The 62815-nt window shown below is 36.8% G+C and overlaps 4 protein-coding genes and 2 long non-coding RNA genes across 12 annotated transcripts in view; 5 read left to right on the top strand and 1 right to left on the bottom strand.

Annotated features, from left to right (window-relative positions):
- The first annotated feature begins 8075 nt into the window (after positions 1–8075).
- Positions 8076–9862, top strand: LOC133707280 (2-oxoglutarate-dependent dioxygenase 19-like). Its single transcript, XM_062132843.1, has 4 exons — positions 8076–8397; positions 8482–8720; positions 8917–9244; positions 9401–9862. The coding sequence occupies exons 1-4, from the start codon at positions 8143–8145 to the stop codon at positions 9644–9646; spliced, it is 1068 nt and encodes a 355-aa protein (XP_061988827.1). The 5' UTR covers positions 8076–8142; the 3' UTR covers positions 9647–9862.
- A 183-nt stretch (positions 9863–10045) lies between these two features.
- LOC133741763 (uncharacterized) lies at positions 10046–14902 on the bottom strand. 4 transcript variants are annotated; one of them, XR_009862109.1, is made up of 7 exons: positions 14888–14902; positions 14420–14795; positions 14181–14329; positions 12767–12854; positions 12523–12615; positions 10569–10673; positions 10046–10321 (listed from the first exon to the last, which is right to left on the bottom strand). It is a non-coding gene; the product is annotated as an uncharacterized LOC133741763 (long non-coding RNA). The 4 variants fall into 4 exon arrangements; XR_009862110.1 differs by having other exon boundaries at positions 14181–14321; positions 14400–14795; XR_009862108.1 differs by having other exon boundaries at positions 14400–14795.
- A 1525-nt stretch (positions 14903–16427) lies between these two features.
- LOC133707407 (THO complex subunit 6-like) lies at positions 16428–21344 on the top strand. 4 transcript variants are annotated; one of them, XR_009845109.1, is made up of 14 exons: positions 16428–16818; positions 17147–17232; positions 17323–17449; positions 17612–17719; positions 17865–18171; positions 18683–18802; positions 18955–19026; positions 19268–19378; positions 19536–19655; positions 19812–19955; positions 20205–20291; positions 20598–20645; positions 20743–20937; positions 21130–21344. XR_009845109.1 is itself a non-coding variant. In XM_062132976.1 (9 exons), the coding sequence occupies exons 5-9, from the start codon at positions 18166–18168 to the stop codon at positions 19887–19889; spliced, it is 435 nt and encodes a 144-aa protein (XP_061988960.1). In that variant the 5' UTR covers positions 16439–16818; positions 17147–17232; positions 17323–17449; positions 17612–17719; positions 17865–18165; the 3' UTR covers positions 19890–20075. The 4 variants fall into 4 exon arrangements, 1 of the variants encoding a protein (XP_061988960.1); XR_009845108.1 differs by lacking the exon at positions 18955–19026 and having other exon boundaries at positions 16892–17232; XR_009845107.1 differs by lacking the exon at positions 18955–19026 and having other exon boundaries at positions 16430–16818.
- Positions 21345–23443: 2099 nt separating this feature from the next.
- On the top strand, positions 23444–27389 carry LOC133744788 (uncharacterized). Its single transcript, XM_062172830.1, has 7 exons — positions 23444–23746; positions 23831–24017; positions 24127–25385; positions 25506–25934; positions 26277–26439; positions 26533–26636; positions 27222–27389. The coding sequence occupies exons 1-7, from the start codon at positions 23444–23446 to the stop codon at positions 27387–27389; spliced, it is 2613 nt and encodes an 870-aa protein (XP_062028814.1).
- A 27928-nt stretch (positions 27390–55317) lies between these two features.
- On the top strand, positions 55318–58985 carry LOC133745979 (2-oxoglutarate-dependent dioxygenase 19-like). Its single transcript, XM_062174136.1, has 4 exons — positions 55318–55648; positions 55741–55979; positions 56122–56449; positions 58502–58985. Exons 1-4 carry the CDS (start codon positions 55394–55396, stop codon positions 58745–58747), a joined length of 1068 nt encoding a protein of 355 aa, XP_062030120.1. The 5' UTR covers positions 55318–55393; the 3' UTR covers positions 58748–58985.
- A 3401-nt stretch (positions 58986–62386) lies between these two features.
- LOC133742552 (uncharacterized) overlaps positions 62387–62815 on the top strand; it is a 1343-nt gene continuing 914 nt past the window's right edge. Inside the window, exons 1-2 of the long non-coding RNA XR_009862619.1 lie at positions 62387–62645; positions 62731–62815. The exon at positions 62731–62815 is cut by the window's right edge and continues 53 nt beyond it. This is a non-coding gene — a long non-coding RNA (uncharacterized LOC133742552). The remainder of the gene's footprint in view (positions 62646–62730) is intronic.

Below are 62815 nucleotides of genomic sequence, written 5' to 3' on the forward strand. Positions count from 1 at the left end.
AACTAGTAAACAGAAAAAATTGCAGTATTCAGAGACCTAAACATATATTTTCAGACAGCATATTGGGCTTCATATAGAACTTATTTATTTAATATGAATACAGAAATTCAGAGCCTCATTCTCAGGTAAACAGCTAAGAAGCTGTTTAGCTATCCATAAGAATGATTACAGTTACTTACTTGTAATGAAAGCACACTTTAAACAATGAGAGGAAGGACGAGCAAACTACTACTATGGCCTTCTTGTTTGAGAGAATATAATTCTGTCTCAATTTTCGAATGCCTTACAAATGCAACACAAGCTCTTTATATAGAGAGCGGACTTCAAACTCTAATTCAAAAACATAAAATGTACAGAACAACTCCGTGATTTCCTGCTTTCCTGAGTGCTCCTGTTGGTGGAGGTCGGACAAGGAAAAGGCAGGTTCCCTTGGGGTGAAATGTTTTTCACCTTTCCTTTTTGAAAAGCAAAAGTAGCTTTTGGGAAAAGTCCAAAAGTACTTTCGGTGTTTTCTACACCTGCTGCTTCACATGTTCTCATCTGTTTCAGAATTGTGGCCTAAGACAAAGGAGTTGTTGTCAGCTTGGGCCATTCTATCTGTTGTGGCATTATCTTCAACATCTGTATCAACATACATCTTATAGTGGTTGTCATTTTCAAGACGTTCTATCCACTGCATGCATGCCATTGTTGAGTCTATCTCTTTTCTGGTGAGAGATAGGAATAGGTCACTGCTGACTACGTCAGGATGATCATAGGCAGTGATAATGGTTTTTTCTCCTGCTGCCAGGAAGGTATTACTGATGTCTTCAGAGATGATCTTCTTCATATATTCTAGGGCCATTGCCTTCATCCATGGGATGCTTGAATTTGGTTGGCCATTGTACCCAACACAGGCAGGTTGTAGATATTTTCTTTGAATGATTCTCACATAATGATATGGAGAAATGTATTCAGCCTCACTGTTTGCCTTTCTGATCCATTCTGGGGGAGTAGATCTAAACTTTAGTCGGAGTATGCCATCAGTTTTTCTGACATTCTTGACTGTATTGACGATGATGGGTGGCAAACCTTTTAGATCATCATTAGTTTTAGTCCACAGGTTATGGACAAAACCATTTTCAACAAGCCAAAGCTTGTGTTCTTGAGGATGTTCACTTTGAACATTTACCAAGTATCTTCCAACATATGATCCTGAGACAATGAAGAGGGTTGGTGGTACTAGGTCTTCTGAATTGTGCCTTCCTATCAGATTGTGGAAGTCGTGCCAATCTGATTCATTGAGTGCCATGATAGGGACCCTGGCACTTTCTGGACTTTCAAGGAAGTTAATTTTTTCTTTCTTAACAGCACTCTGCTGTACTTCTTCAAACTGTGGTCTGCCGTTTTCATAGAGTTCCTCAGCTAAGGCAAAGAGAGCTGGAAACATTAGACCACTGCTTCTTTCCTGAAAGGCAAATAAAAGATTATCCAGAATTGCCTTCTGGTGGTAAGCAAGTCTCCTGCCAGTTCTGAACACAGGAGTATCGAAAGTTCGAAGTTCATAGTTAAAGACATTGATTACTCCAGTTGGAGTAGGTTTGCTTTTTGGCAAAGCAACAGCCGTCAACGGTCTTGATGGGCCTTTACCGTCTGCCCTTTGAGACGGGCTAGCCAATCCTTTACCCTGGGATTGATCAGTTGTGGCTAGTCCTTTCGGACTTAGCAAGAATCTTTTGAGGATATTTTCTTTGTGATCCTCAGTGTCTTCATGTTCTTTCCCAGCTCTTCTGCTTCTGGGATTGCGACCTTCGTCGTTCTCATCTCTTCTGTTGAACATGGCTAATTCTCTTGTTAAGGCGTCTGGAAGATAGTTCTTGTTTCCTGCAATTAATTCAACAGCATAATCGTATTGGTTAAGAAATAATTGCCAGTTGGCTAATCTTCCCCTATCAGCAGCTTTATCAAGTTTGAAATTTTTGAAATTCTTTACTCTGGCACAATCGGTGCGAACAGTAAAGGGTTTTCCAAGAAAAGCTGGAGAATTTAAAATCGTTTTCTTTACAGCCAAAATTTCTTTTTCCCCTGTGGGATAATTCAGTTCTGCAGGGCTGAACTTGCCACTACAAAATTTATAGATTTTTTCAATGTTAGTTCCAGGCGTTTTTGCCAGAACAACACCGGACCAGTAATTATCACTCGCATCTGTTTGGAGGATAATTTCATCATTCTCTTCTGGTTGTTGAAGAGGAGGGAGGTTTTTGCAGAGATTTTTTATCTGCTTCACAGTTTTTTCATCATCTTCTGTGAAGTTCCATTTTCTTTTGGAACTTGTCTTTGGGGATAACATTGCTGTTAACCCTGAGATCTTGGGGATGAAATCTCTCCCATAATTTATGACACCAAGGAATCTCTCTAGACTCTTAGCATCAGGAATTATATCTGGGAATTTCCAGATTTTCTCAAGGATATGAGGTTGGAGTTTTATCACTCCATTTTTGATATTTATACCTAGGAAATCAACTTCATCAAGGATAAAGAAGATTTTCTTTTCACCTAGGATAATTCCATGCTGAACTATCAGCTTTACAACCTCATGGAGGTGTTTCATATGTTCTTCTCTGTTTTTGGAGAAGACCAGAATGTCATCTATGTAGACGACGCAAAACTCCGCAACGTGCTTGAAGATGTTATCCATTTTTCTCTGGAATATTGAGGGAGCTTGCTTTAAACCAAAAGGCATTACTAACCATTCGTAATGTCCTTGTGGTGTTCCAAATGCAGTGAGAGGTACACTCTCAGGATGCATTTTGACTTGCCAAAAACCTGACTTTGCATCAAATTTTGAAAAGACTTTAGCTCCTCTGAGCTGGTTGATCAATACTCTTACTTGAGCAATTTGATAGCCGTCTTTGACAGTCTTCTTATTGACATCTCGATAGTCAATAACCATTCTAGCTTTTCCTCGAAGGGTCTCTGCATGATTTCTCACGTAGAATGCTGGAGCATGATGAGGGCTAGTGGAAGGTTGAATTAATCTCTTGTTCAGGAGATCTTCAATATCTTTTCTGAATTCTTTTTGGTCTTCCTCTTTGTACTGAGGAATGGTTTTGACATGACAGATAGCATTCATGTCATGTAATCTTAATTCACAGACCACTGGGTCTTTTTCCCAAAACTTCTGAGGGTCTACATCTATGTTCTGCTCGAGTAGTTTCTTGATTTTTTCAAGAGTGGGAATTTTCTGAGACTCAAGCTTATTCTGGAAGTGCTTGAGGTTATGCTCATGGATGAAACTAGCTTCTTCTTCTTCACTAGTTTCTGCTTCTTCTTCTTCTTCAGAAGATTCTTCAACAACTAATTCTTCTTGTTGTTTGATTTGGAGTATGGGTTCAAATTTGGGTTTGTAGGGGGTAAGATCACCACTATTCTGTTGCGATCTCTGATATTGGGTAGTAAAGTTTGGACCTACAATACTTTTGGCCTGAGTAAGCCTATCAGCCCAGAACACCCGTTCTCCTTTTCTGAAGCCGATTGCTTCTTCATCCTGAATAAATCTCTGTTGGAGAATGAAATCATTACCCAACAAGAAATCTGCGCCTTGGCCTTCAGATTGCCAGACGTTATGGATGATAAATGTTCCTCCACCAATGGTGATGTGAACATTTTTTGCTACTTTATTCATGGTGAGATGACTTCCATCGAAAGTAACACCAGTAGCTGTTTTCTTTTCTTCTTTCCAGAGTTTTTCTGGAATTGCAAATCTCTTTGCAACTGTAAATCCTGATCCATTATCTACAAAGGCATGTAGATGATATTTTTTATGATCAGGGAATTTTAGTCCAATCTCTATGTAGTTGCTGTATCTACTCGTAGAGACGACTTTCGATTGCTGAAGCTCATTTTCTTGAGCTTGTTCCTTTGGAATGAATGGTTTACATTCTACTGGAACAATTTCTGGTGGTTCAACCAGTTCATAATTTAAATTTTCATCGATTTTTTCTTCGTCGATGATTTCTTCCTTTATTTTTGAGGAAGATGGTTCCGTAATTTTTTGGAACATAGTTTCTACTTCTTTCTCTTTTTGTTCAGAGAAATATTCTTCATATTCTTGTTCAACCAGTTGGCTGACAAGACCATTCTTGGTTTTTCTTCTTGCTTCAGCTATGAAGCATTCTTTGTGATAAGTCTTTTTTGACTCTTCACAAAACATAGGGAGACCATTCTTTTCATGACATAAACAGTAGTCACAAACGAATGTACCAGGGTTCACCTGATAAGAAGACATTAAGGATTCTGTCTTGCTTTCTTCCCAGTTTTTGATTCTCAAAACATTCATTTGTCTGGATTCGAAGTACTCTACTTCAGAATCTGTCTCAGACTCAGATGAATCTTCTTCTTCAGACCAGGCAGAATAAACTGACCTGTCATCTTCTTCATCATCAGAATAGGCTATTTCGTAGCCTTTCATGTTGGCAGTTTCTACTATATTCTCATATTCTTCAAAGAGAGCTTTAGTAGATTTTTTACCCTTTTCTGGGCATTCATTGGCATAGTGCCCTTCAGCTTTACATAACCAACATCTGCAAGCTTTCTTGCTTGGTTGTTTCTGTTGATGAGTATTCTTCTTTTTCTTGAAGAACTTCTTTTTTGGATCTGCATCCTGTTGTTTCTTGTAATTGAAACTTTTCTTGAATTTCCAATCTTTTCTTTGATTACTCTTTTTGAATTTTTTAGAGTAATATTTTCCTTTCTTCTTTCTGTAGAACTTGGATTCATGACATCCCCAGTTGGTTGGCATATCCAGTATTCCGTAACAGAAATTTTCAACTCCTTTGAGTTGTTTCTTGGCCATCTTAGCTCTAAGATTGGCTTTGCATTGTTCTTTCAGTAATTGCCGGATTCTGTCGGCAATTCCTCCAACTGAAAATCTTTCAATTGGTTTTTCTGCTATACTTTCTCGCACAGCTGTTCTCCATGGTTCAGGGAGTTTCCTGTGCAACAGGTTGACTAGATCAGTGCTTTCTAGTTCACCAATTGTACAGTAATATTCTTCAAAATTCATTCAAGTATTCTTCAAAATATCTCATGTCACAAATTTTGAGAGCATAGATATTTGATTTGGCCGTTTCTCTGGCCTTTTCACTCATATTTGCAGAATCTCCACAGAACTGATCGTACAGGGGTACTGCAAAATCATACGGAGATTTTGAAGCTTTGATATCTTCAAGCCATTCTTTTCCTCTGGCCGTTTCTTTGAAAGAGAAATAATATTTCTTGGCTACTCCTGTGAGAGTAGTTTCAAAGTACATCTGAAGATCAGGAGCTTCGAATTTTCCAAAGGTGAGAGCAGATGCCATCATTAGGCTGTCTACCCATTGGTCAAGAGTTTTTCTCTTGTCTAGAGTTTTGTCCAGATCTAACCAGATACCAAAATTGGTAATTGGCACTCTGGGTATCTTGTCCTCTGGGACAAATCTTTGAGAATTTCTTTCTCCATCTCTGCCCGTAGGGGCCTTCTGTATAGGGAGTTTTACCTTTCCTTTTTCTCTGGTGATGGAAGTTTTGGAGCTTTCTCCTTCTTCCATTTCAACATCTTGGTAGGGAAGGAGTTTTCTTTCCTTTCCTGGATTGAAATTTTTCATTTCTTCGATTAGTTTTTCTAATCTTTCTGGATTTTCACAGAATTCTGCTTCTTCATAGAGATCATAGAGCTTTTGTGCTCTAAGCATATTGACTGGTCTGTTTAGATCAGCTTCAAGGTCTTCTTCAGTAATTGGATCTTCAATAGTGGATTTTGTGCCACTAGTACTAGCTTCTCTAGTGCTGTAGCTTCTTCTGAGAAGATTTTTGTTTATCCTGATATTCTCAGGACAGACATCACTTTTTCTGTGATTGTCAAAATTTAGACTGATTTCTCCAGTCTTTCTGCTTTCATAAATTTTAGCTTTTGCACTTTCTGCTGGTAGCTTCGGACCAGATAATCTCCATTCAATAGGAAACGTTACTTCATTCCAAGTAACTTTGTGGATCTGTTGTGAATGGTTCTTCTGACTGGTGAGGAATCCAGTAGTAAGACCAGGGATGTTTGATATCCTTGTCTTTGGCTCTACTGTGGTACTCATCAGTTTATAGTATATTCTGTATACTATTGCCAATTCTTGCATATCATTTTTCATAGATATGCCATCTGTCTTGACTCTCAGTCGGAGACAGTGAGCTGCATCTTTCAAGCTGGTAGAGAAGTTGGGGAAGCAGTTGAAATATGCTACTTGGTTGCACAGAGATGATTCAAGGGTTCCCAAAAGACTAGCTTGAAAATCTTCCAGTCTATTGTCTTGTAAGACACATAGAACTGAACAGTTTATGCATTTTCGAGCTAAAAGTTTTATGCCTACTTGGACTGCTCCAATATGCATAAATTGATAATTTTTTGCTTTTGCTCTGGCGACTTCTGCAGGAGTGATCAGTAGTAGATCTGTTTCTCCTGTTGTAGAGGGGGTTGTAAATTCCAGCAATTTGAAATGATGGCTGTCCATCAGGTCAAATGTTCCCTTTTTGTATATTTGCTTGAAATCTAGCTTTGGAATTGAGGCGTTTTTTTACCTCATGCTCGATTTCATTGTATTCAAATTCTTCAGCATTTAGGAGTTGTACTCCTTTCTTTTTCCCGAAGATGCTCATCATATTGACATCTCGAGTTTCTTTCGGGTTTTCATACCGAATACTAGTAGAACTAGTTGAGGGATCCAGAAAAATCAAGTTTGGAACAGGATTCTCTGGTCTTTCTAATGGTTTGAATCCATTAGCTTTCTTTTTTACTGTAGGCACTTTCTTGTCCTTCAGTATATTTTTCATAGAATCCAGCGTTTTTTGCTGTTCATTGATTTTTCTACTAACACTTGTTAGCTTCTCTTCTTCCGTTTTTGGAAGATCTTTGATATAATCCAGTTTGTTTTCCAGTTTTTCTAACTGGTGGATTATAACAGGAATTTTTTCTAGATGTTCTTGATATCTAGATATTTCTTGCTGCAGGATCTGATATTTTTCATCAGAAGATTTTAATAGAGAATTCAGTCTCTCTATTATTAAATCAGACATTGTCCCCATTGGGGATTCCCCTGCTGAGCTATTTTACAAGCTCTGATACCAGTGATTTGCGGATCTAACCAATGCTCAGGTAGTCAAGAGGTCTTTGTTCCTCTTCAAGTACATGTAAAAGATTATCAATATCTTCTTCTAATTTATAGATCCTGGTTTGGAGTCTATAAATAATATCCCAGTAGTTGGGAGTTTCTCTGTTAAGACTTTCTCTATAGTCTTTCAATTTTTTCAACTTTTCTCTTTCTGTTTTCAATTCTTTGCTAGTGCTTTTGCAAATAGCATTTAATTCAAGTCTGTCAACGATCGAAATTATGAATAGTAAAACTTAACTGCTTACCTTTGAGCATTGAGGATGAATAGACTGCAATCATATTATAACAAACAAATTCAAAATATGGGCCCACTATGTTTCCCTAGTAATAAGTGTAAAAGGAGTAAACCTGCGGTAGATTTGGGAGGTGAAGTAAAGGAAGAGATAAAGAGAGGCAAAAAGGTGTCTTATGTGTAGGGTTTTAATTGGCTATGGGCAGCCCTTGCTGACCAGGGCTGGTTAGCGAAGTTTTTTCCTTATTTAGCTGGGTTCCAAGTTACAAACAACATTGATTAACTACTGTTGGATTTTATATCATTACATGAGAACGTGCTTTGGAAAAAGTACGTCGTGTAAACTAGAAGCTCTAAAACCAGGGGCTCTTTTTGCCAAAAAAAAAAAAAAAAACCAGGGCCTAGCTCTAGCTTTTTCCAATCTGACTCTCTTGGATCACGTGTATTTTTATATCCAATTTATGAAACTCGCTAGTTTGATAGCATTGCAAATAAAATATGGCCATGTGGTAGGCGGCTCTTCAACTGATTCCTAGTGCACTATTTGGAATTTCTATTATTAATATTCATAGGATAATGACAACGTGGAAAAAATTCCATTGCCGAGCCATGCATATGCCTATAAATTGAAACTATTTCTTTGATCATAGCAACTCAAAACAGAGCTCTCCTAGTTCCTCCATATCTCTATTTCTCCCAGTCTCTTCTGTCCTCACTCTCGCTCTCTCAGTTAAGATGGCTGCAGTTGCTCAAGCCTTGGACACCTCAAATGTCACAAGCATAAAATCAGTAGCCGAGTCACCAGCTCTCAGCTCTGTCCCCTCTGCATATGCCTTCAACATAAACCCTAATGATGAAGCTGATCCAAATGACCCTGAGTTTGCTGTTCCCATTGTTGATATGTCTCTTCTCACCTCTGGTTCTCCTGATCAGCGCGCTCAAATCATCTGCGATCTTGTCAAAATTTGTCAAGAATGGGGCTTCTTCATTGTATGTTAACTAATATATGTTAAGTATATATGTTTTGTTCTATCAATTATGAATACGAAGCTAATCAGTTTCACTTAATTACAGGCAATTAACCACGGAGTACCAGAGAGCCTGATGAAAGGGATGATTGACGCATGTCATGGATTTTTCAGTCTACCAGATGAAGAAAAGAAGGAGTTTAAGTCAGGAAATGATGTTCTTGAGATGTTCAAGTATGGGACCAGCTATAATCTTGCATTGGACAAAGTACTTCTGTGGAGGGACTTCTTCAAGGTCCGAACACATCCTGAGTTTCACTCCCTCTACAAACCAGCTAGCTTCAGGTATAACTCTTTGAGGATGATAATCTCTTACCTGACAAGCTCTCAACATTGGTCATAGAATCTGGACCATATGGTCCGAATTTACAGTCCGACTACACTTGTGTACTAAAGAACATGTTTATATGTTACTCTCAATTCTCAATTTTCGATGGTTTTTTTTCTTTCTGTTTTCTTTTTTTCTCATTCTTTGTTTTAGTGAGGTTTCGCTGGAGTTTAGCAAAAGAAGTCGAGAAGTAGCCTTGGAAATAACAAGAGCAATATCGGAAAGCTTGGGTTTGGAGCCGGACTACATATACAACACAATGAACATGGATCGCGGCTTACAAATGCTAGCGGGGAACTACTACCCACCTTGTCCTCAGCCTGAACATGCCATTGGTATACCTCATCATACCGATCATGGTCTAATCACACTCCTCATCCAGAATGAGATGAATGGTCTCCAAGTTGAGCACAAAGGAAAATGGCTGACAGTCAATGGCTCTCCCAATGGCTTTTTCGTGAACCTTGCTGACCAAATGCAGGTACTAGCTTGTTAATCTTTATCTTACTCTTATTACTTCTATTTATTTACAGTAACTTTTGACAAGCACATGCAGATGTACACAACAGTTGTGAATATTTGTAGCGTATATTTGAATATTTGATCAATTTTGTGGGTTTTTTTTTTTTTGGTGTAGATTCTTACGAACGGTAAGTACAAGAGTGTGATGCATCGCGCCACCGTGAACAACAAAGCTACAAGGATATCGATAGCTATACCACATGGACCATCCGTAGACACGATCATAGCTCCAGCACCAGAGTTGTGTGAAAGAGAAGGCCAAGCTCCAAAATACCTTGCAATGAACTACAAGGAGTACATACAACTTCAGCAAAGCGGCAAGAACTACATGAAATCAACATTTGATCATATCCGAGCCTAGCGTATCTAGCTTATAAGTTATTATATATTGTATTGAGAATGTAGCGCTTCATTATTCTTGTTTTTGTTTCAATAATCATGCCATGCCATTTTCAGTTTCAGACCAATTATGTTGGTATAAGTGGTTCCAAGGAGCTTGTAGTAGGACAATGGATGAGCGTGGCATTATTAATACTCATTAAACATGTAACGACTTTTTACATTTGGAATTTAATTGGATTTCATCGGTAATAATTAATGGTCATTTGATTATTAATTGATTTACTGTACCAAAGAATGGTCTAAATGGATACACAACTTGAGAGCAAGCGTTAGGAGATGGTTAAAGAAGGTTGATAACAAGGTCGCTCGACAAATTAAATCGCTCATGTTGATCGATATAGAAAGAATAGATGATGGATGTTGCAAGTGTGGAGCACTAACACCATATATATTTGATTTGTTCATCGAATTGTGAGATAATCTGTTTAGTATATACTAGTTACAGAGCCCGCGCTTCGCAGCAGATAGTATAAATGTATCAATTGTTTTCTTTCTGACTGAACTCACATATAAGGTATGAGTGTTCTATTATATACTTGAGACTTGAGAGTAATCCAAAGAAACATATGCATCTTTGCTTGATCTTTGCCGATGTTTTTTGTGCCTTCCTTGCTAGTGCTACCCGTTCCTTGACCTAAAATAAAGATTTAGACCAGAATTTCCCAATAGTTGGAATAATATAATGAGTTCCATTTCTTCTACCATCTAAACTCTACAGTATATATCAAATCAGGCACAAAATGAGAACTAAATCAATTTCATCACCTTAACATCATCAAATGAACCCATTCATTTAGAAGTTAGCAAAGACTATAATAGCTTACTACACGTTCAGTACACCAATCCCCAACCCCAAGTCCAAATGTAAACAACAAACTAACCTCGTCAGGTGTCAATGCAGGGTAATATCCAAAGTATTTCATGGTTGCAAGTTCATAGCACTGAAACCTGGTCTCTGATTGTAGTCTCCTTCCCCTTGGAGCTCCCTGTACGGTAAAAACCAATTATACAAATCAAACATCATAACCTTCTTTATTTGCCCTCTTTTTTGTCATTACTTCACTCATTTGAAGTTTAATTTTTCATTCAGAGAACAAATGCCACACACTATTTGTAGCAACTTTTATTGCACTGTTGTTTGAAATTTATATTAATTGCTGTTTGCTCTTTGTTTATTTGTAAGCTGATTCACATTTACAGAGACATGAAGAAAAAATGAAGTCAAATGGATTCAAAAAGTTTATGAAGCGGAAAAAACTAATTAGCAAGTATTCAAAACAAAAACTTAATAATAACAATATGTACATGAAAAACATATCTCAGATCAAGGTTGGATCTAAAGATCCATTTTTTGTTTTTTAAAGCAAAATAAAGCAAGTATAAGTGATTGTGAGATGAAGTGTCATTCAGCTGCTAATGTAATCTTATATGTACATATATGGTAGACTACTGATATTGATAACCACATAGAAGTGGAAATTCAGCAATCAATAATTAATAGTGATATAAAAACTGAAGTGAAGAATATATTATTCTGGAATCAACTTAGTAATGCATTCAAAAACAGTGGAACTAATCTCTACTATTTTACTGTAAATGCAAAGTATTGATATTGAACAAAGTGTTTACAGAGAGACAGAGGAAAAAAAACTGATTCAACAAAAATGTAAACAGAGAGACAGAGGGAAAAAAAACTGATTCAACAAAAATGTAAATAGCAGAACCAAGGTTTAATAATTCGATGATTCATTGAACTATAGAAACTTTTTAATTGATGCTACATGTAGTTTGCTAATTGTGTTGATTTTAAGACCAATATGTAGTTTTAATATGTTTTGTTTTTAAAGAAAACAAAATCCAAAGTTCACAGATTCAAAAAAATTGATGAACATGGTTAAAGGTCACTTGCACAACTGCAGTTGAAAGCTATAAAGAATAATATGAGCATTTGAACCAAAGTGAGACAGAATCTTGAACATTAGATCAAATTCAACTTGAACAAACTATTGGCGGATTAACAATCAAAATATAGGAGGTGTAGCTTTCCAAAAGAGAAAAAGAAAACAAAACAGTTTAAAAGCTATAAAGAATAAAGTGAAGTGGATAGAGTGGTCCAAAATACAAACAAATATTTAAGAGTTTGAAGTATAGTTTTTGATTAACAGAAGAAATATATTTTAAGCTATATCAAGTTAGCAAAATATTATGCAGTATAGCTGTAGATAAAGAAAGGCTTTGTCAGAAAGACAATCATATAGATCATATAGCACTTGTAGCAAATTTTAATGCCAGTTTTTTCCAAATTGACATCAATTGTTATTCAATTTTTTTTCATTTGTAAGCTGATTGATATTGACAGAAACAAAAACATGATGTAAAGTGAAATAGATTGAAATATAAACCTCCATAGAGCAAAATAACTGATCAAGAGCCACCTAACCAGAAAAATTTGAAAACAACAAAAGATACAGCAAAAACAGGTCTCAGGTTAAGGTTGCATCTGAAGGTTTAAATGATTTTTTTTTTTTGTTTTTTGGGATTAATCGAGGATAATAGGGTTCCCATTTAGCTGCTAATAGGATTCTGATATTGCAAACTAACTTGGTGCAATAGGATTCTGATTTAGCTGTTAATCTAATTTCATATTTATTTATACTTTGACCTTCTCATATTCACAGCCACACTAAATTTGAAACAGAGCAATCCACTAATGAACAATAATGTTAACACTGAAGCCAATGGTAAATGATACGGGAACAAATACAGTAATTGATCTAAAGAGAGTGCAGCTAACTTCTACGAATGTAATGTAATCGTTTTCAGAGTTTTACTTACCTTCAAAAGGTAGATGGATCAGTTTTAGGAAGCCTTTTGAAAACTGCGTTTTGATGAGCTAAGTTTATTTTGATAATATGCACACAGTCTCTGCTGCAAGAAAACAAAAAAATCAAGATAGATGTTATACTAAAGGGAAATCAGACAGAAAGAAAAAAGCCAAACAACCCATATCTAATCACCACAACCTACAGTTTAAGAAGAACAATCCCAAAACATAAGATTATAAAGAGAGAGTTGTTACCAGATGCAGAAGAGACCAAAAGCTCCTTCAACCCTACCCCTTTCTAATGCTCTTCCCTTGATGCTCAGTGCATATCCTTCCAGTAAGTCTGCATGCCCATGCTAGTGTTGTGTGTGAAAAAAAGAACATATTCATTGCATTAAGTAATATATATATATATATATATATATATATATATATATATTCCAGTGCGCATACAGAATCCTTTTCACAACTTAGCACAGAACCCTTGATTGACAATATAGGGTTCAGATAGTGACTTTAAGCGGGCATTATAATTTACGTCCTGTTTTCCTCTATCATTGTCTCAACTAATAAACAATCAATTGATTCAAACAATATCTAATAAGAGAGATGCCAGCTCAGATAGGTTTCACCACATCACTAAGCTGCACAAATAGATGAAAAAAAAGAAGAGAAAAAAAACACGCTGTGGAATATATATATATACATTTGCTGCAGCACGATCTCAAACATAAACCTGTATTCTTATATTACTTCAATGATTTTTTTCCGAAACCAAATATAAGTTTTCGCTTTATTTTGGAGGTATCTAATAACACAAATCTTACGTACATAGAAAAGGAGGACAAATTATTTCTAGGGACACTATACAAAGGATTCTGCTGCAGTCTTTGGACAGCAGTAGCAGGTCATGCATTAACAGAAACCACAGTTGTTGTACATGCTTTTCTCCATTCACTCTATCCTACCCCAACTCCAAAGCAAAGAATAAGCAGAATGTCTCCTCATTCACAGTTAAGGGAAGTAGGGTTTTGAAGGTGTAGAGTTTACTGAGACCCCTTGTCGTAGAGGCAAGTTAGGTCGGTCCATATTTGAAGTTTGATTCCTACATCCACAGCTCTACCTAAAACACGAAAAGAGATATAGAATAACTATTCCAACTTTTATTCATCACTTGTAATACTATCATGAATGTAGAGTACTAAACCCTCAATTAAAGACAGACAGAAACTCCATTAAATTGGAACAAATGCCAGCATAGATAGACCCTGATCAAGTCCCCTATTCTTCAACCCCAACGTAACTATGATCTTAAAGAATTTCTCGGTCCAGGCCAACGCCAACCAAAAGGAGGAATCTTTACACTCTTCCTTCTTTCATAACATTAAGCCATATGTATTTGGTTTGAAACTCTATTCTTAAGACCAAGACTGTGCAATTTTTCAGAACATCACACCATAAAGCACACAATTTCGATGCCTAATGGAAGATTCGGAAAGAAAACAACTTGATCAGTAATAATGAGATGACAACCACTATTTCCTGAGATGAATAAAGCTAAGAAGTACCATTCTTCCAATACCAGCCACCAAATCATTTGCAGATGATTTTCTAAATTTCAAACAGCAACGGGTGATACAGAAAAAGTTTGATGGAATCTGAAGGTTACCTGGATATTAAGAAGAGGCGCCTCTATTTCTCCCAGCGCAATTCTAACTCGATGCACAGTTTATACTCTATACTCAATGCAGAAATTGAAAAACCACCTCTCCGGAAACAAACCCAAACCCTCCCCCAAGTCCACCACAATCTTGAAACCTACGATGTCATGACACCAAATCAAATCAAAAATTGAAAATCTCTAATCTGGGAAATAAGCATAGAAAACCTGATTGATGTGGTCGATACTCGCATCTGATGCTACGCTTCTATCGGACAGCTTGATGGCCACGCCTGCATCTCAGAGCTGGATAGCTACAGTCTCCCGAACACACCTCGGGCTGTTTTTATATCTACAAAACCACTCGAGGCCACAACCGTCCTTTCACCTCACATGAACAGAAGAATGAACAGTGCAGGCGCTTTAGTACATTTAGAATTTCAGATCTCTACATGCACCCTTACATTAGTTAGGAATTGATTTGCATATCAACCAAAAAAATGTCTTATTTCAACAAGAAAATCATAAATCTTGGAGTCTCCAAAGTCACAAATTTTAAGACGTGGTGTTGCACTTCCGTCCAAAGAGCGTCTTTTCCAGTTTCCGATCCCTGTGACAAATATCCTGCAGTATAATCATTGGCTAATGTAAGAAAAGAAGTGGTACGTACGTATTATTTTGAACAAGGCAAAGATTTCACATCAAATATAATTTACCATGGAATGACAGTACGTAGCTGACTCCAGATATCAGCTGCTGGAAGAAAAATCTTTCGTGGAGGAATTGCAGTCAACAAATTAATACAGAAAAACCTTATGATTTTATCTAAGATGTAAACTGAAGAACTAACCTACATATACTCTCAAAGAGTTCACCACTCAGCATATTCCATGCCAGTAGCTAAATGACTTGGAGTCAACAACACCTGCAGCAGAACGTACAAGTACGCTTCTCAAGACTGCCTTATCTTAGATTTTTGATGCTCACTTCGAGTTATGATATATAATTATCATCTTGGAGCTATCTTTACATAAGATTAGTCTAATATCATTGCCAAAATACCACATTGACAAGCTGGAGCACTCAAAACACACCATACACGCTCCAAAGTGCCTGTACACACAATTAACTCAACACTACTAGCTAATTAATTACGACATTATGTCTTTGAACCTTACAATATCTGGATGCCTCTAGGATATGTGATTTATGATTTATCTATGAACATTCTCATAATTCTGCAGACCAGAAAACCAAAACAAGATTCATATCCATAATAACATTACATATACATCCATGGGAAGATAATGAGATCACAATAATAGGAATCATATCAGATTTGATGTGCAGTAGGCAATTTGGGTCTTAACCTATGCAAATATGGCCTAAATGCATAAGTGGCTTTGATCAATGATAAAGGGATATAACCATATTCTTAGAAGTCATAATGATACAAAAAAAAAGAAGTGATGATGCAACAACACAATCATGTCTAACGTGCAACAAAAGCTGAGGGGCAACGCTGCATGATAATAAATATTAAACACATACGAAATTTAGGTAGCAGCTAAATGTAATTCAAAATCTACTCTTATACAACTTGATTTAGCTATGGTTGCTCAAAATTAATTCAGAAACATAATGACTTTTAGCAACAATTAACTGAAAAGACAAATAAACTTCGACATGTAGGATCCATATTGCAGAAAAGCATTGGTTAGCACAAGCATAAAGCTTTGGACTTGACCTTCAACAATAACATTGGTTGGTGCATATTTCAGAATCAAGATCCACTACACCAATTTTTCAATCAGACGACAGCAAACATTTTAACTGTCGTCTGAAATAATCAGACGACAGCAAGAAATATTTTGTCGTCTAAGTTTTCGAATCCAACAACAGTTTTTTCTTGGCTCTTGTGCAAAAACATTTCAGACAACGGTTGATTTTTTTTATGTTGTCCAAGGTTCATTTATACAATGGTTGATAAAAGATGTTGTCTGATTGTTTTTAATCAGACAACAGTTATTATTTCTCTGTTGTAAAACAATCAGACAACAGTTATTATTTCTCTGTTGTGCAATTACCATTAATACAATGGTTGAAAAAGATGTTGTCTCTGATTGTTTTGATTCACACAACAGTTTTTCAATTGTCTATTGTGCAACTCTCTTTCAGACAATATACTGAAATTGTTGTTGTCTGAGTTTTAGGGTTCAATAGATCGATGCTTTGCGCCCTTTTTAATTGACTCGGCCAAATTTTCAATTTTTCACTTCCCACCATTCGGCCAAAACCCGAGCTCGCGCTTCTCTCTCTCAAAATCACTCTTCATCTCCCCGATCTCACCAATCATCCATCTCTCCCACTCTCCCTCTCTTCCACTCAACAAAACTACCTCTCTCTTCTCACAGCTCCCATCTTCCTCCTTCGCCTTTACAAAATCAGAGAAAGTGGGAAGAAGAAAACATGTAGCGCGAAATAGACGATGATTGAGAAATCGAAACCCAAATTTCTCTTACTCCTTCTCTCCACCCCTTTCTGCAAAACCCTAGCTTTCTCTCGCCGCCGCCCCATCAATTTATGTTTCAGATGAAAGGGTCAATACAGAAGCCCACTGAACTGGTTGAAGATATCTACTCCCGATGTAAGTAAATCTCCGAACCATAGATTTCTAATGTGGGTTTTGTAATTTGGGGGTTTTTAATTGGGATACCCAGAATTTCATATCGAAGACCAGCTAGAACACGAGCTGGGCTTTGCACTCTAGCCAAGTCAAATTGGAGATGGACTCAAAGACGGGAAAACGGTTTGGAGATGGAGTCATGCACTCCTAGCATTGGATATGACAAGTTCATGTTCTTTACCTATAAATAAGAACCATGAGCAGATTTGAATCGTTCGTTGTTTTGTGAATCAATTCGTTTCTCTGATGGTTTTGCCCATGGCGATTGCACTTGGAATTCTCTTTGCAGTGGTCGTGGTCCTTTATCCGCTAATCCTTCATCTCATTCCGGTGGTGCTGCTCTGCGTCTCAGGCCTCTTTTCCAATTTGGTTCAGGTACTACTTCTTCTTCTTGTTTTCCTTAGAATTTCGAAATTCTTGATTTAGGATTTTAGTAGATTTAGTCTAATTGTCCAATTGTTTCAGGCGTTTTGCTTTGTTTTTATCTGGCCGATCTCAAAGAATGCATACACAAGGGAGTGAGATTGAGATTCTGCTTCGTACATTTAAGCTGTCTCACAGAGAGTGCTACTTTTTGCTGCTCGATTTTAAGGTATGTAGTGGCTTTTTTTATTTATTTAAATTTGCATTTCGTGGATGATTGGTTTTGGTAATAGTGGTGGTGATAGGATTGGGGATAAGAATTAACTGTTCAGGATCAGAAACTATATTCAATTAAATTTATGAATTGATTTTTTTTTCTTTTGTTCATTAGTGCAATCTGCAAGAAGGGATGGAGGGAAATCCTTCTGCTAAAACCATGAAGAATGTTTCAAGAGGCATGGCTGTTCTTACAGTTTTGTTTACCATGGGCTTTCCAAAGGTACTTTGGCTGACTTTTAGTTTCTTTCACGATGTATTCTGTACGAGCATCTTTCTTGTCCTTTTTAGAATATATGTGAATAAAGCCTTGCAATGTCAAGCTGATGGCTTTGAACTTAATGGCACCTCTTGTTCCTTGAAACCAGAGTGGAGCATGAGTTCCAAGGTTCAATTCCCAAGAGCTGCGTGCATTGTCAATTTATGTTCTCAAAGCATCTTGCACTGCCCGTTGAATTCAACGAATTGGCTATGTGGCTGTTCAAATCTAGATAAGTATATGAAATGTTTCAGTTGTTATAAATATTGTTCGGTTAATCTCTGTTGGAAGTTATGCTAATCAAATGTGTTGAATGCCAAAATATTCCCTAAGGCAGTTTCATCTTTCAATCGCATGGCGGTTAGTTCCACAAGGAGGGCGATCACCTCGTGAAAATTTTCCTTGAAAATATGCAGGTTTATACTCCAGGAATTATCCTAAAAATTGTTAAATGTTGCTGTTCCTTTCTTCGATCAGTTTGCTTTATTTTTCTGTATCTAGCCATCTTCTTGTGAAAATTTGCAGGTTTATACGCCAGGAATTATCCTAAAAATCGTCAAATGTTGCTGTTCCTTTCTTCGATTAGTTTTCTTTGTTTTTCTGTATATTTAGCCGTCTTCTCGTGAAATTTTGCCCTGAAAATTTACAGATTTATGCTCCAGGAATTATCCTAATTCTAAAAATTGTTAAATGTTGTTGTTCCTTTCGATTAGTTTGCTTTATTTTTCTGTATCTTTAATTACTAAATTTAAGGGTCTTGATTTTCAAATGAAAAAAGAAAAAAGAAAAAAAAAATTGTTCTCTGTTTCTGGTTTATTATATATATGACTCAAATCAAGCCCTTCCTTGCAATGCTACAACTAGAATGATCCTATGTTCGTGTCTGGCATTCCATATGTGTAAAATGCTCTTTGGCCATTGCTGCAGGACATTCCACAGGATGAGAACTCCAAAGATCAGTTTCTAATTCAATCCAAGTCAGGGGGTACCCAGGTTTTATGGAATAATGTGCAGAAATTGAAATCTGAGCCCGTGTACAAGAATTCTGTGAGTTAACATCCTACCTTAGTGGCCATTAATGTCTTTTCCCATAAATCTGACTGATTAATGTGAGTTAACATCCTACCTCAGTCAGATTTGTCTTATGTATGTGCATTTGTATGCCAAGGGTTAATGGTCGTATCTGCTTCCTATTACAGTTCGTGACCGAAAGCGATAGTCACATAATGGTTTGATACAACTCTTGAATTCTGTTGCATGCATTTTTAAAGGTTGTAGTGGTGTCCATTCTGGTATCTATTCTATAATATTTCTCTGTTAAGTCACTTTGATAGTATTTTATTGGTGTCATAAGCTGCAACAATATCATTTTTTTTTGTTTTTGTTTCCAATTAGTAACAATATCATGCAATGTACTAATTGATAAAGTCACCAGAATTTGATTAATTACTACATCATTGGAAACATTAGGCATTCATTCCGTGACCTGATTAATCTCATTTTCTTTTATAGGCTTGTGGTAGTGGTCGGAGTTTATCAGTTTGGAACCTTCCTGCTTCTGAATGCATTTCAAGGACTTCAACTCGTGCATATGTACAGGATGTAGTATTTGATGAAAATCAAGTAAGGTTCCCCCCTCTATTATAATTTGCTGCTATTGCTACTATCTAGTGTTATACAAAAATAGAGTAACTTTCTTCCATATTTCTCTGAAAGAAAATTCCATATTTGTATAGGCTTCATTTTACTCACTAGGCATTGTTGCTTTTCTCCTTCCCAGATATTAGTAGTTGGAGCAGAGCCTCTACTTAGCCGTTTTGAGATAAATGAGGCGATTCTTTCACAAATGCAATGTGCTCCTCCCCAGTCAGCCTTTTCTGTCTCATTACATACATCTGGGGTAAGAACTTGGCTTGATCTTGCACTTTTACTTAAACAATCTTTGTGCCTGCTCATGTTTCAAAATGTTGGTCACTGTGGTAAGATTACAAGAATACTTGTTAGTCATGAAAATTTGTTCTCTGGTCTCATGCCACTGCACCATTCTTCTGTTCAGGTTACAGCAATAGGAGGTTATGGAGGAGTTGTGGATGTTATTTCCCAGTTCGGAAGCCATTTGTGCACGGTTGGCTGAAATGTGTTTAGATAGAGCTCACTCTTGTCTTCAGATATGGTGTGCTCGAAAGCTGAAAGCAGCGGAGTAAGCCTAAAGAATATTGAAAACTTTCTTGCTCCGGTGTTGATTTGTTCTTAAGCCTAAAACAATGCTCTTGCTGTTAATGAACCTTGAGCTCTTCCTTAGAGTGGGCATCAAACCACCCAAGGCATGTTTTATATAGTATTGCTGACTTCATACTATTAGTGACATGTTCAATAATTTTATCATGCTTACCCTAGTAATGTTATCATGCTAAGAAGTCTTCTTTCTTATTTTATTGAATTGTTCCAGGGTGTTCTTCTCTATGGACCCTCGGGAACAGAAAAGACATTGCTAGCCAGAGCAATTGCAAGCAACATAGATGCTAACTTTCTAAAGGTTAATTATTCATGTCTGTGGCTTTTATACTGAGGTTTTACTTTTTATGCAACAGAGTGCTTATTATTTTTGTTTGCTCGTGTACACTATTTCATATGAGAGCTAAATATACATGTAGAATATATATTTAGCTGTGTGTTTGACGTAGAGTTATGCAGTGATTTGCAGGAAATGAATTGCTATGCAGTAAATGTTTGGATATTGATTAATTTTGATTATGAACATTCTTTTGTTTTGTTTGTTGTTCCAATTGAACTCTGTTTTTTTATGAAGTTGAGATTTTGATGATGATATTTGATTTCACAGAGTTCTGGAACAGTGTGCACTCAAATTTTTGTAATCTTTCAAATTCAGGTATGGTTATATAAAAGACTGTATCTGATTTATTGTGTCCGCTCTGTTTGTTTTCTGAAATTGAACATAACTTTATGTCTACTGGTTTTCGATGTAGTTATGGCACTTGATATGTGGTCCAGAAGAGCAAAGAGATTATTAGAAGAGCATGATGGTGAGAATTGTAAAGGTGAAGAAGAAGTGCAAGCAATGGACAATTGTCACAGACTTTGTCCGCTAATAGCTGAAACTGGAAATATTGGTTTTGCTATGCAAGCAATGCATCAGAGTAAATCAATGAAATCAAGAAATGGTAAGTAGATATTAAAAGTGAATGTATTTTAGTAGTAATGAATTGAAGCTGAATAATGTTGTTTGGTATATGCATTCTCCTTGATTGCTGACAAAATGTTGGAAATACTTGCCTAAAATATACTTGCAGCTGGTATATGGATTCTCCTTTATCATTAGTCTTTAATTGCAACATCTTTGCTATCGTTTGCAGATGAACCACTTATGGGAAATTTTGTACCAAACTGCTCAAGGCTTTGAACTGAGATGGTGGAAATGAAGGGCAATGTGCAGTCATTGGGAGATCAAGCTTGGAACACCCAGCAAGTTGTATTATTATTTATCATTATGTAAACCTTATGAAATTAGAAAGCTTGTTAAGCTAATGGAATGGATTAATGCTTTATGAAATTGCCTTTGTTGGATCTATTGGAATTTATTATGAAAGTTGCTTTTAGTAAAATATTAGAGTCACTTTCATACCACTTTCAATTGAGTAAAAACAATTGTCCAAGGGAGCTAACACAACTAAATGGATAGCATAAAATGTTGTTGGAGCCATTACAACACAATAAGACTCTACATCGAAACCATTGTCCAATAAAAACTCAAACAACAGTTTTTTTCAGAAACATGCAGTATCAAATACAAATAGACAATGCTTTCTTCAGTATTCTGTTGTCTTGTTTAAATCCAGTCCATAGAAAACAACTAGTCAGATGATGTACAACCTTTATTCAGACAACAGTTTATTTACAAGCTAATGTTTTCTCATTGTTCTTCACAAGTTTCTCTCTTCTAGCTGCTGTTGTCTGAAATTGATTTGCACAAGAGTTAAGATACTCATCGCTGTTGTTCTTTCTGGTGTTCAGACAATAGTTATGTAAGTCGTTGCTGTTGTGCAAAATTTCTTCAGACGACAGTTATGTCCTATTGTCTGATTCACCCATCAGACGGCATTGAGATAGACAACAGCAACGTGCCTTATCAGACGATAGTGAAAAACTGTCGTCTGATTCATTTTTTGGTGTAGTGATATGCTCTTCCAGCTAAAACTAAACTCTCACAAAACTACTGCTTGCCTATTAATCTATCATGCATCAACTGAAATTAATCCACCAGTTAGAGTCTACATAACAGCGTCAACTATAACTAGCAACTTTACTACTTCCTACTTCCTAAACTCTCATAGCAGCAAACGTGAGGCTTCACATCTTCTCATGGAAAAGCTCCAAAAGGCCGTCTCAATGTTGCCTGATCTCATTATCCATGTCAACTTCTGAAAAACCCCACACACGGTGCTCATACGCCGCTCGTAAGAATCTGATGAGATCAGGTATATCACCACTATAGGTCCTTCTGCCCGGATATGTTAAAACAGCATGCAAATAACTGCTTAGACGCACTGTGTTCAATGTGTTAAGGTACAAGTTGAAAGATGTAGACCTCATAACTTGGGTGAACACATGCTGCCTTGGAAGTGACCCAGTTAGGGGTGTGCAAAACACGGTACAAACCGGTCAAAACCGATCGGTAAATATGGTTTGGTTAAGGTTTTTTAACTTAAAAAATTGAAAGCTGGTTCAATACCGAACCAAACCATTTATGAATTGGGTTGGTTTGGTTTCTCTTTTCCTTAAACCGCGGAACCCGAACCGACCAGTATGTTTGAAATGTAATAAGAAATAGTTTTAAATTTGTATATATATATATATATTATCCAGAGCGATGCCTCGCTTTGAAATTTCAGAGCGAGGTTAGGGTTTAGGATCACTTTTCAGTCTCATATCCACATCCCGACCGTTCAGTTTTTAGGTACTAATGTATAGATCATCTATGCAAAATTTCAGCCAAATTGATGATCTTTAAGGTATCTAACTCGCTTAAACCAGTTGACGAACTGAATCTGTCCAACCTAAACCGTACTAGCTTTAAGGCAGTTATCAATGCCTTAACGACCATCAATTTGGCTGAAATTTTGCAGAGATGATCTATACATTAGCAACTAAAAACTGAACGGTCGAGATGTGGATATGCGACCGAAAAGTGACCCTAAACCCTAACCTCGCTCTGAAATTTCAGAGCGAGGCATCACTCTGGATAGGATCTGATATATATATATATATATATATATATATATAATCATTTGTCCAGTTATTCTAAGTAAGTTCTAAAGTTTTAGTTTCTTCTTTGAACATGAACTTACAAATATGTCTCATGCCTTCTAACATACTGCTTGTGGTTGTGAGTTATGTCAGTATATATGCCTTGCAATATTGCTTAATTATCCTAGGTGTGTAGCAATGGTTTACATTTGGACATGTTAGACAATATGTTATATTCTGCTAATGTAAGGTTTTTATATTTTTGTGGAATATGGAAACATACTTACAATAAGTTACACCTGAATTGAATTGCCTTATTCTGTTTTCTGGTTTTCTTCTTCTTTTAAAGTAGTTGTATTATGTTGGTACATATGAGAATGCTTTCCTAAATTGTCTGAAGTTAAGTTTGTTTTATTTTTAAAGATGGATAAGTCTTGGATGCATGTTGATAGAAGATCACACACATATGAACTAGGTGTTGAGGAATTTCTAAAGTTTGCTTTTGAGAATGCTAGCGATGTAGATAATATCTGCTGTCTCTGCGCTAAATGTGGGGGCACAGATGAGACATTTTCAATTAGGATGATAAAAGATCATTTATATTGGAATGGAATAGATGAGAGTTACAAAGATTGGGTATGGCATGGGGAACCTTCTAGGGCAAAGATGAATGCCAATGAAGAGTCATCTGAAGTTACTGTAGATATGGTAGAAGAAGAAGATGGGGTAGACAATATAAGGTTGGGAGATTAGGGAGAAAAAAGGGCTGGTAAGGATGATGTTTATTTCGATAATGATGAGGATGAGCAGTTTTCAGCATACTCAAATGACTTTATGAAGTTAGTTGACGATGAAGATAAACCTTTATACCCTGGTTGTAAGAAGCACACCAAATTGAATGCGCTTATACAGACTTATAACCTGAAAGCAAAGCATGGAATGTCTTATGTGTGCTATTCTGACATGTTGATCATGATTGGAATGTTTCTTCCTGAAGGTAATGAGATACCAGGGTCAGAGTATGAGGCTAAAAAGACTTTAGTTTCATTAGGAATGGAATATAAAAAAAATACATGCATGTCCTAATGACTGCATTTTGTATAAAGGAGAGCATGCTGATGCGACTAGTTGTCCTACTTGTGGGGAGTCAAGGTGGAAATTAGGCAACGGTAATATTGAGAAGCAAGGGGTACCCAGGAAAGTATTGTGGTACTTTCCCCCAATCCCACGGTTCAAGCGCATGTTTCAATCGACAAAAACTTTCAAAAACCTAACTTGGCATGCGTCTGAAAGACGAAAAGATGAGTTTATGCGTCATCCATCAGATGCCCCCACTTGGAAGTTAGTGGACCAAAAATGGCCAGAATTTGGTAATGATCCTAGGAACCTTAGACTTGCACTCTCATTTGATGGCTTCAATCCCCACAACTCTTTGAGTAGCAGATATTCTTGTTGGCCAGTTATACTTGTTACTTATAACCTCCCCCCATGGCTATGCATGAAAAGGAAGTTCATGATGCTAACCTTATTGATTTCCGGACCTAAACAACCCGGAAATGATATTGATGTATATTTGCAGCCCTTAATTGACGATTTAAAAGAGCTGTGGGATGGGATAGATGGAGTGTATGATGCATTTAAGGGAGAATACTTTAAACTGAAAGTTGTTCTGTTTTGGATAATAAATGATTTTCCGGCTTATGGGAACTTATCAGGTAGTGTTACGAAGGGTTATAATGGTTGTCCTATATGTTGTGAGAATACAAAACATTATCGATTGTCTCATGGACAGAAAATGAGCCATATTGGTCACCAGAGATGGTTACCACGCCATCATCCTTATCGAAGGCAGACCAAACAGTTCAATAACCTACCAGAGTTTGAACTTGCACCCGAACGTTTAAGTGGAGAAGAAGTCTTCAAAAGGGTTGAGGGCATGAACTGGCCATTTGGTAAAAAATATCCTCCTCCAAGTTATAAGGGTGTAGAAGATGAAACCAGACCATGTTGGAAGAAGAAGTCCATATTCTTTGAACTTGAATATTGGAAATTTCTTTCGGTTGGACATATTCTCGATGTTATGCATATTGAGAAAAATGTTTGTGATAGTATTATCGGTACATTATTCAACATTCCCGGAAAAACAAAAGATGGAGTTGTTGCTAGGATGGATATGGTGGACATGGGTATACGGACTGGTTTAGGACCAAAACCTGGGCCAAAAAAGGACAAGTTGTCACTTGCTAGTTGGAATCTATTTCTAGAAGAGAAGAGAGCAATGTGCATGTCTTTCTTCAACATGAAAGGTCCTTATGGCATTTTCTCAAATATACGAAATCTTGTTTCCTTAGATGACTTAAGGCTGGTTGGTCTCAAGTCACATGATTGTCATATGGTGATGCAACAACTACTACCTATTGCTATACGTTTAAGTTTAGATAAACCAATCCGGTTTGCAATAATTTGATTCTGTCTCTTCTTCAAGGCTATATGCAGTAAAGTGATAGATGTAAGAGAGCTGAAGAAAATGCAAGAAGATCTAGTTTTGACAGTTTGTGAGCTGGAGAAGTGCTTCCCACCTTCCTTCTTTGATATCATGATCAATCTCACAGTTCATCTTGTTAGAGAAGTTGAGCTTTGTGGACCCGTATTCTTTAGGTGGATGTACCATTTTGAAAGGTACATGAAAACCCTGAAAAGTTATGTTAGAAGTCGACACCATCCAGAAGGTTGCATTGCCGAGTCATATATTGCTGAAGAAGCAATGAAATTTATCTCAGAACGTGTACTTTGTGGTGAAGATACAGTTGGCATCCCATCAGTAGGTATATTTGACGAAAGCTGCACCAAACCCTTATCCGGTGCAAGTATTGTATCTGTTTATGGAAGGGAGTTGAAGCTAGCACATCTCAATGTATTACAGAATCTCGATGATGCCCGACCATACTTTGAGTAAGTATTTATTTCAATTTTGAGCTACTGTTTAATTTCTATATGTATGTTAACTTTAAAATTTTAGTACTAATCAGTAGACTGGTTTGTAGAGAACACATGGAGATTTTGAAGCAACAATATCCTAAGTACAAAAAAGATGAAAGGTGGCTGACCGATAAGCAAAATTCAACTTTTCCAAATTGGATAAAGGAAAGGATAAGTGTTATATATAGAGAGAAGTACCAAATTTTGTTTGAAATGTATTTGGTGGTTATATTTGGAATAAATGGCTGTAACATAAGTCGTTTATAACTTTTCGCAGGTTGTTGAAGCATTGGGGGATTCTAATAATGACATCTCTGATTCATTGAGGTGGATTGCAGATAGAGTAAACTCAGATGTACCAACATTTTCTAGTTACATGGTTAATGGGGTTCGTTTCAATACTAAGGAACGTGACGATGTTACGAAAGTGCAGAACAACGGTGTTTTCCTACATGCTCGTGCCTTATAAGTAGCTGGTGCAAAGGACAGAAACCCCAAAATTGATGACATGGATTTTTATGGAGTTATTGCAGCTATATGGGAGATGGATTATAATAAGTTCAGAATTCCTGTCTTCAAGTGCGATTGGGTTGAAAATGCCAAGGGCATTAAAGTCGATGAGTTTGGGTTTACATTGGTAAACTTGAATAGGATATGTCATGTATTTGATCCTTTTGTGTTATGGAAGGATATGAAATAAGTATGGTATGTAGAGGACCTAAGCAAAGAGAATTGGTCAGTAGTTATAACATGTCCTGAGAGGGATTATGCTCATGATCATGATGGAGAAGAAGAGCTTGGGAATCTGGAAATGGAGCAAAGCCCTTCATAGCAACAATGCCACCCATCGAAACCTATGACAATACAGTCGGTGATTAGCAGAACCCCTACATGCAACAAGGAAACGAAGGGATATGGGTTGATAAATGATAACTATCAAAGTTATCAAACTAACCAAGTTAGGGGATTCAAGGACGTGTATTATAGATGTTTTTGTTGATTTTGACAGTTAATCTGAATGCATTTGTAGTATAGGCAGTTAACTTGTTTATCATGTGTATTGATATGTTTTTGTTGATTAATTATGAAGCAAACTGGTTGAATTCTTATTTACTTGTTGTAGCACTTAAAATGTTATGAGGTTTGGCTGTATTTGGTTTTGCATCGCAACACTTAAATATTAGAACTGAAAAGCTGATTGTTTGTGGTTTTGTGTTTGCAGATAATGACACCTTCGACACGAAGACCTTCTTCTCAAGCACTAGCAATGGCCGAAAGAATGAGGGAAATCCAGCTAAGGACAAGGTCTACTACCAAGCGATCCAATGGAGCAACATCAATTGGAACCAAGGGTTCAGTACATGCTGCATCAAAGTTGTCATCGAAATGAAAAACTAGATCGAAGGGCTCAACAGCTACAAAAAAGGAAGGTCTGAAATTGCTGAAACGAGGTTTTGTAACAATGAGTCGCATTGTTAGACGAAAAATTATTGGAAAGAAGATGACAGTTAAGTTTAACGAGAAAGGACAACCCATAGGGAAAGCTAGTAAAGAAATGCAGTCATATATTGGGGTGTTAGCTCGCAAGAAAATTGCAATCACGATTCCTACTTGGAAGGATGTTCTTATGGAACAGAAAAATAAAATCTGGGAAGGCGTAAAGGTATGAGAACTATCATGTTTTTTGTTCTTTTGGTATCTATAAAGTGTTGAATATAATATGTGCTTACTTGTTTAACTACTTAGGTGTTGCTTACTGCTATTTTCATGTATGCAATTGGCATTTGTATTGCATCCGGAGCACAAAAGAATGGTTTTAATCTCAGCAGGATAGAAATGGAGAGAATTTAAGAGCCATTTGACGACCCGCTACATTCTCCCTTATAGAGATAACCCTGAACTTATCGAGTCTCGTCCAGAAGACTATCTTTTCATTAATCAACTGGACTGGGAGATTTTTGTAAAGAAAAGGTTATCTGACGCATTTCTGGTAAGGGTTCAACTATTAATAGTTAATGTTTTGGTTTTGCAGTTATTACTAACATGGTAAGCATGCATTGACTGGACATTGTTTTGTAGGAAGTGCATGAAAAATAGAAAGAAAAAAAACGGGCTTTAAATAAGTATCCTCACCGGCTGTCACGTAAAGGATACGCTGGATTGGAGGAAGAACTGGTAAGTTATCAATGAATGGTTTCATGGTTTGTGGCATTTTGATTTATTTGATGTATACGATGGTATAGATATTGACATAATCAATTGATGTAGTCTGCAACTATGGCTGATGGAGAACTTGATAGTGCAACAATGTGGATCAAAGCACGTCAAGATAAGAATGGTGGGTTTAAAGATCCTTCAATAGAGGAGAAGGTCAACAAAATTGTAAGCCGTTCCTATTTTGGTTTGTCAAAAGGCATTTTCAATGTAATGTTGCAACATAACCTGACCACTTATATTTTTCAGGCTGTTTTGAAGAAAAATGAGGCTGAGGGAGAGTTAAGCACTTCTGGAGCAGATGATGTGTTGACCTTAGCATTGGGAAATCCTGAAAATACTGGAATAGTAAGAGGAGTAGGAGGAAATGTGAGGAAAGCTACATACTTTAACCTCCCAAAGCGCTGAAAGCAAAGTGTTGAACAGACTGTTAGGTTGAGTATTCAGAAAATAATGGAACAAGAAAGGGAGAAGATACTGGCAGAAGAACGAGCAATTTGGGAAGAGAGGCTTAAGAGGTTAGAAGATAAATTCAATGGGAAGGCTGTGCAAACTGAGTCCCCCAAAGTTTCCACCATTGACAGGCAAATGGGTTCTGGACAAGGAAGTTGTTCAAATCTGCATGAGACAGCTGTCCAGGCAACTGAAATGCGGATTCCAACCACAGTCAGAAAGTCCTTGGAGTTAGAACTTCATGAGGACCCTGTGGAAAATGTCAGTCCCATTAATCAAAAGAAATTGGATGCTACGGCAAAGGCTGAGCAAAATGGTCCCATTCTTGTTGATCTGGAAAAACATAAGGCTGAAGTTCAGGTAACTATAAATGTATTCTGCATTGAATGATTATATTGTTAAGTTAGATGATGTGCTGCCATGTTATACATTCAGCTATCTTGTTTAGTGTCTCACCATATAACACTTTGTAATTTTTAGCCACAGACAATTGGAAAAGAGTGCCAATTGGCTTCTGGTTCAATAGATAATGTTGTGGCTATTGCAACAATTATAGAAGTCAATGACGAAAGAAACAGCCAGCTTATCCATGGTGTTCCATTAGGCGAAGGAAATAAGTGTGTCTCGATTGTACGCTCTCTAGTGGATGAAGCTAAGCCTCCATTCCCAATCAAGGATGAAATAATGACTGTTCATGATGCGATAGGGACTTATGTGGCCTGGCCTGAAAACATGATAATTTTTTCAGCAGAGTGTGAGCTAATAAATACTACTTCTCACTTGATTTAAATGTACCAGAAGTTAATTCTTGTAAAGGAATTGTCCCAACTGATTTGTACAACTTTTATTTACAGAAAGAGTTGCCAGCAAAGAGTAAAGGACTGAAGAAGAGAAAAAGGATAGAAGAAAATGATGATGACGATGAGGAATGATAGACACATAATTTCATACATTTTTATACCCTTAAATATCAGATTCTAGGCTTAGTTCTTGTCATTTTTGAGTCTTTTACTTTGTGTTTGTGTTTTGTAGGTTAAATAGGAGAAAAGAAAGATTTGGAGCTTAGAGTCACACAGGATTGAAAGGATGCTGGCCATCCTGATTTTCCAGAATTGTCTCTGTTTTGCGTCAACTTCAAGTATTAAACTGTACCTTCTCACAAGGAACTAGCAGGCGAGTCTTATACCACTGGAAAGATACGGATGTTAGCTTTCTGAAGAATTTTACAGAAGTGGATTCGCATCCTTCTGGAGGAAGTTATGATGATTTAAGCGAACCTAGTTCGGGAAGGCAGATTCTGACGGATTTTGCATATCTTTTCGGAATCTGATTTGTGAAGCCCAAGTCCATTGCTCTTAGCACTTTGACGGGATAAGACTGAACGTGTCTGGCATGTTTGGAGTAATTCCTTGTGTTGACTATAGTAGCCTTGCGTTTTCTTTGGAGAGAAGGAATCTATTCCAAGTTGGACTAGAAGACCTAAGAAGCCCAAAGTCAAGTAGGATTTGGAAAGAGAGATACAAGGCAGAAAACCTAGCACGCCTAGAGAACAAAGAGACAGCATATTCTGCAGAGAACAAGGGAAAGAGAAGCTCTCACCATCGCTGGACCTGAGTTCCTCAATTCTTCCATTGTTTGTTTCATGTTTTCTTTGATTCTAGTCATGTTTTTCATAGTTATGGATTGCTAAACTTCTAAGCTAGGGCTGAGATGAAGCCCCTAGTATGACTATTCTATTTATTTAGTTGGTTTGCTATTGAATTTCTAGATTTCTATGTTAAACTCTTAATCACCGTTTCAATATAACTTTTATTCAAAATCTTTGCTCGGGATCAATAAGACCTAGGTTTTGTTTATGAGTTATTTGGTTGGGGAACATGATGCTTGATCAATGAGTAGATGTTTTCTAGGGTGCCAAAAGATAATTCAATCTTGTGATTAAAGAATTGTGAATTAAGAATACAAGTGCTTGATCATAGTCGATATTCTTGTTTGCATGATTTTCTAGTTCTTTTGTGCTTAATGGAGTTGAACATGTTTGCTTGAACTTGATCATTATGTGGAGTAAATTATAGTTTGGCTACTTGAGTTCTATACAGGATCAATAAGTTGGAATTCATAGGTTAGAAGAACTTTGGCATATGTCTGGGATCAATAAAGCTTATGTACAGAAATCTTTAGCATGATATCTAGGGAATTCAATTGTTATCAACTAGAGAATAGGATAGAAGTATTAGGTGGTGGATTCAATGCTTTAGCATCTTCATAATCTGTTCTTAAATTTAAAGAAATCTCATTGCTCATTCTTGTCTTTAATTTTAGTTTTTCTTTCTTTAATTTTCTGTTCAAAACTCAACCACATCATAAAAATCAGTTTGTTTCATTTAAGTATAGCACATTTGTCATAACAAAGTTGTTTCAATCAGTCCTTGAGGGAATGACCTCGTGCTTGCACATTTATTCTACAATTGATTCGTGCACTTGCGAGTACTAAATTAAAATTGACAACAAGGAAGATCTGGACATGACATCATTGCCACCAACTATTCCTACATCCCTTAAAGCTGTATTAAACCTATTCTCTCTGCGAACGAAAAAAACCATTTCCCTCTTCTCGTCCGGCGGCGAGCCCTTACGGCGCCATCGTCGGATGGGCCATATTAGCCCAGATTGGGTCTTCTATGAGGTTTAGAATCCTCGATCGTTGCCATCTCGATCTATTTGGGGAGGTTGCGGTGGCTGGTACTGTGTTGAGGAAACGGAAGGTTGCGGCGACTGGCGTGTCTTGGATGGTTCCCCGCTGGTCTGGTTGGAGGATTGGGTTGGTGTCGCAAGGTCTGAGGCCGGCCGGTGGTGACGAGCTTTTGTCGGTATGGCTGGGATCGTTTGGAATCCAATCGGATCGGAATTGTCCGATCTGGTTTGGGTCTAAGAGATCCGAGATGGGGAGGGGATGGACTGGGAGTGGTGGCGTTCATCAGTGGCGCGACAGGGATGGTGGTGCGATGGTGGCGGTGGTCCGGCGGAGTAGGTTTTTGTTGGAGGGGCTGGGATCCTTTGGAGTCTGATCAGATGGGAGTGTCCTGATCTGGTTTGGGTCCATGGGATCCGAGATGGGGAGGGGATGGATGTGGGTTGGTGGCGCTCTTCGATGGCGTGACAGGGATGGTGATACGATGGTGGTGGTGGTCCGGCGCAGTGGGCAGTTGCTCGGAGGTGGCCATGCTGGGCTTGGGCCATGTTTGGCTGGTGGTTGCTGCACTTCCTGTTTCTTTGGCAGCGGCTTAGGTTTGGGCCCTGCCTGGGCTGGTTTATTTTATTTCTATTTCAGCTTTATTTGTTTTAATTGGCTAGTATTGTCGCGCCTTTGGCGTGTAATAAGTCCCTACATGTATTTTGTAGGGTTAGTCGGGCTAACTGTCTGTGTATGCACTCCGAGTGCCTTGTCTGCTCTAGGTAGGCGGCGAGATCCTTGCTTTGTCAAATGGTCGCTACCTCCTAGTGGCAGGGTGAGACTAAGTGTCGTCGGATTTATTTTTCGGCGGCAACATAGTAGGAAAGCTGTGCTAAAGCGGGTACTTATGCTATGTTGTAATTACATATCGAGTTATCTTTCCACAATGCCACTGCTATGCTAAAGCAAATGGAGTAGCAAATTTTGCACTCTTTGCTAGTTGGTGCTTGTTAGAATACAAGTCTCCTGTAGAGATTTCTGATATTATTTCAGAAAATACTCTAGATGTTTATTGTAATCAGGGGTTTAGGCTCAATGTCCCCCCTTTGTATTCGACAGTTTCATTAATCAAGGCTTGAGGGCAGCCGCACCAGCCCTTTATTCAAAAAAAAAAAAAAAAAAAGTTGTATGCAGTTGGGCCAAAGAAACATTGAGAAATGGGAACACCATTGTCTGCAACTTCGATGAAAAGATTTTCGGACATGCGTCCAAAACTTTTGTGAGTAAACACGATATTAATAACTTTGTTAACATGAAGGAAGTATCGGGCAGCGGTATATGCATCTATATGAGGTACTCTACTGGCTTTAGTTGGAATTTTGACAGAAAAATGTCCTCAAAATTATGATTTAATGAAACATTCTTTGATTTGTAGCTATCTTTATGGTGTGTTGAAAAAATCAAAGATGGTGGACATGGTCGGATTTATGGACACTACTGATATTGGTTCCATTGGGTGTGGTAATCCAATTTAGCATTCTCGTGCAATAGCTTATAGGTTGAAATGAGCAAAGCGTGGCCAGATTCTTTTTTTGCCATATAACTCTGGGTATGTAATCTTCATATATTGTCAGGATTGCTTTCTGAAATTGTTATGATGCTGAATATTGTAATCTCAATGTCTATTGTCTTCAAAAAATGTGATTTTTTTTTTTTTTTGCTTTGAAGATGTCACTGGATGCTGACTGTAATAAATGCTGAAGAACACGCTGTCTACTTCATGGATCCATTAAAGAGGAGACTTGTTATAGGAGAATGGAATGACATTGTCGATAAGTAAGTGGATGGTTTTTTTAGTTATTCTTATATTTCAAACTGATGTTTCTAGCTACATATATTTTGTTCTTTAACATAAATTTTCTGTTAATATTAAAGCGGCATCAAAATGCATAATGCTCAAGTCAAAAGGCAAGGCAGAAAAGCAACTACCTGGAAAAACTATGCGGTATGATTTATGAAACAGTTTTCAAAATCTTAGTTATAAGAAGTTTCTTATTTCAAATTTAAGTGGCCATAGTTGGTATTTAATATACTGTTTTTCAGGGTATCCCGGAGCAAAAGACCGACAAAGATTGTGGATACTTTATAATGAGATACATGAAGGAAATAGTGGAAGATAAGAATTTGGACTTTTTCAGCAAGGTAATTAAAACTAGTTTATATTGCTTGGATTGAGGTTAATGAAATTTTGGTCACTATTATTTTGCATCTTGTTCTAGAGGATATGAATTATGTCTTGGTTGTCCAAAATGCATGGTAAACCTTTGATCCAGCAATAATTTTGGTATTCTACTAGTCCATTGTGTTTGGCAAAAGGATGTACATATGATGGTTTGGAGTAATAAAGCACCTCTGTTTTTAGGGTTGCATATAGAGTTCTATACTACTCACTCTAGATTCATTCTTGTACTATATCATTGTGAACAATTGAGTTGCATGTATGGTCTGTTTTCTGGTTGTCAATTTACCAATTGTAAACCATTTTGTTTCAGTGGGAGAGAAGAGGCAAAGCAGCATATACCTAGCAAGATATTGATGTGGTCAGAAATGAATGGGCAAAGTTTGTGGTTAAAACTTATATGTAAGAATTGGCTTGGTACTTGGGGATATTTCAGCTCAAACTTTGTGTTTAAGATTTGGATGGACATGAACTGCTATTTAGTACTTGAGGACCAGTATTTGTAGTTTCAGTGTGCTTTGGCGATGTATGCGAATGATATATGCTAGTAAATGACATTAATTAGAACTGATTTGTATTTCATATTTTTCTTCTTTCCATATATCAATTATGAGCCAACACAAGCGCACAATAACTGTAGTAGTACAAAGTATTAGACAACACAAACGCATAATACTAATTGTTTGAGGTACATTCACACAACTTTGGCATCCACCAACTTGTCATCCAAAAGCAATTCAAACAACATTGGCATCCAACAACTTGTCATCACAAAGAAATTCAGACAACAGGAAGGAAAACATATGTCGTGTGATGCTTATAGAAGACAACAAATGCATCAAAAAAGATGTAATCTAAAACAATTTCAGACAACAAAGGCATCTTAAAACTTGTTTGGCATCTTAAAACTTGTTTTCTTAAATGAAATTCAAACAACATATTCATGCTGAAATTTGTGATCCTAAATAAATTCAGACAACATAAAGGAAAAGTATGTGTAGTCTTCAGTTCAATCAATAGACAAATTAGTCCAACAAATGTTATCTTAAGTCACTTCAGACAACAGATTCACACTTAAACTTGTTATCCTAAATATAATTCAGACAACATAAACGGAAAGAATGTGTACTCTGAGATTTATTCCAGACGACATGTTATCAAACACTTGTTATCTTAAATTAATTTCAGACAACAAAGTCATTCTCAAACTTGTTATTTAAAATAATATTCAAACAACATAAAGGGAAAACATGTGTAGTTTGAGGTTCATTCAAGAGGACAACTGGTCCTACACATGTCATCTTAAGCTTATTTCAGACAACAAGGCCATCAAACAAATTGTTATCTAAGGGTGAATTCAAACAATAGAAGAAAATAGTAATTATAGTATGAGGTTTACTTCAGACAACATATTTATCATTGCCAAATAAACTCTTGTTTGAGGTTCACTCCAGACAACATATTTATCATATCTATGTTGTTGGATGAATCACACAACCACACAGGCATGGAAAAATTGTTGTGCTAAGATCATTTCACACAAAACTTAGGTAATAAACTGTTGTGTGATTCTATACTCTACGACAGTTTAGCCAAATTAATAGAAATTGCATAAATTCAGACAACACATATTTACATGTACATGTTGTATGAATGTACACATATTTACATGAATGTTGTATGATTGAACTCAATCAGACGACAGGCTACTTGACAACAGCCTCATTTTCAATCAGACAACAGGCTTTAGCCCGTCGTCTGATTCACTTTGTCCTATAGTGACATATGAGATGCATCCTCTTGTCCAAGCAGGATGCGACAAACCACGGCTTCAACAAGCCTGCGTGGTTGACCTTGCTACTCTCATAGAAGATCTTGTCCACCATTTGTTTCTGATCCTCGTAGGAAAGTCCTTCTGCCTTAAAGGGAACAAATGAAACTCTTTTTTCCTTTCCATCCTCGAACCATATCTTACCATCATAAAACAACTCATCTGCTCTATAATTGAATTGGTAGTGCACTGGTTCGACTCCATTGCTTACCTCTGCCATTGCAACCAAATCTAAACCAGATAGTATATAATCTGCTTTAGTAAACATAAATCACACAATGAACTACAGTTGCTCACAAATGATCATGGAAGCTACTTTCCGTGACCAACATCCAAACCCACATCAAGGCAGATGCAATAAGTACCAAAATCAAGAAAACAATCACAAAACCCCAATTGACACTACCAATTGAAAACATCAATATAGCTCAACCAATTGTCAGTCATCATAAAAAACAAGTCAACAAATTGTCAAAAAAAAAAAAAAAAAACAAGTCAACCAAATCAAACAGCTAAAGCATAACACAACCAGGGTCTGTTTTTTTATTCATCTAACACATTTCTCATCAACAGACAGATGTGTAGCACAACCCAAAATAAAGTAAAATAAAACAACAATGTGGCTCTTCATACCTTAACCGCTTTCTTTTGATACCGGGTTCCTCCTAGCTCCTTGAAAATCCAAAAACTGAGATCCACGGCGTAAGGGATTGGGAATGTAGCGGCGTCAGGGAGAGAGTTTAGGGCCTAGTCTGAAAAGCAAATTCGGGAAAGGTGTTGAGAAAGTAAGGTCATCTCCAATGGGGGGCTAAGGGCTTGATATAGCCCAAAAAATAGGGTTTTCCATTTCCAATTGGGGGCTATGCCATTACAAAAAAGATCTTGAAGGGGCAAAAAGGGCCATGGGCTGGGGTATATATAGCCCTTGGGCTTGCTTTGTGTGGGGACCACGTGAAAGCCAAAAACCCAATCTGATGTATTTTCATGGCTGATGTCAGCATCAGCATGCTGATGTCAGCTAAGTCTAGCCGTTGGAATTTTTTTTTTTTTTTTTTTGTCAGTTATAGACTAGCCGTTGGGTTTTTTTTTTTTTTTTTTCTGTTTGAATGAATGCAACGGTTAATTTTGACAAAAAATAATTAAAAAATCTATCAAATATTCCTATAAATACCTCCTCACTCCCATTTTCATTTCTCACCTTCACTCATATTTTTTTTCTACCTCCTCACTCCAATACTACTTGTTTCTCACTTTCTCATTGTGCAATTTCTCTCATATCTTCTTTGTTCAAAAATGACCTCCACCACAAAAAAATTTTGACAAGATGACATCGGGATAAACACACAAACAAATTAAATCAAGAATCTGAATAATTACTTACAACGTGACACGTGGCACGATAAAATCATATCTAAAAAATTAATAACATTTGATCAAAAAAATAATTATATGAGTGGAAATAGTAGCATAGTTATAAAATATATACTATATAAATACATAATGAAAAACAATAAAATAACATGGCATTTAAAATTATAGCTATAAGTTTAAATGCCATGTTATTTTATTGTTTTTCATTATGTATAGTATTTTATAACTATGCTACTATTTCCACTCTTATATAATTATTTTTTTGATCAAATGTTATTAATTTTTTAGATATGATTTTATCGTGCCACGTGTCACGTTGTAAGTAATTATTCAGATTCTTGATTAGATTTGTTTGTGTGTTTATCCTGATGTCATCTTGTCAAATAAAATAATAGCCATCAGAACCCTTAACAAGTGGGTCTATCTTTGTTTTTTGGTAAGCAACAAGTTGGTCTATCTTAATCACACGCAAAACCCAGATGTCCAACACTCACAAATGGAACTCCAAAACCAAACAAAACCAACCACTCAACCAATTGTCAATCATCATAAAAAACAACTCAACCAATTGTCAAAAAAAAAAAAAAAACAAGTCAACAAAATCAAACAGCTAAAGCATAACGCAGCCAGGGTCTGTTTTTTTATTCATCCAACACATTTCTCATCAACAGACAGATGTATAGCACAACCCAAAATAAAACGATATCACTGTTCTCGGGCGTTCACCAGTATTTGATGCCCTCACAGCTGGCGAATCACCACACCTGGATTATGAAATCAATGTAAGCATCACAATATTGGTTATTATCTTGCTGATGGTATTTATCCAAAATGGGCGACGGTTATCCAATCAATTAGGCGTTCTGTAACTGAAGAAGAAGTGTATTTTTTCACTAAATAAGAGGCATACCAAAAGGAGTTGAAAGGGCATTTGGGATTCTACAAGCACAGTTTGCAATCATTCGACAACCTGCAAGGGGGTGGAGTCTCGCAAAACTCAACTCAATTATGCTTACATGCATAATACTTCATAATATGATCATGGAAGATGAGCGTCATGACTATTATGATGGTGATTCCGACGATGATGAACCTGACCCAAATAGGTCAAGAAGAACCCAAGCAAGAATTTATGATAGTCCAAATTTACCTCGCAATCCGAGAACCGGCCAAATCTCAATGGAGGAATACATGCATCGTTATAGGCTAATACGCTCTAGAGCTGCAAATAATGATCTACAACAAGATCTTATCAAGCACCTTTGGGCAACTAGAGGCCAACGACATCGATAAGCACCTACTTATGAGTGTGGTTTTTTCTTTGTTTTGTTTGTGTGTGTGGTTGCAATAATTGACAATTTATTGTCATAATTTGTAGCTTGTTTTCTCATTGTTATATTGTTGTGTGGCTTGTTTAATTAGAGAAGTTTTAAATACACACCCCTAATTACTTAATACACACTCCATACTTAATACACCACCCATTTAATTTCTCATTCTAATAATTTACTAAATACACAACCCAAAGTACCTAAAATACCCTTAATCTCAAAAATCATGAAATATCCTACTTTTTGACTATATTAAGGTTACTATTTAATATGATTAGTATATTGACATTTTGTAAATGACCATATTGATTACTTGTGTTAGTTATTGAGAAATCCATAAAGATTTATTATTGTTCCCTTTAAATAGATGCATATAAATAGGCTTTGTGTTATTTGAGCTCTCATCCACCAAACACCATGTTAATTAAGTATAAAATTATGAGTTGAACATTCAACCAAAACTATACCAGTAGTTTCTCCATAGTGCCGGAACTAAATAGTTGTCATTAGAGGGGCCAAACAAATTAACAATTACAAAGTTTTTTCACCTGTGATGTTTTATATTAGAAAATAAATTGATTAATCATAACTCTTAGAACAAAAAAGGAAATTAACTAAAAAATGGGAGTAAAGCGATATGTTTAAAAAATATTTAATGCCATTGATTTTGAAATTCTAAATATTATGGTCTCTAACCTCATCTAATTACAATTTATTTAAGGAAAAATTAAATTAGATAGTTTTTAACTTTATTCTTGTATTAAATTGAGATGTCATGTATAGAAATTTATTGTGTTTATCTAACTATTTATACATAAATAGAATAATATAAGGAAAATATGACTATTTTTTTCTTCTTCTAATGCATAGATGTCTGTTTTGGTCATTTAACCTACCTAGAAAATCTAATTTGAAATATAAAATAATAGGGATGTGTATTAAGTGATTAGGGGTGTGTATTTAAAATTTCTCGTTTAATTATGATGAATAAAAGTTGTTTCAATTATCATCTTTTTTTAATGTATGACTCCAATTCTACGAAACCCTAGGTGAGAGCGATCTCACGTAAAATTTTCGTCTTGTACGAAACCCTAGGTGAGAGCGATCTCACGTCAAAGTACGGCGGCTCTGGTCGAATCGGCATTGGAGAAGGCATGGCTTTCCGGATTTTAGCATGGAATTGCAGAGGCATAGTCGGCAATTCTCGGCGGCGAGCGTTGATTGATCTCATTCGGCAGGAGAAACCAAAGATCTTGTTTCTCTCTGAAACGTTGTGTTCTGAAAAGCAGTTAGAAACCCTAAGGGTGAAAGTTGGATTTGATAATTGTCTGGGAGAGTCGCAGGGCAGGGATTCACGGGGAATTGCCTTTTTGTGGATGAACGATGTACCGGTTCATATCCGGAATTACTCGAAGCGCCATGTCGATGTGTCAATTGGTGATAGAGGGTCTGCAACGGAGTGGAGATTTACGGGCATATATGGTTATGCCCAGACGGCTGATCGATCAGGAACCTGGAACTTGATGCGGCAGTTAGCTGCTCAAACGACGCTGCCATGGCTCATCGTTGGAGACTTTAACGAGATAGCTGATAACTCTGAAAAAACTGGTGGTGTACCAAGACGATTGCCGCAAATGCAAGCTTTCAGGCAAGCAATGTCTGATTGTGATTTAATCAATATGGGTTACTGTGGTAGCCCGTACACATGGTCAGATTATCAAACAAAGGAACGCCTGGATAGGAGTTTGTGGACTGAGGAGCTTCGAAATTTATTTCCCTGCTCCCGTACTACTCATCTGCACCCGAGTACCTCTGACCACAGTCCTCTGCTTGTGGCAGTCAGTGATGCTCCGGTACCTCAGTCTGGGAGGAGAAAAGCACTGTTCCGCTTTGAGCAATATTGGGCGACTCATCAGGAGTGTGAGGCGGTGATCTAGAGGGGTTGGCAAACAGCAGCTGAGGGTGATCCTATGAGTAAAGTCTGCCAACGCATTAAGCAGACAGGAAAAGATTTGTTTAAGTGGCAGAAGAGCACATTTCAATTTCGGCAGGTTGAAATGCGAGCAATCCGTGCTCGATTGGATGATTTGATGAAAACTCCTTTTGTTGCATCTGATCTTGCAGAAAAACAGGCTCTTCAAGCCAAGTTTCAGGAGCTACTGACTCAAGAAGAAACGTTGTGGATACAAAGATCTAAGGCTTTGTGGTTAAAGGCAGGAGACCGTAACACTGCTTATTTTCATCGTCGGGCTTCGAATAGGAAGCAACGAAATCAGATTCTGGGCTTGTTTGATGAGTCTGGGCGTTGGGTGCATGGGCCACAAGAGATAGAAGGGGTTGTTAGTTCATATTACCAGAAGTTATTTCAGACTGAAGGTTATAACCCTAGGGCTATGGAGGTGATTCTTAATACCGTGCCAACAAAGGTAACCACAACAATGAATCAAGAGTTGATGGCGGGTTACTCAGATGAAGAGGTGAGAACAGCACTATTCCAAATGCATCCTTCTAAGTCTCCAGGCCCGGCTGGTATGTCTCCTTTTTTCTTCCAGAAATATTGGCACAAAGTCGGTCCTGATGTTTGTATGGCAGTGAAGCATTTTCTCTCTTCTGGAATGTTACTCCGAGAGGTTAATTTTACTCATGTTACATTGATACCTAAGGTTAAGGATCCTAAACATATGGCTGATTTACGGCCTATTGCATTATGTAATGTGTTATACAGAATTTGTTCAAAGGTCCTTGCCAACAGGTTGAATAAAATTTTGGGAGATGTAATCTCACCTCTACAAAGTGCTTTTGTTCCTGGCAGATTAATTTCAGACAATACTCTTGTTGCTACTGAACTGGCTCATTTTTTGCATACTAATAGAAGAAGTGGTGATGGTCACTTTTCATTGAAACTGGATATTAGCAAGGCATATGACAGATTGGAATGGGCGTTTCTTCAAGCTATGTTATTAAAGCTTGGTTTTGATCCTGCGTGGGTGGAGTTGATTATGGCTAGTATCAAGACTGTTAGCTATTCGTTTCTTGTGAATGGGGAGGTAAGAGGATATGTTAGACCTTCCAGAGGCATCAGACAAGGAGACCCTTTGTCCCCCTATTTATTTATTTTGTGTGCGGAGGGGTTATCTTCTCTGATTGAGCATTTTGTTCAGCAGCAATGGATTCAAGGAATAGAAATAGCTCCAACTGCTCCAAAGGTTCATCATTTACTTTTTGCTGATGATAGCTTCTTCTTTGGGGCTGCAACTGATGAAGAGTGTCAGCAGTTCAGAAATATTTTACACACTTACGAGGTGGCTTCTGGGCAACGTGTTAATCTACAAAAAAGTCATGTGGCTTTTAGCAAATATGTGAGCATGGAGCGGCAACTCCATTTAGCTAATCTACTTGGTGTGGAGAGAGTGGATAAACATGAACGGTATCTGGGACTACCTACTTTCGTGGGAAGAAATAAAACAGCTGCTTTTTGCTACCTAAAAGAAAAACTCACAAAGAAGGTGGTGAGTTGGCGTGAGAAACTTTTGAGTGGTGCAGGAAAAGAAATCTTGATCAAAGCCGTTGCTCAAACGGTTCCCAATTATGTTATGAACTGTTACATGCTGCCTATGGGGATGTGTGACGATCTGCAACAATTGTGTGCAGGTTTCTGGTGGGGAGATTCAGAAGAAAAACAAAAAATTCATTGGCGTTCTTGGGATAGATTATGCGTTCCCAAGATGGAAGGAGGAATGGGTTTCAAGAATCTTCACTGGTTTAATCTTGCGATGCTTGCAAAGCAAGGGTGGAGAATTTTGAAAAATCCAAATTCTCTTATAGCTAGACTGTACAAAGCAGTCTATTATCCTAATGGTGATTTTAGCAATGCAGAATTGGGAGATAGGCCCTCATTTCCTTTTCGCAGCATATGGGAGGCTAGAGATGTATTGTTACGTGGTCTCCGCTGGCAAATAGGTAATGGAGAGTCTGTTGATATTTGGCATGATTGTTGGCTTCCCGATTCTTTCCCTAGATGTCCTTCTTCTCCTCCCCCAAGGGAGGCTCCAACGAAAGTTTCAGAGTTGATTGATCCAATTACAAGAAAGTGGGACGTTACACTGCTTAATCAATGGTTTGCACCAGTGGATAGAGATTTGATTTTGAGCATCCCCCTTAGCTGGCGAGCTTCAAGTGACAGGTTAGTATGGCATTTCCACCAGAAGGGTATTTTTACTACAAATAGTGCTTATTTTGTTGCACGAGACATTGCCTTGGGGTTAGTTTTGGCTCCTCCAGCATCAATTGATCCTTATAAGAAACTATGGCCAGCAATTTGGCATGCCACAGTGCCACCCAAAGTAGCATTACATGCATGGAAGTCTTGTGCGAATATTCTGCCAACTAGAAATTGTTTAAGCTCCAAAGGTTATATGGGAGATATGACTTGCTTATTGTGTAATAATGGGCTGGAAAATGGAGTCCATCTATTTACAGAATGCAGTTATGCCAAGGAAGTATGGGCTGCTACTGGACTGCCAATGCATACGGCAGTAATACCAGATTTGAAGGATTGGCTCTTAAGCATGGTTTCGTTGCTCAGTAAGGAGCTTTTTGCAAAAGTTTTAATGGGTATGTGGACTGTGTGGAAGAATAGAAATTCACAGCTATGGGAGGGCACTAAACAACACCCAGTTGAGGCTAATATGGTAGCCATGTGTTGGCTCACAGAGTTTTCTAAGGTAAATGTTAATGAAAAAGCTTCTAGTGTGCAAAGAAGAGAGTGGATTGCACCAAGTGCGGGCTGGCTGAAGTGTAATAGTGATGGGTCTTTTATCTCTTCCACCAAACGAGGAGGCATGGGAATTGTGATCCGAGATCATGCTGGCACTTTTAAGGCAGCGGCATTGAGACAAGTTGATCAAGTAGTATCACCTTTCCATGCTGAACTGTTAGCTCTCTATGAAGGTATGAAAATGGCTCAGAGTCTACAATATGATAGAGTAGAGTTTGAAACAGATTGTATGTTACTTGTTCATGCTTTGAAGCAAGAGGAGTTGGATTATTCCACTCTAGGTTTCTTTCTTGAAGAGGTAAAAGAGATGCTGAGAAGACATGTGCATTATATAGTTCATTATGCTCCTAGAGATGCTAATAAGATAGCGCATACTTTAGCTAGTCGCTCTTTATGCCACAATGATAGTCAGATGTGGTTTGTAACTGCTCCCGAATTTCTAAGGGATGCCATTCTAAACGAGTGTTCTCGTTAAGTTTCAATGAAAGTTTTATTTTCAAAAAAAAAAAATAAATAAATAAATATCAAATAAATTTCTTACCAATTTATTTCTTAACTTGAAAAATACATCTTCATAACCTACGACAACTACCCACACTAACCTACAACTTAAAAAATTTATTAACCCAAACACGTAATCTAAGCACAAATTTAAATTGGTTAAATAAATTAAGCTTCATCTTCATCGGATGGCATTTGTGGACGATAGACATCGGATGTCTCGCCGGAATTTGGAAACAATTCACGTCCTTGGAGTTGGTGGAGAGCTTTTCTTTTCTTCCCATCAAAATACTCTTTACTCCTTAGAGTAAAATTGATGGTTTGCACCATTAAAATAGCCTCTAACCTAGCAACCTCTTTTCGATCCTCCCTTTTCTTCTCTCTTATCTTCCTTTCCTCTTCCGCCTCTTTCATTTGTGCCGCCATTTCTCTCATTCCGACAACCATTTCTTCTCCAATGGCTTTGACTTCCGCCTCTTTGCCCTTTTGTCTCGTTTTTCTTGCGGCATTTCTTCCCATAGGCCTAGAAATTCGCGTTTGAGATGAAGTAGGAGAATCCTCAATGGGATCCTCATCCTCCTCCAAAGAAATTGAGGTGTTTCGTTGAACCGGTGTTGGACCAAATTGTTCTTGAGGTGGATCTTGAAACGTCACCCAATCTTTGCACAAATTCTAACAATTACCATACTTAAATGGTTGTCCTCCGGAGTCGTCCCTATAGAAACTCTCGGCTTGCCGTTGCTATCAAATTCAATCAATAACAAAAATTGTTACAAAATTAAATTACACAACAAACACTAAAAAAAATTAAAAAAAAATGTTGACAATTTTTCTCCCTAATAAATAAAACAATAAATTAATAAAAATAAAAACTCACTATATCTTGGAGATTTGCTCCGCTTTGATCCCTCCTTTCGGAACGCTTGAGACATTGGTGTCATTTGTTCATGTTTGGAAATATATGTTTTTTCCATCGAGAATTACAACTCTCTTCCGATCTTGCCTTCAGAAGTTTGGTGCCTTCATAATACTCCAAGTATGTTCAATTTGTTGGATTCGTGCCCAAAGCCCTTCCTTTAATTGGTTATCACCCTTCTCCATATCTTCCTAGACTTTGATATAAGCAATAGTAAGAGCTTCATCTTCTTTTGGCATCCAATTTCCTAATTTTTTGTGGTGGAGGCCATTTTTGAACAAAGAAGATATGAGAGAAATTGCACAATGAAAAACAAGTAGTATTGGAGTGAGGAGGTAGAAAAAAATATGAGTGAAGGTGAGAAATGAAAATGGGAGTGAGGAGGTATTTATAGGAATATTTGGCAGATTTTTTAATTATTTTTTGTCAAAATTTACCATTGCATTCAAATTGGAAAAAAAAAATTCCCAACAGCTAGCCTTTAGCTGACAAAAAAAAAATTCCAACAACTAGACTTTAGCTTACATCAGCAAGCTAACATCAACATGCTGACATCAGCCATGGATTTGGTTCAGATGGGATTTGGAGCCACCAACGTGGTCCCCACAAAGATCAAGCCCAAGTGCTATCTATACCCCAGCCCATGGCCCTTTTAGCCCCTCAAAACTCTTTTTTGTAATAGCATAGCCCCCCATTGGAGATGGAAAACACCATATTTTGGGCTATACCAACCCCTTAGCCCCCCATTGGAGATGACCTAAGTTTTGGGTTTCCTACCTTTTGGTCTGTGGGTTTTGGGGTTTCTATTTTTTGGTCTGAGGGTTTTGGGGTTTCTATTTACCTTTACCACTAAAGCTGAAGCAAATCGAATGGCTAATTTTTCAACTTTTCACTCTATAGCCAACCTCTAGACAACCTCCACTGGAGCCCAACGAAGTAACGGACACTTTTTAAACTTTTATTTATGTCTCTTGGGCTTTTTTATTTTTGGGAATTAGTGAAAGAATTCATTAAAAATAACCAAAGGATATGAACCCAATGGGAAGAGCCCAAAGTAAGGCCTAAATACAAATAACCTGACAAGAAAAATTACAGCTTAACTCAAATTCACATGGATATGGTAAAAGAGTGTAATCCTAAAAATTAATTAATACATCATCTCCTACAATACAACAGCCGTCGCCCAAGCTATTTGCACAGCCGCTGCCCAAAGTCAAAAGGTCGCCAAAAGTGCCATATCAAGGAAATAAAATCCGAATAATCGCTTCCAATACAATCTCAAAATACAAATCCAGACGAAACCAAGGTAATGAGACGATAAATTTAAACCATACCCACATACGTCTCAGCTATTTTTGTTTTTTCAGGGAAATGAATATGATTGTACGAAGTCGAAAAATTACATACATCAAAATCTAACTCCGGAGCTTTTGAGTATTTCCAAAACTACAATTTTAGTAACATAAAATAATATGAAGTTTCCAAATAGCACTATTTTAGTGGGTTCAAACAAGTACTTGAAGGGAAAACGGAAAACCAGAGATTAAACATCGTTCATTCCATGTCTCAACTGACACTCAAGGTTACAAGATATAGGGATTGAACTCAATTCATGACAAAAGGAGAAGCTGACATGTGTCATGCAAGACCACGGCATTCTTGTAACTATTAGAGCTATTCTTAGACTAATGGAAGAGCATACAAAGCAGGGTTAGAGTAGAAGTAACAGAGGTGGTCTTAGCAAGTCCCGCCCCCTTGAATCACAAGCCGCCAACAGTTGCCGAAATCAAGAAATCTAGCCATTATGGAATGGGCCTCTTCCCAATCGCATCCTCCTTCAGTAGCCCAAACCATTGAATTAGCCATTGTGTAATGGGCCTCCTTTTTCTTATGGACCACAGACATATCCAATACTCTTAGGCCTCGTTTGGTTCACGGAAAGGAAAGTAATTCTTTTGTCTTTTCCATGGGAAGGGAAATGAAATTTCTCAACAACTTTCCATTCCGATGTTTGGTAACGTAAAGAAAGTTATCAGGTAAGTTGGTAAATAATGTAATAAAAAAATATGTTGTGAGTAATAAATGCAAGGAAAGAAGGGGGGGAAAGTGATTCCTTTGGGGTTTGGAAGGAACCACTTTCCCCCTTATTTTCTCTTCCTTCAGGAAATGATTTCCTTTCCTTTTACATTCCTTTCTTGATGCTTATTTTCCGTGAACCAAACGTGGCCCTACAGGAACCCAAATAAGCTCTTTTTTGATCAAACTGAGGCAATGTTTGCGATGTAGGAGCTGTACGTGTTGCCTACGTGTTAGGGGTCGTACTTATAATGCCGCAAGTAACCTTGTCCAGGGTCATTAGTTAAGCCTTTGGTTGGTTGCTTGTGTGCTTGGAGTGTTTTGGTAATTTATAAATTATGTAATTTATTTTAATTAGAATTTAGTTTCCTTGACCAAGTGCATGTTTCCTCTTGCCTTGGCCAGTTATGCTCTTTAGGGAGGGGTTCCAAGTCGGCATAGTTCGGACTACGAAACAAGTATAGGTAAGCACATGTACTTTTGTCTCCCTTAATTACCGTCTGACCATCAATAAAAGATGAATTATTCAATCAACTGTGTCATGTGACATTGCTCCTTGATCTTTTCTTTGGATTCATTTGTTCTTCATGGTTGCCCAACATTTATATAATTGTGTTCTCGCTTGCCGCTAGCACCATTTTAATATCATGTGGCTTTCATTGTTCCTTGCAAGGTACTCACTTGGTTGACTTGCTTGCTAGCAAGTGCCGTGCAATCCATTTTGCGCATCGCAAAGTTCGGCCCGTAACACTATGCATTTCTTCAAGAGAGAAACATGAAAAACAGCTTGGATCTTTAGGGAAGGCAGCAGTTCCAAGTGGTAGGCTACGCTCCCAATTCGATCCAATATCTTAAAGGGACCATAGAATTGTGGTGAGAGCTTGTGAGAAGTCCTCTTAATGAGTGATTGCTGGCAATATGGGTGGAGCTTGAGGAAGACCCAATCCCTGATTGCAAACTCACAGTCAGTTCAATTCTTATCTGATTATTGCTTCATTCTATTTTGGGCGCTTGCCATGTGCTCACGGAGAGATTGAAGAAGCGCATCCGGTCGCGCAACGCGAGGTCCACAGAATGAACTGAGATGGTGCTAAGGATGTACCGCGTCACAGCCGACGGCAAAATGCCATAGAGGGCCTGAAAAGGAGGCATCTTGATGGTGAAATGAGAGGTGGTGATCGATATACCACCCTTCCGCCCAATGAAGCAAGCTTGTCTGCAATGAAGTACCTTAAGTAGTGCTCCACCGATTTGTTGATGACCTCCGTCTAGCCATCCGATTGAGAATGGTAGGCGGAACTATGACACAACTAGGTGGATATATGAATATTCACTTTTAAAAAATAATAATAATAAACCAAACCAATCGATAACTCTTCTTTCTCTTCTTCACATATTACCCAGTAGTCATTATAACCACAATTTCAAGATGACTGCAGTTGCTCAAGCCTGACAAAATTCATTAAATCACCATATTTAGTCTTTAGGTTCCTTAATTAGATCTCTGCTAAAATCACTAAATCATAAATCTTTTGTCTACTAAATTGTATTTCCTGAAAAGTGAGATTACAACGGTAACACGTGTTTCAAGAGCTAAACAACTTTTCATTTCATATTGTGTGAGTCTCCCTTTGAAGAATCACCCAAAGTGAGATTACTTAATAACATACCATAGCTTTCCCCACCCATGCTAAAATCACTAAATCAAAAATCTTTTGTCTACTAAACTGTCCTGAAAAGTGAGATTACAGTGGTAACACGTGTTTCAAGAACTAAACAACTTTTCTTTTCACTATGTGGGTCTCCCTTTGAAGAATCACCCAAAAGTGAGATTACTTAATAATATACCATAGCTATGTCCACCCATGCATATATATCGAACATGATTTCAATTAACCACAATCGAACTCAAAAATTTAAGCAATGGATCATGCAGCCTAACTCCAATTAGGAAAATTCCTTTAATTCAATTAGATGTAATTATTAATCCTCACCCTTTATATAATTCTATTTTAAGTCTTCTTAAAATGCAACTTTTGTTTTTTTTTAATAAGAAACATAAGATTTGCAATTACAAACAGGTGCCCCAAGGGCACCCAGCTCCTATTCTATCGAAAAGGACTGCTCTCGTAATTCTTGGTGGTAGGTGATCCCAGATTTTCTCTCCACTGAGATTGTGAGTTTGTGACCTAAGTTTGCACAAGCATCTGCTGCAAAGTTTGCTTCTCTTAGTATATGCTTAAAGGTGATCAAGTTAAAATTTCTTGCGATCTTCCTGATATCTTCAACGATTTCTAGTATCCTTCATGGTAGGGGGGATTTTGTTGTTCACCGCATCAATGATGAGCATGGAGTCTCAAAATGAAGCTTTTGTTCCTTTTAAGTGAAAATAGAAGTCCAAGCACTACACCACCAACCCCAGTCTCCACCACATGGTATAGAATTTCTTGGGTTACTATGAATACAATGATGTACATTATTATTTTCTACAGCCCCACGCACGCCTTATTGCTAAGTTGATTTGCTGGTCTCAATAGCTAGCTAGGTAATGTTTTTTTACTATCCTTCATATTCTTGGATCACAAAGAAAAAAAAGTGCCATAAACTTTCGTCACCTTTGGACCAAGTGTGGTACAACCCTTTTATTCTCCATATCTGTCATTATGCATTTCGTCACTTTTTGACCAACTGTTGCAGAACCCTTTTCCTACTCATGCATCTGTTTCTCTCTACCTTGTATTATAGTGGTGGTTTTTTTTCTTCGCCACCCATCAATTGGCTATAATGGTTTTTTTCCCCTCACGTACTGGTTTGATATATGAGATTTTAGACTCTTCTAGATAGAACGACAAATTCTAAAGCCACGACCACTGTGATTTTTCTTGATCTTTTCGAATCGCATCATCTTTCTTCAGTTTTTGTGGATTTGTTGTTAGTTTACTTCATTGATTCGGAGGAATCAGGCTGCTAATGTGGTTGTCTTTCATTAAATAAATTAAAAAGAAACGGATTCAACTAGTCGTGATGTGGATACTGCGGGCTTTTTTCTTTTCAGTGTTGCCTTCTGCTTCCCAGTGTAAATTCCTTCAGTCACCTTTTCTGGTTATTTCCTCTTTAAAGAATTTATATATGGAGTCTCTTTCATTTGGCAAATCACTTTTGTATGATTTTTGATTTTATCTTTGACTCAGAGAATGTGAAGATATTGGACGTAACGGTGATAATACTACCCCAATGAACCAGCAGAACCAAGAAGAAGAAACTACGGGCAATGTAAGTTGCTATCCTCGCCTCAGTCATGATAACTGTTTAACATGTACTATTAAAATATATAATAAAATATGTGGATCGAGCTTGCATGGGTTCGAGATTGGAAGCATATTTGGCTTGAAGTTGACTCGTCTCTAATTCTAAATTTTCTCCACTCTCCCCAGATGGTACCTTGGCAATTACAGGTGGCATGGAAGAATTGTGTGCATCACATTTCAATGATGCAATTTCGTTGCTCACATATATTTCGTGAAGGTAACCAAGTGGCTGATGCATTGGCCAATTTTGGTGCTTCTAGTACGGGCTTTACTTGGTTTGATTCATCTCTTAGTTTCGTTAATCACTTTTGTTTAAAAGATAAGTTGGGTCTCCCTAATTTTCGTTTTAGATGATTTCTTTTGTTTTGGAAGGCAGGATGATGTCTGTCATTCCTCATCAGTAATACTTTACTTCTAGAAGGTGCAGGATATGTCCTCTCCTCTTACTTGTATTTTCCTTTACTTTTAATAAATATTTTTCCTCGCATTTGCGAGGTTTGATTAAAAAAAAATATATATATATATATATATAATAAAATAAAAGGAGAGAGGCCTTTCTCTATGCCACAATAAAACAGGAGAGAGCAAGCTGCAATGTGTGTCCCAGCCCTGACCCTTACCTGAATTTACATCTCAGCATGTTGGAGGCACAGACCAGGGCACACACACGGGCTCCAATGGTTTGAATGAGCTATCAACAACTCAGTCCCGGAAGGTTTGGAGCTCGTGGGCCATGAAGAAGGCGAAGGAAGTCTCTCTCTATGGATTCATTCCTCTTGTCATCATTATAGGAATGAAGTTTTCCAAGCCTGGACTTTCTCAGCTTCTCAGCCGTGATTAAATCCTTCAATTCAATATGGCGTTGTGAGACTTTCTGAGATGGGTTATGAGCCTGTGCCTATTCATCGAATCTACATCGTTATATTCCATAACCTTCAATCCAATAAGAGAGATGTAGATCCTGTTGAAGACTTGGCTTCATCAATTATGCTGTTTGGAGAAGGGTTTGTGAGGATGGAGAAAATGAAGATGGAAACGACAAGGGAGATTGAGAAGATGCGAATAGAGATGGAGCTGAAGCGTAATGAGATCATGATCGAATTGCACCAGCTAGCAGATTGTGGATGCTTTTCTGAATGCATTATTGGAAAGGAAGAACCGAAGAAGAAAAAGAAGGCGAAAGTAGAGTCTTCCAATGCTTAGATGGATGGAACTTCGTTTACTTTTTGAACTGTTTGTTTGTAATTTTGCTCCTAACTTTTACACATGCAAAGTTATGATGATCTTCTTTCTTTTTCTTCCTTCATTGTTGACAAAAAAATCAGTATGACAGGATAGTCTGCCTTGTAGTTGATAATTTGATTTGTTGACACGCAGATAGACGCATGAACTAGTCATCACGTTGTTAGTTCCTGCAATATGTTCAATTTTACCTGTCTCCTTTGTGTAGATTCATGATTCAATACATGATTAGAATCTATTGATTTCCTGATATTGAAATGGTACCGTGTTATTTTGGAGGCATTGCGGGTGATGATATGTTTCTTTGAATGAATAGGTTTTAGTTTTATGGTTTTATATATGCGGAGGTTGCCAGACCATAGATTCTGTATGATTTCTTTTCTGTTTTGATTGTAAATTCGTCCTCGACCTGAGCTTATTTTATTGTTAACTACTATTTAAGTTCACAATAGCAAGTATATACAAATTCCAAGTTCACTGCCAAACATTTTCAGTTGCATATTTTAGACTTTTTTTCCTTCGGTTCTTTAAGTGTTTTTTTTTTTTTTCCATTTAATTTTCTGTCCTACTTTAGGAATAATTTATGAAATTAACATTGATGGATGTTTGTTGGGGGGAGATAGATGAAAGATCGAGCAGGTTTATATTTGATGTGCCTTGAGGAAGAAGTAATACCTATGGCGTAAAACTATATTACCTGACCTAAAGGCCCTAAACCCTAATTGTCAGTCAAAGTTTGTGGCATGCATGGTAATTTCGTTCAGTAACCTCGTCGGCTCGTTGACGCATCTCCTAGACCGATGGGCCATGGTGCTCTCACCAATCTTCAGCTTATGCTCAACTAACTGGTAATACATTGAAGCCGTGGTCGCCGACTTATATAGCTAGTACAGGATTGTCATTGCTTTTGATATCAAACTTATGCGTATGTTACCCAAGAATTCTTTCCATAAAATTAATTGATGCATTTGGTGTCAAAATTCCATGCGTTATTGCGTGAGAATTGTATCTCCATGAATTAGCTTGCTAGATAAAGACTATATACTTAATTATTAGATTGATCCTAGGTAGTTAGGTGATGATCATTAGCGATCTACCATTTATCGATTTGACACAGTAATGGGTGGTTATTAGTTTCAAAGATAGGACATATTTAGTCTTTAGGTTCCTTAATTTGAAACGGTCTCTGCTACAATCACTAAATCAAAAATGTTTTTCCTACTAAACTGTATTTCCTGAAAAGTGAGATTACAATGGTAATGTGTGTTCTAAGAGCTAAATAACTTTTCACTTCACTGTGAGCAAGTCGTCTCCCATTGAAGAATCACCTAAAAGTGATATTACATAATATGTTAACATACCGTAGCTTTTTCCACCTATGCATATATCTCAGACATAATTTCAATTAATTAACCACAATCGAACTCAAAATTTTAAGCAATTGATCATGCAGCCCAACTCCAATTATAAAATTTGGATGTATTTTTTTTTTAATGATTAAAAAGAACAACAAAGCCTAAAAAAAATCCCTTCTTAGATGTAATAATTAGATGTAGTTATTAATCCTCACCAATTACATCATTCTATTTTAAGTCTTTTTAAAATCCAGCTTAAGTTCCTTTCTCTTTGACCAAGAAAAAACAGAAGTCTAAGGCCATCTCCAACCCAAATGGCTAAAAATGGCCCTGGGGCTAAATTTTAGCCCTAAATTCTGTACTATTCATTGATCTGACATCAACCGTCTCCAACCCGTCAAGGCTAAATTATAGCCCTAAAATATATTTTAACATTTTGGATTGGTTATATATATATATATATATATATGTGCTTATTTTTTAAAGTCAATTGACTTATAGTAATTGAAATAAATTATATGATAAAAAATATTTTTTCGGTTGTATTTTTTTTTTTAAAGATAATTAAAAATATCTTTAGCTAATGTTGAAATGAAATAAAACTGCAATAGAATTTTTAATATTTATTTTATTCATGACATAAGCATTTAAAAGTTACACAACAAAGTAAGACAAGGAAAAATTATTAATAAAAGATAAAAGTTACAAGCAAAATTTATTCATAATAAATAAAAGTTACAAGCAAAATTTATTCATAATAAATAAAAGTTACAAGGAATTTTTAATAGATTATAACAATTTATTTGGGCAACATTAATTACTCATCCGAGTCATTGAATGACATTTCCGGGCGGTACTCATTCGACGTCGAACCGGATGACGGAAACAACTCACGGCGCCGAATTTTCTCCATTATCTCCCTTTTCTTTCCGTCATAATACTCTTTACTCAAAGGCTATTATTTTTTTCAAACCAACGGCTATATAGCCAACGGTAAAAAAAAAAAAAAAAAAAAAAAGCAACGGCTAGCTGACGTCAGCAACTAGCCGTTGCTGACGTCATGCATATGTCACACAGCACTACACGGGTGGGCCTCCCATTTCTGATCCATTTGGCCCTAAGGGCTAAAGTGCTATCCTAAAGGCTATATTTAGCCCTTGGGTTGGCCTTTTGGCCCTAAAAAATGGCACTTTACCCCTTAGCCTCATGGGTTGGAGAAAGAAAGGGCTATTTTTTGGCCCTTTGGCACTTTGGCCTCTTGGGTTGGAGAAGGCCTAAGCACTCCACCACCACCACCACCATAGTCTCCACCACATGGTATAGAATTTCTTGAGGTTCTATGTTTACATGAAAAACTTTATTATTTTCTACCGCCCCGCAAACCTTATTGCTAAGCTGATTTGTTGGTCACAATAGCTAGCTAGCTAATGTTTTTTGACTATCCTTCATATTCTTTGATCACAAGGATAAGAATATAATACCATAAATTTGTTGATCACAATAGCTAGCTAGCTAATGTTTTTTTGACTATCCTTCATATTCTTTGATCACAAAGATAAGAATATAATACCATAAATTTGTTGGTCACAATAGCTAGCTAGCTAATGTTTTTTTGACTATCCTTCATATTCTTTGATCACAAAGATAAGAATACCATAAATTTTTCGTCACCTTTGGACCAAGTGTGGTAGAAGAACCATTATTATCTATCTGTCCTCATGCATTTCGTCACTTTTGGACTAACCAAGTGTTGCAGAACCCTTTTCTTACTCATGCATCTGTTTCTATCTACTTTGGATGATAGTGGGGGATTTTTTTCTTGGCCATCCATCAATTGGCTATAATGGTTTTTTATCCCCCAGGTACTGCTTTGATATATGAGATTTTAGACTCTTCTAGATAGAACGACAAATTCCAAAGCCACGACCTCTATCATTTTTGTTGATCCCTCCGAATTGCGTCATCTTTCGATTCTTTAGTTTTTTGTGGATTTGTTGTTAGTTTACTTCATTGATTCAGAAAAACCAGATTGCTAAAGTGGTTGTCTTTCATAAAATAAAATAAAAAGAAAACCGTTGCAGAATGGGAGTTTGATTACATTGATTTTCACATGTCATGATGAATTTGCCACAGTAAGATAACGTACTTAACATAAAATAGTGTGTTGGTTTGAAATCTTGTTACAACTATGGATTTAAAAGAAGAAAGTATACATGTATACTGCATCTTCTGCACAAACAAACCGAGTTCCCCAAAGAACCAGATATTTTAAAGGAAATGGGGATAATATTAGTTTAAAACATTGGTAAACTACTTTTGGACTTGGACTAAAAATGTATCGAAGGACTAGAAGTCTAGAACAAAAGAGTTGAACAGATTGGAAACTTGTGGGCTTGTGGCTTTAGTAGTACTTCATAAATATTTACCTTTACGTACGCATAACCGATGGTTCAATTTTCACAACCACCCAATATCACAAATTACCATCATTATCAAAAGAAGAAGCATCATTTAGCTGGGTTCCAGGTTACAAACAACATATATATTGGATTTTATATATATAAAACCCAGCTAAATAATGCTTCTTCTTTTGATGATGATGGTAATTGCTTTGGGAAAATATGTTGTATAAACTAGAAGTCTGGAAGCTCTAGAACCAGGGGCTCTAGCTTTTTCCAATCTGGGTTTTCCTTTAGTTTGCATGTGATGGAATTGAAGTATATATATATATATATATATATATATATATATATATATATATATATATATATATCCAATTTAATAAATTACACGCTAGTTAGATCGTCGATCTGCAAATAATTTATGTCCGGCCATATGTGGTTGGCGGCTGTTCAACAGTTCAACTAATTTTTTTTTTTTATGATACATTGCTGTTCAACTAGTTCCCAATGCATCATTTGGAATTTTTCTTATTAATTTTCATATAATAATAACAATGTGTAAAAAATTATATTGCCGAGTGCCTATAAATTGAAACCATTTCTTTGGTCATAACAACTACTCAACACAGCCTCTCCTAGTTCCTCTCATATATCTCTCTCAGTATATTCTCCCAGTCTATTCTGTCATCTCTCTCGCAATTAAGATGGCTGCAGTTGCTCAAGCCTTGGAGACCTCAAACGTCACAAGCATCAAATCACTAGCTGAGTCACCAGCTCTCAGCTCTGTCCCTTCCGCTTACGCCTTCAACATAAACCCCAATGATGAAGCTGATCCAAATGACCCTGAGTTTGCTATTCCCATTGTTGATATGTCACTTCTCACCTCTGGTTCTCCTGATCAGCGCGCCCAAATCGTCCGCGATCTTGTCAAAATTTGTGAAGAATGGGGCTTCTTCATCGTATGATAACTAATATATGCTTTGGTTCTGGTTATTTATGTTTTGTTCTATCAATTATGAATATGAAGCTAATCGGTTTCACTTAATTACAGGCAATTAACCACGGAGTACCAGAGAGCCTAATGAAGGGGATGATCGACGCATGCCATGGATTTTTCAGTCTTCCAGATGAGGAGAAGAAGGAGTTTAAATCAGGAAATGATGTTCTTGAGATGTTCAAGTATGGTACAAGTTATAATCTTGCATTGGATAAAGTTCTTCTATGGAGGGACTTCTTTAAGGTCAGAACACATCCAGAGTTCTACTCCCTCTACAAACCAGCTGGCTTCAGGTATATATTCACTTTGCCTAGCTAGTGATCTCTTATGAAATGCTACTCTCTTTAGTTTTTTTGTTATGCATGTTCGTAATATAATATAGTTACTGCATGTATGTCTTCATTGTGTTTAACATACTACTGATATATTTTATAGTGATGTTTCACTGGAGTTCGGCAAAAGAACAAGAGAAGTGGCACTAGAAATCACAAAAGCAATATCAGAAAGCCTGGGATTGGAGCCGAATTACATATACGAGACAATGAACATGGATCGTGGCTTACAATTGCTAGCCGGCAATTACTACCCACCTTGCCCTCAGCCAGAACATGCAATCGGTATACCACATCATACCGATCACGGTCTAGTCACACTCCTCATCCAGAATGAGATGAATGGCCTCCAAGTCGAACACAACGGAAAATGGCTCACTGTTAATGGCCCTTCCAATGGCTTCTTTGTGAACCTTGCTGATCAAATGCAGGTAATAATTCTCTCTTGATCTCACTCGAGAGCTCGAGCTTACGAGTAATTTAAACGTATTATTTTAGGGGGTCGTCTTGGGTACCTTGGTGTTTGCCATACCCTTACTTTTTTATTTTTTTTACTTTTAGTAAATTAATATAGTGGAAACCTACTGAACTGGTCAACAAATTACCCAATTAAATATCGACATGTGTCATTTTTAAAAATAAAATCTTGATATGTAACATTGTTAAAAATCATGTAACAAGTATTGTCAAAATAATAAATTACACATAGTTGAACTACAATTACGACTTATGACAACAGTTGTTGTGGTTATTGTAATTGAGTGGTCAAAGATGCAAATATCATATTTGGACAACTTTTATCAAATTTAGAACCTTGATTATCAAGTGGAGAAGCTCCTTAAATACTGAGTTGTTACATATCTTTTGGTCTAATTTTAATTTCACCATGTTCACAACACAAATGTTGTCGGAATTGTAAAATGGTTGGTAATCTTGTAAATGGTATAGTTTTTGAAGTAATTACTACAATCAGAACAAACGTTACCACTTTTACACCAATAGTTGCGAGTTATGGTAAAATATGTAGTCATTGAGTAATTATTCCATTAATGATAAAAATATAAAGATTTACCACTTTGACAACAAATTTGTTGTTGCACTTGTTAAATTGTCCATAAATTAGTACATTAGTTTAGGTTGAGTAATTACTATAAATAGGACAAAAGTTACCGCTTTTACATCAATTGTTGTGATTGTGGTAAAATGTGTAGTCATTGTAGTAATTATTTCATTAATGATAAAAACATAAAGATTTACCACTCTGACAACAAATTTGTTGTCATACTTGTTAAATTGTCTATAAATTAGTACATTAGTTTAGGTGGAGTAATTACTACAAATAGAACAAAAGTTACCGCTTTTACATCAAGTGTTGTGGGTTGTGATAAAATATGTAGTCATTGTAGTAATAATTTCACTAATGATAAAAACATAAAGATTCATACATGTTCTATTTTATATAATATTTACTACTTTGAGGACTCATATGTAACTACTTTAAGGACACATGTGGTAATTAGAAAAAAAATCCGCATTAAAGTAAATAAGGTCTTCGTTAGAGAAAAGTAGGTTTTCATTTGAGTAATTAAGTCCTAAAAGTGGTAATTGTAATATGTTCTCATTAGAGTAAAGTAGATTCTCATTTGAGTAAATAAGTCCTAAAGTAGGTTCTCATTTGACTACATTTAAAACAAATATTATTTATTTTTACACTAATTGTTGTCGTTGTCGTAAAATGCATGTAAAAAGAATTATATTTGGTTAAGGAAACTACTAATGATATAATTAATTGGTAATAAAGATTACTTAACTAATACTAATTTTGCGAACTTAGATGAGAAGGTTTTTGTTTTTAATAAGGAAAAAACGTAATTTTCGATTGTGTAATTGTCCATTAATAACAAGCATTAATCAAGCATTAATTCACTAATAATAAAATTAATTAGTAATATAGACTATTTAACTAAAAGTAATTCGGTGAACCTAGGATAGAAGGTTCTTTTAATTTTTTTTGAAAAAGGAAAAATCATAATTGTCAATTGTCAATTGATAATCAAACATTAATTGGCTTTATTGTTTTCACTATCTTTATTGTTTTCAATTCAATTAGTAGTTTGTGTTACCAAAAAAATTAGAAAGGCTAAGGGCTAAACAAGTTACCAATTTGTTAAATATTTTGAACCATTGGATATATTACTAATCCAATGGTCCAAAATATTGAACAAAATGAGGGTATGGCAAACACCAAGGTATCCAAGAATTCTCCATTATTTTAGTGATCGATCTATATTTTTTGCATAAACATGCCAAATTACTAGTCCCATTATTCGCCTTTAGCGATCGAACCAACATTATATGTATAAAGAAAAAAGAAATGCCAACTTAATTTGCAGATGCATTTTGTACCTTAGTGAAGATATATATATATATATATATATATATGAAGCTGAAGAGTAATGATGTTTGTTCAATTGATTATACAGATTCTAACCAACGGTAAATACAAGAGTGTGATGCATAGGGCGACTGTGAATAACACAGCGACAAGGATATCCATAGCCATACCACATGGACCTTCTATAGATACAATCATCGCACCAGCACCAGAGTTGTGTGAAAGAGAAGGCCAAGCTCCAAAGTACCTTGCAATGAACTATAAAGAGTACATACAACTTCAACAAAGTGGCAAGAACTACATGAAGTCCACCTTCGATCACATCCGAGCCTAGCCTATCTATCTGGCTCATTATAATAGTACTACTATTGAAACAGTTGTAAACTTCCTTTTAATTTGGTTTCCTTATCTTCTTTTTGTTTCAATAATCATGCCATCTATCTTGAGTCTCTGATGGTGTATTATTGGAGCCAGCGTTTGTAGTATTAAGACGGCGGATGGGCGTGTTTGTCTGTTCGACCACTGAGCAGTACTCGCTAAATATGTAACGACTTGTTACATTTGGAATTTTATTGATATTGTATGGAGTTTTTTTTATATGGATGCACATAAGAATATATTTGCACTCGTATATTGTCGTAGCAAGGGTCATTAATTTATGTAGGAGACTATTCCTTATTAGCTAATCAATGTCATGAAACTAAACTAAACTCTACGCAAAACAATAATCAAATAAACATTAGTCACAAGGAAAACAAAACAAAGACTATAAACGTACATAACATAAACCTTCATCAAGGTTAGCATAAACATTTTCACATTCATCTAGAAGCTAATATGGACTCGGACTCTCTAGAATCTGATGTGGATTTAATTAGGCTTTCAGTTGGGACTTAGGAATTGACTTGGTGACAGTTCAATCCATGCATAAGTATATGTAAAGGGGTTGGAGCAAGTGAATTCAAATAAAATTGAAGCCTGTTATCGAAAAATAAATGAATTGAAGCCAAACAAAAAAGAGAGCTTCTATTCATACCTCTAATATTGGCAATTAGAGCTCCTCTTATTTTTAAACATTTTAGAATCCTATTTTACCCTTTCTATAAGTTTGTTGAAAAAAAAAAAAAAAAAGAGTTATTTCTTCTTCCTTCCTGTGCGAGTTTGCAATATCATACATAACCACCCTTATTGAGTATTTACATCTTCGAAGACTCATTCTCATTGTGGTCATTGAGAGAGATGAACTGCATCTTATATATCTCCATCAATACACAAATGATTTATTGAATCTCAATTTCTTAAATTAATATTGATGAAATGCAGTCATCAAACTTATGATAAAAAGATTTTCTCTTTAGTGCAGATCTTTAATACTTGTCTTAATAAATGAAATGATAGTAAGATCTCTGGAGATGACTTTAATTGCCAGGCGATTGACGCTCATCTAGGAGATGACTTTAATTGCCAGGCGATTGACGCTCATCTAGTTATGAGTGCATGCTAATGGTCATAATGATTCGAAGATTTGAAGCTCTTCGTGGAGATGAGAGATCGATGTGAAAGAAGAGGTAGAGAAGATGTGTGAAGGTAAAAAAGGAAGGTGAGAGAATAATTATGGGGGCGAAATTGAAAGTTGGATGGTTAAAAATATAATAAGAGGTTTAAATGACAATTTAAAATGTATGAATAGAACCACTCAATAAAAAATAAAGCAAATTACCCAAAACTACAAATACAACCCAATTATTCCCTTGCGCCAAACTCAAGAAGCGTATTTTCTTGCGGTGAGCTTGGATAGCCCATGCGGTCGAGTAAAACCAGCTCGGGACCTATTCTTCTTTCCTATTGACGAAAATGTCCCTAAATCTATATTTGACACATAACAGAGGAAAATAGTGGGAGATTCCCCCAGTCTCATACATGTGTCCTCTTTCTCTCTTCTCCGTCTTTGTAAGTTTCGACACCGACTTTCAGCCATCGTTTGGTGGCACCGCCACCACTAAGAGAAAGGGGAGGACACCGAACAAGACCTAAGCTTAAACACCTCCATGCATCCTTGGAGAATAGAGAGAGAGAGAGAGAGAGAGAGAGAGAGAGAGAGAGAGAGAGAGAGAGAGAGAGAGAGAGAGAGAGAGAGAGAGAGAGAGAGAGAGAGAGAGAGAGAGAGAGAGAGAGAGAGAGAGAGAGAGAAGAGAAGAGAAGATAAACGAGATTAAGATCCATATCTAGATCGAGATCCATGACTAGATTGAGATCCTCATCTAGATCGAGATCAATTGGGCTGGAGAATTTGAAATTCTCACTCAAACGTCAAGTTTGGTTCCTAAATCTGACAATTTGAGGTATGCATATTGAATTTCTCAATTTCACTTCTATCGAATTCACAATGAATTGTTCATTTCTTTAATATTTTTACACTTTTTGTTACTGAAATATGTTTTCGATTTTGTTCTCGGTGTTGTCGCTGATATGTATTTGGTTTCACTAAATCGTTCATAAATTGATGCTCTGGTGTTCGTGTTTAGGTTTACATGTATAACTTTGTTTTCATAGAGTAGTTGGTTAATTCAATGATTATTCTTGCTAGACTTTCAAATTTGTATTATGTGGCCAAGGTAGTTGTTTTGTTTCTCATCACACGTCTTCTTACCATTGCATATATTATGAGAGTTAAGTTCTAAGAATTTCACAATATCTAAATTCCAATTGATCCTCAGTAGCAATTTTGTATTCCTACTGACCTGCAGTAGCAATGACCTTGTTCCTACTGATCCTTAGTAGCATCCATTTTCTTAGACTCGCAGTTAATTCCCTACTGGTCCCGATCCTCAGTAACACTTACCTAGTTCCATACTGTCCTCAGTAACACTTATAATTACCATATACCTTATTGATCCTTGGTTGCAATTACTTAATTCCCTACTAACCCTCAGTAGGAAACGCATCAGTGCAGTTAGTAATAGTTACTCAATATATCACTTACAGTTAGTAGTACTGTAGTAGTCACCCATGTTCAACCAATTATGAGTAAGATTATCCAATTTCCTACTTATTCTTGGTAGCAATTGCCCAATATACTAACCCCCAATAGCAATTACCAAATTCTACTAACCCTTAATAACATTATCAATTCTACTAACCCTCAATAGCAATGCAATTATCTATTGGAACTCAGTGGTAATCATTCAGTTTGCTCGATAACAATTTTTCTATGTGTTTTGAATGACAATATTTGTACTTCACTCACTGCATACTAATGAGTACAAATGTTTTTCATTTGCAGTTTCACAATCTCAATAGCAATTACCAAATTCTACTAACCCTTAGTAACATTATCAATTATACTAACCCTCAATAGCAATCCAATTATCTACTGGAACTCAGTAGTAATCATTCAGTTTGCTCGATAACAATTTTTCTATGTGTTTTGAATGATGATATTTGTACTTCACTCACTGCATACTAATGAATACAAATGTTTTTCATTTGCAGTTTCACAATGCCTACGAAGAGAAAGGTCCATATAATAAAGACATTAACTATGTAAGTGCAAACAAAAAGGAGAAATTATGGACAGGCAAAAAATTCAAGATCATGAAGATCAGCAGCAGAGACCAACAATTTAACAAAGGAGAAAATATACTGATGTAGTACAAATCAGCCTTGAAAATTTTTTGTTATCAAAGTTGAAGGTTTCTATTATAATTTGTGTATAACATTACCTTGGTTTAGATACAATGGTTGAGCAGCTTGAGCCTAAGTAATGAAAACTGACGTAGAAATTTTTTTATATTTATTTTTTTATTGAATAACAGGGATGGTAATTCTGTAAATACTGATAAATTTAAAGATACGGTGGCAATTTTATAATTAACGAAAACTTTAGTGTTTAATTCATTCCAGAGAACAAATAAAGAGACCGCATGGTCTTTCATGCAATTGCCCCTGCGCATGGGAAGGAAATGTAGCAAATTGTAGTTAGTGGTACGTCACAGGTATTAAAAAAAATTATTAAAAAAAAAAAATCAAGAATGTGTGACAAAATCTGCCAATCTGGTACCCGTCTTTCCTCCGCCACTACCCAGTTCCTTGTCACCACCCCACCCCCCCAAGTTCCCAGCTTTACATACCCAATACAACAACAACGCCAGATCAAGTAGACTCAGAGCGACCCAGATACTCCATTGTCACAATGAATCAAGCTTTTCTCCTCATTCTCACCACACTAACTGGTAACTACCAACCCAACTTTTATCCAATCTTTCTTATACTTCTTCTGCATGTTTTGCTGACTTTGAGTTTCTCAATTTTGTAAAGTCTCAGGCTTGATCAACTTGGCAGTGGCTGAAGGTGGGTTTTGCTCGGCTGCTCCTTCCATCATCGACTCGGGTTCGGACACCAG

The sequence above is a fragment of the Rosa rugosa genome, chromosome 4 (genome assembly GCF_958449725.1).
Source record: "Rosa rugosa chromosome 4, drRosRugo1.1, whole genome shotgun sequence".
In the NCBI taxonomy this organism is placed as follows: domain Eukaryota; kingdom Viridiplantae; phylum Streptophyta; class Magnoliopsida; order Rosales; family Rosaceae; genus Rosa; species Rosa rugosa.

Excerpts from the sequence above, each read along its gene's own strand:
- LOC133707280 (XM_062132843.1), top strand. The coding sequence starts at position 8,143 with ATGGCTGCAGTTGCTCAAGCCTTGGACACCTCAAATGTCACAAGCATA. Across the intron at positions 8,721-8,916 it reads TACAAACCAGCTAGCTTCAG|TGAGGTTTCGCTGGAGTTTA; the intron begins GTATAACTCTTT and ends TCTTTGTTTTAG. Across the intron at positions 9,245-9,400 it reads ACCTTGCTGACCAAATGCAG|ATTCTTACGAACGGTAAGTA; the intron begins GTACTAGCTTGT and ends TTTTTGGTGTAG.
- LOC133707407 (XM_062132976.1), top strand. Across the intron at positions 18,803-19,267 it reads AGCCCGTGTACAAGAATTCT|GCTTGTGGTAGTGGTCGGAG; the intron begins GTGAGTTAACAT and ends TTTCTTTTATAG. Across the intron at positions 19,656-19,811 it reads TCTCATTACATACATCTGGG|GTTACAGCAATAGGAGGTTA; the intron begins GTAAGAACTTGG and ends TCTTCTGTTCAG.
- LOC133744788 (XM_062172830.1), top strand. The coding sequence starts at position 23,444 with ATGGATAAGTCTTGGATGCATGTTGATAGAAGATCACACACATATGAA. Across the intron at positions 23,747-23,830 it reads TGGTAGAAGAAGAAGATGGG|TTTTCAGCATACTCAAATGA; the intron begins GTAGACAATATA and ends GAGGATGAGCAG. Across the intron at positions 24,018-24,126 it reads TGGAATGTTTCTTCCTGAAG|GAGAGCATGCTGATGCGACT; the intron begins GTAATGAGATAC and ends TTTTGTATAAAG.
- LOC133745979 (XM_062174136.1), top strand. The coding sequence starts at position 55,394 with ATGGCTGCAGTTGCTCAAGCCTTGGAGACCTCAAACGTCACAAGCATC. Across the intron at positions 55,649-55,740 it reads AAGAATGGGGCTTCTTCATC|GCAATTAACCACGGAGTACC; the intron begins GTATGATAACTA and ends ACTTAATTACAG. Across the intron at positions 55,980-56,121 it reads TACAAACCAGCTGGCTTCAG|TGATGTTTCACTGGAGTTCG; the intron begins GTATATATTCAC and ends TATATTTTATAG.